At 39.0% G+C, this 72,089-nt stretch overlaps 6 protein-coding genes across 6 annotated transcripts; all 6 read left to right on the top strand.

Moving 5' to 3' along the window:
• Positions 1 to 273: 273 nt before the first annotated feature.
• On the top strand, positions 274 to 1,011 carry LOC126623243 (pathogenesis-related protein 1-like). The gene has a single exon (XM_050292065.1). It carries the CDS (start codon positions 318 to 320, stop codon positions 801 to 803), a length of 486 nt encoding a protein of 161 aa, XP_050148022.1. The 5' UTR covers positions 274 to 317; the 3' UTR covers positions 804 to 1,011.
• An 18,239-nt stretch (positions 1,012 to 19,250) lies between these two features.
• LOC126623246 (pathogenesis-related protein 1-like) lies at positions 19,251 to 19,970 on the top strand. Its single transcript, XM_050292067.1, has one exon. The coding sequence runs from the start codon at positions 19,277 to 19,279 to the stop codon at positions 19,760 to 19,762; it is 486 nt and encodes a 161-aa protein (XP_050148024.1). The 5' UTR covers positions 19,251 to 19,276; the 3' UTR covers positions 19,763 to 19,970.
• An 18,233-nt stretch (positions 19,971 to 38,203) lies between these two features.
• LOC126623244 (pathogenesis-related protein 1-like) lies at positions 38,204 to 38,923 on the top strand. The gene has a single exon (XM_050292066.1). It carries the CDS (start codon positions 38,230 to 38,232, stop codon positions 38,713 to 38,715), a length of 486 nt encoding a protein of 161 aa, XP_050148023.1. The 5' UTR covers positions 38,204 to 38,229; the 3' UTR covers positions 38,716 to 38,923.
• Positions 38,924 to 47,945: 9,022 nt separating this feature from the next.
• LOC126622654 (secreted RxLR effector protein 161-like) lies at positions 47,946 to 53,636 on the top strand. The gene is made up of 5 exons (XM_050291410.1): positions 47,946 to 48,423; positions 51,211 to 51,330; positions 51,413 to 51,465; positions 51,749 to 51,786; positions 53,531 to 53,636. The coding sequence occupies exons 1-5, from the start codon at positions 47,946 to 47,948 to the stop codon at positions 53,634 to 53,636; spliced, it is 795 nt and encodes a 264-aa protein (XP_050147367.1).
• A 3,521-nt stretch (positions 53,637 to 57,157) lies between these two features.
• LOC126623242 (pathogenesis-related protein 1-like) lies at positions 57,158 to 57,895 on the top strand. The gene has a single exon (XM_050292064.1). It carries the CDS (start codon positions 57,202 to 57,204, stop codon positions 57,685 to 57,687), a length of 486 nt encoding a protein of 161 aa, XP_050148021.1. The 5' UTR covers positions 57,158 to 57,201; the 3' UTR covers positions 57,688 to 57,895.
• An 8,977-nt stretch (positions 57,896 to 66,872) lies between these two features.
• On the top strand, positions 66,873 to 70,294 carry LOC126622653 (secreted RxLR effector protein 161-like). Its single transcript, XM_050291409.1, has 3 exons — positions 66,873 to 67,350; positions 69,791 to 69,851; positions 70,270 to 70,294. The coding sequence occupies exons 1-3, from the start codon at positions 66,873 to 66,875 to the stop codon at positions 70,292 to 70,294; spliced, it is 564 nt and encodes a 187-aa protein (XP_050147366.1).
• Positions 70,295 to 72,089: the final 1,795 nt, after the last annotated feature.

The following is a 72,089-nucleotide window of genomic DNA, read 5'->3' as shown; positions in this document are numbered from 1 at the left end:
TCCTTGTCTAGACTATGTAGAATATCGTTTGTAGTACTAGAAAAAGTTAATCCTCTCATAAATTTTACTTGTAAAAGTAAGCCGTTGTAAGTAAAGAAATATAGAAGTAGGGTTTTGTTTTATCAGTTCGGCGACGGTTTGGTTTCTTCAGTTGATAACGCAATGTGAACGTTCAACTTTGATAGTCATGCAAATAAATTTCCACATCCTCAATTTCTCAGAGCTCATAATATCAACATTTACCGTTCCCCGCTATTATAAATATTCCGCACCATAACATCTCATTTGCCCATCCACAAAGAGAACAAACCATTAACATGGGGTTGTGCAATATTTCCCTAGCTCTCCTTTTCATTTTAGGCTCAGCCCTAATACAATCCTCTCATGCCCAAGACACACCCCAAGACTACCTCAATTCCCACAACGCCGCTCGAGCAGCAGTAGGCGTTGGTCCCTTGACGTGGGATGACAATGTAGCAGGCTATGCACAAAACTACGCCAACCAACATGTTGGCGACTGCAATCTCGTGCACTCCGGTGGGCCATACGGTGAAAACCTTGCCATGAGCACTGGTGACATGTCGGGAACAGCGGCTGTGGACCTGTGGGTGGCGGAGAAAGCCGACTACAGTTATGAGTCGAACTCGTGTGCTGCTGGAAAGGTGTGTGGGCATTATACACAGGTGGTTTGGCGTAACTCGGCTCGTGTAGGGTGCGCAAAAGTGAGGTGCAGCAGTGGGGGTACCTTCATTGGATGCAACTATGATCCCCCAGGCAACTATGTTGGGGAGAAGCCTTACTAGCTATGGAAGAACAACAACCACTCTAGCAATTTTTGCTGATGGATATATCTAAGAAGATAAGTAGGTTATTAAGAATAAAGAAAATGAATAAATAAGTGATGATCGATCCTTTGTGTATACCTTCCACTGGCATGGTGGACGGTAAATTTCAATTGATCAAGAATTCACTCTTTTTTATTTAAAATAAATTTTGGTAACTTGCTAGTAAGACATGCATGCTACGATCAAAGTTGCATAATTACTTGCCTAGCTTGAGGTCCTACTATTGCCTCAACCAAGAAAACCCTAATTTACATTATTTGGCTGAAACGATGAATGTTTGTGGTAAACTTCTCTTGGTAATCTACTACACATATTAATTAGAAAGAAATTACTGGCTTGTGACCAAGCAATTATTTCTTGCTCCTTGTCTTTGATAGATATAATGCCGGTTTGTCAAATCTATATATTTAAAGAGTGCATAATGACTTTTAAGTGCTAATAACTATTCCATAAATATAAAGGGAAATTATATGGTGGAAATGTGAGATCATATTTGTGAGATAATTATCAAAATGTTTTCTATTTTTAGTTTTCATTTTTATGTGTTTGAGTTATGGAGAAATTATTTGGAGGAAATATGGGATGAAGAAGAGTGGAGGCGAAAATGAGGGATGAAGAATACTGGTGGAAGGGAATGAAGGAAACAAAGAAAAATGAACAAAAAACAAAATCTTCAAAATAAATACAAGTTAAAAATAGTTTTTAGTTTTTATTTTAGTTCATTTCCTTAATCACACACTTTTCAACATATCTCTCATAATCCTACCATTTAAAAAATTAAGTTCCCTAATGATATTTTTTCAAACAAATGTCCTTAAGTTCATTAAAACCTCCAAATTCTTCCCTTCTCTACTAGATTGTAATCTATTTAGTTTTTTTCAATTTAAATTACGTGACTTGTGTTGGTTTTTAGTATTTGATGTTGTTTTTTTAAGTTATGGATTGGGAAATAAGACTGAAGAAAAACTCAAAGAACGAAGAATGAAAGTTTTGTATATTTCTGTGCAAGGAAAGGTGCAGCTCAATCCATTGCAGAGCACAAATTAGCAAAACATTCTCTTACACCTTTGCGCTAAATCCACAATTTACATTTCAAAAACTTTTATGTGATACACTTTAAAGGTAAATTATCAAATTTTAAATAGATAAGACATTTTTTTTCAGGAAAAAAAAAATGTAGTGTCTTGTTTTTTTGTTTTTTTTTTGGAACAAACGATATTATCTACATTAACGGAGAGAGAGTGGGCTTAGCCTCATAATGGGCTAGCAATAATGTGGTTCAAATTCGTCTTTGATTAAAATCGAACCTAAAACCTCTCACTTACAAGTAAAGAGGAATACCACTAGACCGTTTAATATTTATAACATCGTGAAGTCATCTTATTCAGATTTTTTTTACATTAGACTTTTGTTTATACCATATTTAGGGTCTCGTATTTAGACCTCGTATAAATACTCGGGTCACTTAAATGTAATTATGTGATAAAGGAAGGGTCAAATATGTAATAAGTGAGGAGTCCTTATTCTATAAAAGGACCCCTTACCCTCACAATTAGGAGAGGCCATTTCTGAGGCCAATTCCTAAGGCTCCTCACCCTCTTAACGCTCTCACTCTCAGAGCTCTCTCTCTCTCCCTCACAAATACTCTCAGAGAAATATAATCAGTGTGGACGTAGCCCAAACCTTGGGATGAACCGCGATACATCTTGTGTTATTTACATTTCTTGCAGATTCACGGTCGGATTTACGTTGTTCCAAGACCTCCGGTTTTGTGCATCAACATTTGACGTTGTCTGTGGGAATCGACACAAAAAACTATGTCGGTTATCTTTCATTTTTTCATCAAATCTCACCACTGTGAATCTGCAAAAAACCGAAAGCTTTCACAAAAACCCAACGGTTCATTCTCTCTCTCTCTCTCTCTCTCTCTGTGACTGTCTCTCTCTAAAAAGAGCATCAAGAACCCAGCTTTAATTCTTTACTCACCAAACCTTTCATGTTTCTTACTGTAAATTACAAAACCCATCTGAGCAGTTGCAGAAAAAAGTTAGTAACTGGTGGAGTTTTGTCAACACAAGTAAAAGAAATATGGCGAGAAATCCCCAAGAGGGACTTGGAGATGCATTGGACGGCGAGGAAGAGTGGGATTTGAGTCCAGAGATCCAGAAAGTGACTTAAGGCTCTCCTAACTCGTCAGCCAAGTGGATCTGCTTCCCGATGTCGATGATCAAGCAGATCGAGCACCGCTAGATCAACACAGCGATTCATAGTCGTCGACTTGGATCCCGTTTGCTCGCCTGCCGCACCACCATCAGCCGCTTGCTACCTTGTTCCTCCTCATTCTCCAAGGAATTTGCAGAGACCCATCAAATCAAAACTCACAGATCAATCATATCCTCACATGTCACCTGAAAAATCCTCGAAATTCCTTCACAAACCCAGTTTCTCTCTCCCTTAATGTTTTAATCTTTCGAGCTCATCGACGCCGGCACCCAACTCCTGGCTGCAGTATTCCAAAGATTCAACATTTTTTTTATCAGCAAACCGGAAATGGTGCAGCAAATCTAGAGAACTCGCTCCGTTACCCTCTCGGCGTCATCGCTGTCGCCCTTTTTGCTGTCGCCGATCGACGACTTGACGAGGAAGTTGACCCGGGCGGTTTCCATGGACGATCTCAGAGATTTCTCAGTTGAGTCACCGAGAAGAAAGGCCTTTAGCAACCCGTAAAATGGGTTTGAGGAGATAGGAGATGAGGAAAAGTAAAAGATGGGTTCTTCAGACCTCACATCGCAGTTCAAAAAAAAAAATAAAGAAAAAAAAGATTAGAGAGAGTGTCAGGTCGATACGGTCCGCTTTTGGTCTTCATTTCTGGTTCTTTTTCCTCTGTGTGTTCCCTCGAACCCAAAAGCCAAAACCTCTCTTTTCTGTTCGTGTCAAATCTCAGCCGTCTGATCAAAGGGTACGAGCATCGACCTGGAGCTCCAAACCCTGACTCGGATAAATGGAACTCACCGATTCAGCTGCCGACGAACTTAGAGCAGCGGCAGCCGCGGCTGCCAACGTTGTCGTCCAGCACCTGTTGTGTCTTCTCCAGCTTTTGTCACACGTGTCGTCCAGTGACAACCTCCAGCAGCTCAAGATGTCGTCCAGAAGCTGTGGTCTGGAGCTATGAATACCACCAAGCATATTTGGTCTGGAGTTGTTGCTGCTATGGTTTCAAGGACGTTCATTGCTCATTTTAAGAGGCTAAATCTGGAATATGTAGTTCATGGCGAACAGAAGAACCTTGTTGAACTTATCAGGACGATTGCAACTTCTCAAGGGCTAAAGGGATTTTTGGAAAGGAAAATCCAGGAAGGCCGCCGATGGACCCCAGGCACCTGCACTTATGTTAAAGCAAGGCAGACTTTATGAAAAGAAAAGGAAACAAAAGCAAAAACAGAAAAGGAAAAAGAAAGTAAAAGCAAAGCAAAAGCAAATCTGCTTCTGCTGTTCCACAGGCTTGCAAAGCATCTTGGTTCGGTTTATAGAGAAGTGCAAGGAAAAGGAAAAGAGAAAGCAAAAGAAGAAAGCAAAAGCAAAGCCGAAAACAAAAGCAAAAGCAAAGCACCAACGATTGCTTTATTTATTTTTGAATGATGTAATTTATTTTTCAGATCTTTTGGAAATATCTGTATAAACCCCATCAGAGGGTAATATGTATAAACCCCATCAAAGGGTAATTAAAAAAAAAAAGCCCAAACCAATCAGGTGAACAAAAGTATGCCCAGTACTCTAAATTGTACATGAGCATTACTCATGTCATTTATACATAAACATTCATGAGCATCACTCGTGACAATCATACATAAACATTCATGACCATCATTCGTGTCAACATTCATGAGCATCACTCATGTTAACATTCATGAGCATCACTCATGTTAACATTCATGAGCATCACTCATGTTAACATTCATGAGCATCACTCATGTTAACATTCATGAGTATCACTCATGACAACATCCATGAGCATCACTCATGTCAATCAACATAAACATTCATGAGCATCAGTCATGTCAAACAGCTTCAAAAGCTTCATTTACAGAGTTCTAGCTTCAAAAGCTTCATTTACAGAGCTCTAGCTTCAAAAGTTTCATTTACAAAAGCTCCAACTTCGAAAGCTTCATTTACAGAGCTCTAGCTTCAAAGCTTTACTTGCAAAGCTTCACCCACAAAAGCTTCAGTACAGGGTATACAAATACCGCCTCTGAACAACCGCCACTTCGGCCCATACATGGATTCAATTTGAAGTCTTCAGCCAACAGACTCTATTGACCGAAGACTTGGGGGACTACATTATGTACCATATATTGGGCCCCAATTGGGCCTCATGAAAAATACTTGGGGGACTTAGCCCATTATTTATGTATTAAGGAGCAAGCCCTTATTCTATAAAAGGGACTCCCTTACTTTCATTAGAAAGCACCCATTATTCATGTACTGAAGAGCGAGCTCTTATTCTATAAAATGGACTCCCTCACCATCATTAGAGAGCATCACTCATAACCCATCACTTATGTAGTGAGGAGCGAGCATTTATTTTATAAAAGGGACTCCCTCACCATCATTAGAGAGCATCAACTCTAGCCCATCATTCATGTATTGAGGAGTGAGCCCTTATTCTATAAAAGGGACTCCCTCACCTTCAAACACCGCAAGCCGAGCCAACCAAGGCAACATAAGCCACGAGCCGAGCAGCCTTCCAGCGTGTGCTACTTCTAGTTGAGCGTCATTTCAGATTGAGCACTGCCTCATATCGAGCATCGGTTCAAGACAGCATCTAGTTACTTCGGCCCACACAGGGACTGAATTTCAAGTCTCAAGCCAAAAGACTCTCTTGACTGAAGACTTGGGGGACTACTGTTTATACCATAATTAGGGCCTCGTATTTAGACCTCGTATAAATACTCGGTGGACTTAAATGTAATTATGTGATAAAGGAAGGGGTAAATATGTAATAAGTGAGGAGTCCTTATTCTATAAAAGGACCCCTTACCCTCACAATTAGGAGAGGCCATTTCTGAGGCCAATTCCTAAGGCTCCTCACCCTTGATAGAAGCATATTCATGCGACTTAGTTAGCTTGTTCTTGTGCATTTGTGTTGTTATTTCTTAGTTAATTATGTATTTTAAGCTATTTTCATGTGTTTGTAGGTCATAATAACAAAGTTGGCAAGAAAGTGCATTTTGGAGCATTTTAGAGCATTTTTTTTAGCCAAGATTGGATAGTGCAAGCATGGAGACATGAGGTCTGGAGCTATGAATATCACTCGTGACAATCATACATAAACATTCATGACCATCATTCGTGTCAACATTCATGAGCATCACTCATGTTAACATTCATGAGCATCACTCATGTTAACATTCATGAGTATCACTCATGACAACATCCATGAGCATCACTCATGTCAATCAACATAAACATTCATGAGCATCACTCATGTCAAACAGCTTCAAAAGCTTCATTTACAGAGTTCTAGCTTCAAAAGCTTCATTTACAGAGCTCTAGCTTCAAAAGTTTCATTTACAGAGCTCTAACGGAAAGGAAAATCCGGGAAGGCCGCCGATGGACCCCAGGCACCTGCACTTATGTTAAAGCAAGGCAGACTTTATGAAAAGAAAAGGAAACAAAAGCAAAAACAGAAAAGGAAAAAGAAAGTAAAAGCAAAGCAAAAGCAAATCTGCTTCTGCTGTTCCACAGGCTTGCAAAGCATCCTGGTTTGGTTTATAGAGAAGTACAAGGAAAGGGAAAAGAGAAAGCAAAAGAAGAAAGCAAAAGCAAAGCCGAAAACAAAAGCAAAAGCAACGCACCAACGATTGCTTTATTTATTTTTGAATGATGTAATTTATTTTTCAGATCTTTTGGAAACATCTGTATAAACCCCATCAGAGGGTAATATGTATAAACCCCATCAAAGGGTAATTAAAAAAAAAAGCCCAAACCAATCAGGTGAACAAAAGTATGCCCAGTACTCTAAATTGTACATGAGCATTACTCATGTCATTTATACATAAACATTCATGAGCATCACTTGTGACAATCATACATAAACATTCATGACCATCATTCGTGTCAACATTCATGAGCATCACTCATGTTAACATTCATGAGCATCACTCATGTTAACATTCATGAGTATCACTCATGACAACATCCATGAGCATCACTCATGTCAATCAACATATACATTCATGAGCATCACTCATGTCAAACAGCTTCAAAAGCTTCATTTACAGAGTTCTAGCTTCAAAAGCTTCATTTACAGAGCTCTAGCTTCAAAAGTTTCATTTACAAAAGCTCCAACTTCGAAAGCTTCATTTACAGAGCTCTAGCTTCAAAGCTTTACTTGCAAAGCTTTACCCACAAAAGCTTCAGTGCAGGGTATACAAATACCGCCTCTGAACAACCGCCACTTCGGCCCATACATGGATTCAATTTGAAGTCTTCAGCCAACAGACTCTATTGACCGAAGACTTGGGGGACTACATTATGTACCATATATTGGGCCTCAATTGGGCCTCATGAAAAATACTTGGGGGACTTAGCCCATTATTTATGTATTAAGGAGCAAGCCCTTATTCAAAATGGACAGTGGGAGTGAGAATGCAAACATAAGGAAAAGGTTGCATAAGAAGAAGGCAAAGAAATCCAAAGGAACATGCTTTCATTGTGGAAAGGATGAACGTTGGAAGAAGAAATACAGGATGCGCATTGCGAGCCTTATGACAAGAACTTTTGAAGAGACTATTTCTGTCATAGAGAGTTCTTTTACAGTGAGCTCCAATTCCTGGATATTTGATTCAGGCGCTAGTCAACATATCTGTAATACGATGCAGGGACTAGTGGGGAGCAAGTCACTGAGCAATGGGGAGATGATTGTGCGAGTTGGGAACGGCACTAAAATCTCAGCAAAAGCAATAGGCACCTACATGCTTAACCTACCCTCTGAGGAAGTCCTGGAACTTAAAAATTGTTTATATTTTCCTTCATGTATAAAGAATTTGATTTCCATCTCTAAGCTTTTACGAGATGGGCACTCAATATTGTTTGACAAAATGAGTTGCACTTTATACTTGAACGGTCGTATTATCTCTCATGGTAATATGATAGAGGGACTTTTTCACCTAGAGACGAATAGTGGGTTGCACTGTATTGAAAGCGGGAATACCTCAAAACCCAAAAGGGCTAGAGAAGATGTTAACCAAGAAAAGACGTGGCATCTTAAACTTGGACATGTGAACCTTGATAAGATTCGCAAGATGTCGAAAGACGGATATATCCACCCATTGGGTAATGACCGGATGGGTACTTGTGAATGTTGCTTGAAAGGGAAGATGACCAAATCTCAATTTACTGGAAAAGGAGAGCGTGCCACTGAAATTCTAGGGTTAATCCACACTGACGTATGTGGACCTATGTCTACCACGTCGAAAGGAGGCTTCTTCTACTATATCACATTCACCGACGATCACTCTCGGTTTGGCTATGTGTATCTTATGAAGTACAAGTCAGAATCCTTTGAAAGGTTCAAAGAATTCAAGAATGAAGTTAAGAAGCAAACTGGGAAACAGATAAAGACCCTAAGATCAGATCGAGGGGGTGAATATCTGAGTAATGAGTTCCTAGATTATCTCAAAGAGTGTGGAATAATATCACAGTGGACTCCTCCAGGAACTCCACAACTTAATGGAGTTTCTGAAAGGAGAAATCGAACCTTGATGAACATGGTTCGTTCTATGATGAGTTCCGCTGATCTACCAGTAACATTCTGGGGATACGCTCTATATACAGCAGCTTACTTGCTTAATAGAGTACCTTCCAAGTCAGTTCCACAAACGCCCTATGAGATATGGCATGGAAGAAAGCCAAGTCTTAAACATGTTAAGATTTGGGGTTGTGAAGCATATGTCAAGACGCTTGAAGCTACTAAGCTTGAAGCGAGATCAGTAAGATGTTATTTTGTGGGATATCCTAAAGAAACTATGGGATATGAGTTCTACCATCCTGACGACCAGAAAGTCTTTGTCGCCAGAACTGCTAAGTTTCTAGAGGACGAATTTGTTCTCAAAGGAACTATAAGCAAACAGATGGAAATTAATGAGATTAATAATGAACCACAAACAAGCACTCGACATATTGACAATCCTGTTCCTGAACCCCTAGCTCCACGTAGATCTGAACGGGTTAGTAAGCCACCTAAGAGGTATGGCTTAGACAATGACTTTGATGAATTGTACCTTCTAGGTGACAATGAAACAAAGGAGAACCCTAGAGACTACACTGAAGCAATGTTCGACATTGATTCAAAGAGATGGCAAGAGGCCATGAAATCCGAGATGGATTCCATGTATCAAAATCAGGTCTGGACTCTTGTAGACCCTCCAGAATTATTGTACCTGTTGGAAACAAATGGGTCTTCAAGAGGAAGATAGGCGTTGATGGGAACGTGGAGACTTATAAGGCTAGACTAGTAGCCAAGGGTTACAGGCAAAGAGAAGGGATTGATTATGAAGAAACTTTCTCTCCTGTAGCCATGATTAAGTCCATTCGGATTTTGCTTGCGATAGCTGCATACCATGATTATGAGATATGGCAAATGGACGTGAAGACGGCTTTTCTGAACGGCTACCTAGAGGAAGAGCTCTATATGACTCAACCCGAGGGTTTCGTGTCCAAGTCTGAAAAGACTAAGGTATGCAAGCTTCAAAGGTCCATTTATGGACTTAAGCAAGCCTCCAGGAGCTGGAACATTCGTTTCGACATTGAGATCAAAACGTTTGGTTTTACTCAAAACGAAGACGACAATTGTGTTTATCAAAAGGTCGTTGGGGATGCAGTTGTATTCCTGGTGTTATATGTATATGACATATTACTATTCGGGAATGACACTGCAGTACTTTCTTCTGTAAAAGTGTGGTTGTCCAAAACCTTCCACATGAAAGATTTGGGAGATGCATCTTATGTACTTGGGATAAAGCTCTATCGTGATAGATCCAGAAAATTAATTGGATTATCCCAATCTATGTACATTGATAAGGTGCTAAGTAGGTTCCAGATGGAACAATCTAAGAAAGGTTTTCTTCCTGTTGGACATGGAATTCACCTTTCTAAATCCATGGAACCTAAGACTCCTGAAGAGATACGGCAAATGAGTTGTATTCCTTATGCCTCAGCCATAGGAAGTCTCATGTATGCCATGATATGCACAAGGCCAGATATTGCATATGATTGAGCATTACTAGTCGATATCAATCTAACCCAGGATCAGAACACTGGGGAGCTGTCAAGACGGTCCTTAAGTACTTAAGAAGAACTAAGGACATGTTCCTCGTGTATGGAGGAGCATCAGAGTTGCGAGTGGAAGGCTATACAGACGCAGATTTCCAATCTGACGTCGATGATAGAAGTTCCAACTCCGGATATGTATTCACTCTGAATGGTGGGGCTGTCAGTTGGAAAAGCAAGAAGCAAAGTGTAATTGCTAATTCCACGACAGAGGCTGAATATGTCGCTGCAGCTGAAGCCGGCAAAGAAGCGTTCTGGATGAAGAAGTTCATCACTGAACTTGGGGTGGTTCCAACCATTACATCACCAGTAACTTTGTACTGTGATAATAGTGGGGCGATAGCTCAAGCCAAGGAACCCAGGGCACATCAAAAGAACAAGCATATTGACAGACGCTTTAATATCATTAGAAGATATGTTGCCGAGGGGAAAATCAACATCCTCAAAGTTGCTTCAGTCGATAACGTAGCAGATCCACTGACAAAGCCAATGTCTCAGATCCAGCTTGACCGTCATATGGAAAAGATGGGTATTAGATACATGGGACGATGGCTTTGAGTGCAAGTGGGAGATTGTTGGAAGTATGCCCACAAAGCCACTCATTTGATGTAATAGCTTTTTGGAATACTTATTGTGTTAAACTTTTATATGTTTAATGGAGGGCAAATCTTATTGTTAATCACTATTTATTGTATCATGTGTTTAAGCAATAAGGGAATCCAAGGAATGTATTTGATTAAGAGATAAGTGATCTAATGAGTTAGATTATCGAGACCTTTCTCTTATGTTCATTCCTAAAATGTTCCTAGCCATAGGATTGCTAATTGGGCATTGACAATCCGCTAAGGCTAGTATGTGTTATGTTGACTCAATCGTGAGTATAACTAGTCTCAAGTCATTTGGTGTTGGACACTAAGACAAACACATAGGTGCTCGAAAGAATACTCGAGTACACTGAACTACGATCAAAAGAGAGTTCGAACATACATGTCATGTATGAACTCTAAGGTTGCAATATGCAAAGTAGTCCTTTGACCTGAGGCATCATCGATGTCTAATGGTTAGGTCCTTGATCTTTGATCATGTCAACGGCATTCCTTTGGAGTGTCCACGACATTGTTGGGGTCAAGCTATCTAGTCATGTAGGCATATGAATGTACAACAAGGGATCTCTAACCTTCCATGGTGGAGGGAGAATACTCTAAGATATGATTCTAAAGTCTTTGGCCAAAGCAAATGAATATGACTTAGGAAGTTTGTTCCAAATCATATTCAAGGGAATCATATATGAAAGTATCACATTGGATAGTAGACATGAAACAAACTATCGCTTAAACAATGTGATTAAGAGTATTGTATTAGAGAAGGACCGTATTGCATTGTAGTTGTAACTGGATAGGTTCTCCAACCAATTCTACTTAGCTTGGGTAACCATGACATACTGCTAGGTGTCACTCATGGTTTGTGGAAGCCCAAATGATTAGGTAACACTAATCATTAAAGGGAGAATTGAAATGTGGTTTCAATTCACAATCAATAGTTAAGAGTAACATCGCCCACTGCCTCGCTAATTGGAACCTAATGGATCGTACACCGAGTAAGGATGTATGTGAAGAAATTATATGAAATGGATAAGCAATTAAATGGTTTAATTGAAGAATGGTCAAGATTAATTAATTAGTTAATTAATTTTACGAAAGGTTCGTATTGGGCTTATATGTTGGTTTTGGGTTTCGGGGCCCAAAAGCGTTTTGGTCCAAAAGGCCCATTATGTTTAAGTTGTATGAAAACTAAAACAAAATGGGCAAATTAGCCCAATAACAAAGGATGGCCGGCCATTAGGGTGGATGGGCAAAGTTTGCTTAATTACAAGTTTGCCACTCACCAAAGAAAAGGTTATAAAAGCAACTTTATAGCTATTTTCTCATTGGGGTTTTTCTTGTTGAAATTGGGTGAAACATTTTCTCCATTTTCTTCTAAGGAGGCCGGCCACTAAGGGGAGGGACATCTAGCAATCTCTTCTTCCCTTAGTCATCCATATCATCTTCACAAGATACAACCTTGGTGAAGAGACTTAGAGATATCAAGCTTTTGGTGTTTTGGAGAACAAATCCTTTTTCCTCAAATCATCAAAGGAGCACTAAAGGGAGGAAAACACAAGGAGGATTCAAGGAGCTTGGAGGTGACTTGAAGGCCCTCCACTTGGGTGAATCCCTTGTGTAAACAAGGATGAGCTTCAAGGGTAAAGAAACTCTAAATCTTTACTTCTCTTTAATGTTGTTAAAGAGTTTATTTTGGTTCACCATATACTAGGCTTTGAAAGTCATGGGTTTTATGAATTGTTTTTGGATGCATGCCTACTTTAAAGTGTTAATAGCTTGCATGTGTATTCAAATGTTCATACTTGTTCTTAGCTAGGACAAAAATTTTTCCTTCAGTCATACGGAATAAGCATGGTCAATCTTAGCGAAGTTGACGGACTTCACTCACTGCTTCAAAATAGGTTAATAGTGACAACGTTTCTCCATGATCCATCTATGCAGCTTCGCTGCCGAAGTTGTTGGGTCCATGATCGGACTTCTAAGGTATTAGTATTTCGATCTGCCTTACTCCAGCAATGAAAATTCATGAACCACAATTATGGTATTCCTAAATAGTAGGTTAACTTGTTGAGAAATTGTTTTTTCTAATGAATTCAGTGGGGGACCATGATTTTCCAAGGCCAGAGTGAGTCAAATTTGAATGTTGTTACCTTAAAAGTTCGATCATGGACTCACCAGCTCCAACTCCGGGTGGTGCTATATCAGACGAAACAGGGTGCTGTTGGAAGTATGCCCACAAAGCCACTCATTTGATGTAATAGCTTTTTGGAATACTTATTGTATTAAACTTTTATATGTTTAATGAAGGGCAAAGCTTATTGTTAATCACTATTTATTGTATTATGTGTTTAAGCAATAAGGGAATCCAAGGAATGTATTTGTTCTAAGAGAGAAGTGATCTAATGAGTTAGATTATCGAGACCTCTCTCTTATGTTCATTCCTAAAACGTTCCTAGCCATAGGATTGCCAGTTGGGCATTGACAATCCGCTAAGGTTAGTATGTGTTATGTTGTGATTTTCCAAGGCCAGAGTGAGTCAAATTTGAATGTTGTTACCTTAAAAGTTCGATCATGGACTCACCAGCTCCAACTCCGGGTGGTGCTATATCAGACGAAACAGGGTGCTACCATCACTCTACTCCGGGGTACTAGGTAAAGTCCTAACAACTCCGTTGGATGACCATGCATGTTCCATACGTGATCTGATCTGAATATGAACACAATCAGATCCTATAAGTCTCTTGGAGTCCTTACAATCTAAGGATAGGCCTGTGCTGCAAGTAATCACAACTCCTAAGAGGATGCAATATCTATTTACTAGATATCCTTTAGGATTCTCTCGTCTTAGAACGAGGACTATATCCTAAAAAGGTCTATTTCCTACACTATAAATACACCCACCTAGGGTTCATCCATGGTAACACAATCTATACACTTCAATTCTCTTACTCACTAGAGTCTAAAAATCATTCACTTACTTGACCGTTGGAAAGCTTTTGGCATGAACACCCATCTCCCCCCCTGGGTTTAAGGATTGCTCACAATTGTTTTACTGTTTTGCAGGTTGCTCAAGTTTACTCAGATTTGATTCCAACATTCAGGTATTTGATGTTAGCAAGCATTCCACATTCAAAATACATAATTGGGTCAAATCAAGCATTAAAAAAAGATTTTTTTAATAATTTTCCTTAATTACCTTAAAGGCAAAATTTTTCCTCAAAGATTAAATAATAGTCCAACCCTAAATACATAAATACTCACCAATCTATGTACTCACTTTCTGATTTTGGCCGATTCAAAAAATGTCATATGTTCTTTATTTTTTATTACCCAAGAAAAGTTAGTAACATATGTGCATTATTTTTCAAAACAATAAAACATTTCATAAAATATTATTGGACAAAATCAAAAGGTGAATAATCACAATCAAAATGTGAGTACTCACTAGTGAGTACCCAAGTACAATCCTAAAAAGAAAATATCAACAACATTGGTCGAAGTAGTGTGAAATCCCGTCCTCATATTTCACTATTTAAAATTACGTATTTCGTATTCTTAGTTTCGATGCGTTTATAATTACGGCGTATAGTTTTTTTTCGATAAGTAAAAGGATGAAAAAGACCTTAATGAACTAAACGTACTTTTCGATGATGTATTTAATTCCTATATGTTTTGTCATTCTTATTTACATATTTGGATAGAGCTTGACCTCACGAGTGTGTAAGGGAAAACTGTTCACCAAACGGAGCTATAACGAACGAGATATATACAAGTAAAGACAAGGGCAAAATTATCATTTGACCATTATCTGAAAGGCTTCAGATTTGCTGGAGCATTGATTTGGTGCCATTTATGTGGCTAGGATGGGGAGATAAGGAGAGAGAGGTGGGAGAAACAGGCGAATTAGAAGGAAAATCAAGGAGGGGAAAGGAGGGATGAGAGAATGAGGGAATCAGATCCCTCCCTTTAACTCGAGACCCAATCCGGCGGCACCATGTTTTCTGACGCCTTTTCAGGCATTTTTTTTCTGGTGATTCGTAGCCACCCATCACCTGGAAGCAACTCAGCATTAAGTCATTTTCCATTTCCCCCCAAAACCCGAGTTGATTTGGTGTCTTTCTGTAAGAATCAAAGCCGAGGGCTTCGTGCGTGTAGGCAACAAATCCGCCATTTCTGAAAAAATTTCCATCGACCACCACCACCCTTAGGCATCTCTTGAGTCCAGGAATATAGCCCAAACAAGTTTGCGGGCGGCAGAGCTGCAAATTCAACGAATCGAGGAACACCTATTTCTAGGGTTCTGACGGATCAACGATGTTTTCAGGCGTTTCCTGGACGAATTGGACTTCAGCCTAGGTATGAAATTTGTTCCCCTTGTTGTGCTCTATAATCCTATAAAATTTGGTAATTTTTGGAGTTAGTCGGAAAATTAGGTTTTCGTTTGCTGGAAACCGTCGCATGCAGCGTTTGGCCAGTGGGCCAACTTTAAATTTCTAGGCTAAATTTGATATTCTAATTTCATATTTGACCTCCGTTCGATGAAATTCTGTCGTTTGGACCTAGTTCCATTAGGGTCCACCACTTGACTAATGTAGCAAACGAAGATCCAACCGTTAGATTGTCAATAAATGTTAATATGTTATTAAACGTAATATTTGAGGACCTTAGGAACTTACAGATTGGAAATCCGAGGTACGGATCTTCCCAAATTGAATTTCTAAATTTGTAAAACCAAACATTGACCGCAATTTAATTTTAGTGATTGGCGGAGATCCGACAGTTGGATCGTTCTAAAACTTTAGAATATTGTTCTAGAAGATTAATGAGACTCTTGGGAGGTTACAGATCAGAAATCTGTGGGCGGATGTTCCAGATCGAATTATGTAGGGTTGCGGAACCCACCATTGACAGAGAGTTGACTTTTGGTCAACATGATTCAAATCGTTCTTAAATACTAAAATTAGTACTATTAGAGATTAAGCGAAGTCTAGTGGGCCTACATTGGTTAGTGAGTGACTTTAAGATATGTGATATGGTTATTACCCTGATTTTGTATTTAGTATCCTTTGTGGATATCACTTGATTTTATAAATGTGATTTCTATTGAAATGTGATATTTTTTTTTTATATTTAGCCATTGATCTATGTTTATTAAATGTGATTTGACTTGTGTATTGATGATATTTTTGAAATGTGATTCGAAGTGCTTGTTGAATTGTTTGATGAAATGTGAGGGCTCGTAGTGAACCGTTAACCCATTGTCCTGGGGTTTGTTGCTTCGAAGCTTGTTTCATATCTAGTTTCATTGTTTCATCTCTTATTTTGTTGAGCCATTCTAAATTGAGTAACTTGATTCATGTCTTGTTTCTTCGAGTCGTTGTTATGTTTCCTAGACTTCCACTCAGTTCCGTTGAGTGGTACAGAACCGGGTTCTGCTGGGATTCCATTGAGTGGTCTGATTCCCTGCTCCGTCTAGATTCCGTTGAGTGGTCCGGAATCGTATCCACTTAGATTCCGTTGAGAGGTCCAGAATCCCTTTTACTCCGTGATTCCATTGAGTGGTCAGGAATCGTATCCTGATTTGGATTCCGTTGAGAGGTCCAGAATCTCGTTTGGTACTTTGATTCCGTTAAGTGGTCCGGAACCCAATTTTGTAGGATTTCGTTGAGTGGTCCGAAATCACATCCTTGACTTCGCTGATTCCTTGGATTCGGTCTAAATTGAGAAAGCTTCAGGGATGTAGGCTTCTCCCGAACTGTGTCGCTCTAGCCCTGCATTTTGGTGTATTGTATGTGTTATTGATTGATGTGATTGTTGAATGGTGTTGGAAAGCATATGTGTGTGTGAATGGTAAGATGACAACTCTTGCTTGGCTTATGATTGATGTGTAGTGTGGTACTCTATGTTTTCTGCTAGGAAGTATTTTACGAATAGTTCATAGTTTAACAAATAGTGAACTACGAATGGCTTGATCTCATCGGAGGGTACGAAGGCAATCTAACAAAGAGGTTAGATGCAGCCATAGAGTATACGAAAAATTACTACGCAATTGGATCTTTCTTGTGATTGTCCATATCCTGGAGGCGGGGTATGTTAGATATACGAGTACTAAGTGATGTCACATGTCGATCATGTACGTATGTCAGGATTGGGGCGTGACAATTAGATTTGAACTCAAAGTTAAAATGAGACCTCCCCACTTACAAATGGAGAATATTTTCACTAAACAGTAATACTAATGACAACTAACGATATTACAACTGTAGTCGTACCTAAATCCATTCGGACATTAACAAAGCAAATTCTCTACAATATATCCCAATACATATTGGTATAGTGTCCACATTTTCTTCCGTGACTAACGACTTGATCTAATATAGTTCCAATTTTTTGTAAATTATTATTATTACGGGTAGGATGAATGATTCAAAATTAGTACAATAATTTAAAGGAAAGAGGGGTCTGTGTCCCATATTTTCCACACTTCTGAATATAGACAGGTCGTAGTTTCCAACACTTTCGTCCGGAACCAAAGACATACACATGGTTCCAATTTTTTTTTTTAAATTTAAAAAAAAATTATGTGGACTTCAACAAAGCAAGTTTTTTTTTGGGAAAACGGAAATATCAATAACCGGGCAAATATGTCAAAGAGAAACAAGAAAGCCTACACCGAGGCAAACAACCAAATAAACTACTAGAAAAGAGTAGTGCAAAGGGGGGTCAGAAAAACCACGACGACGCATCTAATGCTAAAGCGTCTCACCTTGCACTACCAGAAAGCAATTAGGAGGAACAAAGAAGGTCATCATTACACAAAACATGAATAAAGGAAGATGGGGACCTATCGACCCAAATTAAATCACATGCTTCCTTACAACGCCGAGACGCCAGACGGTTCGCCGCCAACTTTTCCACACTATATCCCAATACATACAGGCCATCGTGTTCCACATTTTCGTGCGTCTCAATGCTACCAAAGTTGACGTAGGATGCTGACGTAGTAGCCTTTATGTCCAAAAGTATGCTAATGCTAATAATGCCATCACAATTCGGGTAAAAGTCTTGCGTTGAGGACATTCGCGGACAACACTAAACCACGTACAACAGATATCCCTTTTGAACACAATATTAAGGGTAATATGATGTTATTTATTCACATGTTATAATATAATGAGATAAAATAATTTAACAATTTTAAAACTTAAAGTAGTAATTAAACAAATAAATATGTATATTATAAAATATATGAAAGGATTGGTAATGGATTGCATCTTATACAGTCCTTCAAACATTCTCTCTGCAACTACATCTTTCATTCTCAGAAAATGCAGTCCTTTATTCTCTCAATTACTACAGCGAAATTCATATACAAAAATCTTGAACCCTAACAATTGTGTGACTTAACTCAATTATTCTCCTCTATAATGTTAGGGAAAAAAATGAGAGGTTCATAATATTCTATTTTATTTTAATTGAAAGAAGACTCGCACCTCTACTACTACAATATAGTGGTATTTATTTTTTCCTAACTTGTAAGTTGAAAGTCTTAAATTCAGTTTTCCTAAAGAGGAGTTCAAAACCATAAATAATGCCAAATTTATGGTTAGGTGATTGTGTAGTTTAGTTAGACTTCCACATCCAAAATATATTTGTTTCAAGAAAATAAAACTTCGGAGAAGACCCGTATACCACACGTATTGCAACAGTGCATAGAATATGACGGGAAGGCTTAGTAGACCTTTCCTTCAACAGATGAACATATACGTTTCCTACATGCATCGATCATATACTTTTCTAAAAGAAAAGTAAACAGATATGACAAACGTAAATTTCAAACGTAAATTCGAAGAAGCAGATCTGCTTATTTACCAAAGCAATTAGTTCCAATTTGTTCCAATGTTGCATCATCAACATGAATTTCAAAGGTTTCAAGGGATTGTTAATTGTGTTAACAAATATCGGGAAATTAAAGTATTACATAGCAACATAATATCTAGGTCAGTGATCGATATTATTGTTACCCCAGCAGTAGCCACGTTTTTGGTGTTACGATTGCTTATTTTTGTTATACTGACAATTTAATTACCTCGAGAAAGTTTGACTAATCTTCGTACTTCTCATGCAAGTGGTAGATTGTCATAGTAGTTCATATCCTCTTTCCTAGTTCAAACTATCTCCATCCTTGTCTAGACTATGTAGAATATCGTTTGTAGTACTAGAAAAAGTTAATCCTCTCATAAATTTTACTTGTAAAAGTAAGCCGTTGTAAGTAAAGAAATATAGAAGTAGGGTTTTGTTTTATCAGTTCGGCGACGGTTTGGTTTCTTCAGTTGATAACGCAATGTGAACGTTCAACTTTGATAGTCATGCAAATAAATTTCCACATCCTCAATTTCTCAGAGCTCATAATATCAACATTTACCGTTCCCCGCTATTATAAATATTCCGCACCATAACATCTCATTTGCCCATCCACAAAGAGAACAAACCATTAACATGGGGTTGTGCAATATTTCCCTAGCTCTCCTTTTCATTTTAGGCTCAGCCATAATACAATCCTCTCATGCCCAAGACACACCCCAAGACTACCTCAATTCCCACAACGCCGCTCGAGCAGCAGTAGGCGTTGGTCCCTTGACGTGGGATGACAATGTAGCAGGCTATGCACAAAACTACGCCAACCAACATGTTGGCGACTGCAATCTCGTGCACTCCGGTGGGCCATACGGTGAAAACCTTGCCATGAGCACTGGTGACATGTCGGGAACAGCGGCTGTGGACCTGTGGGTGGCGGAGAAAGCCGACTACAGTTATGAGTCGAACTCGTGTGCTGCTGGAAAGGTGTGTGGGCATTATACACAGGTGGTTTGGCGTAACTCGGCTCGTGTAGGGTGCGCAAAAGTGAGGTGCAGCAGTGGGGGTACCTTCATTGGATGCAACTATGATCCCCCAGGCAACTATGTTGGGGAGAAGCCTTACTAGCTATGGAAGAACAACAACCACTCTAGCAATTTTTGCTGATGGATATATCTAAGAAGATAAGTAGGTTATTAAGAATAAAGAAAATGAATAAATAAGTGATGATCGATCCTTTGTGTATACCTTCCACTGGCATGGTGGACGGTAAATTTCAATTGATCAAGAATTCACTCTTTTTTATTTAAAATAAATTTTGGTAACTTGCTAGTAAGACATGCATGCTACGATCAAAGTTGCATAATTACTTGCCTAGCTTGAGGTCCTACTATTGCCTCAACCAAGAAAACCCTAATTTACATTATTTGGCTGAAACGATGAATGTTTGTGGTAAACTTCTCTTGGTAATCTACTACACATATTAATTAGAAAGAAATTACTGGCTTGTGACCAAGCAATTATTTCTTGCTCCTTGTCTTTGATAGATATAATGCCGGTTTGTCAAATCTATATATTTAAAGAGTGCATAATGACTTTTAAGTGCTAATAACTATTCCATAAATATAAAGGGAAATTATATGGTGGAAATGTGAGATCATATTTGTGAGATAATTATCAAAATGTTTTCTATTTTTAGTTTTCATTTTTATGTGTTTGAGTTATGGAGAAATTATTTGGAGGAAATATGGGATGAAGAAGAGTGGAGGCGAAAATGAGGGATGAAGAATACTGGTGGAAGGGAATGAAGGAAACAAAGAAAAATGAACAAAAAACAAAATCTTCAAAATAAATACAAGTTAAAAATAGTTTTTAGTTTTTATTTTAGTTCATTTCCTTAATCACACACTTTTCAACATATCTCTCATAATCCTACCATTTAAAAAATTAAGTTCCCTAATGATATTTTTTCAAACAAATGTCCTTAAGTTCATTAAAACCTCCAAATTCTTCCCTTCTCTACTAGATTGTAATCTATTTAGTTTTTTTCAATTTAAATTACGTGACTTGTGTTGGTTTTTAGTATTTGATGTTGTTTTTTTAAGTTATGGATTGGGAAATAAGACTGAAGAAAAACTCAAAGAACGAAGAATGAAAGTTTTGTATATTTCTGTGCAAGGAAAGGTGCAGCTCAATCCATTGCAGAGCACAAATTAGCAAAACATTCTCTTACACCTTTGCGCTAAATCCACAATTTACATTTCAAAAACTTTTATGTGATACACTTTAAAGGTAAATTATCAAATTTTAAATAGATAAGACATTTTTTTTCAGGAAAAAAAAAATGTAGTGTCTTGTTTTTTTGTTTTTTTTTTGGAACAAACGATATTATCTACATTAACGGAGAGAGAGTGGGCTTAGCCTCATAATGGGCTAGCAATAATGTGGTTCAAATTCGCCTTTGATTAAAATCGAACCTAAAACCTCTCACTTACAAGTAAAGAGGAATACCACTAGACCGTTTAATATTTATAACATCGTGAAGTCATCTTATTCAGATTTTTTTTACATTAGACTTTTGTTTATACCATATTTAGGGTCTCGTATTTAGACCTCGTATAAATACTCGGGTCACTTAAATGTAATTATGTGATAAAGGAAGGGGCAAATATGTAATAAGTGAGGAGTCCTTATTCTATAAAAGGACCCCTTACCCTCACAATTAGGAGAGGCCATTTCTGAGGCCAATTCCTAAGGCTCCTCACCCTCTTAACGCTCTCACTCTCAGAGCTCTCTCTCTCTCCCTCACAAATACTCTCAGAGAAATATAATCAGTGTGGACGTAGCCCAAACCTTGGGATGAACCGCGATACATCTTGTGTTATTTACATTTCTTGCAGATTCACGGTCGGATTTACGTTGTTCCAAGACCTCCGGTTTTGTGCATCAACATTTGACGTTGTCTGTGGGAATCGACACAAAAAACTATGTCGGTTATCTTTCATTTTTTCATCAAATCTCACCACTGTGAATCTGCAAAAAACCGAAAGCTTTCACAAAAACCCAACGGTTCATTCTCTCTCTCTCTCTCTTTGTGACTGTCTCTCTCTAAAAAGAGCATCAAGAACCCAGCTTTAATTCTTTACTCACCAAACCTTTCATGTTTCTTACTGTAAATTACAAAACCCATCTGAGCAGTTGCAGAAAAAAGTTAGTAACTGGTGGAGTTTTGTCAACACAAGTAAAAGAAATATGGCGAGAAATCCCCAAGAGGGACTTGGAGATGCATTGGACGGCGAGGAAGAGTGGGATTTGAGTCCAGAGATCCAGAAAGTGACTTAAGGCTCTCCTAACTCGTCAGCCAAGTGGATCTGCTTCCCGATGTCGATGATCAAGCAGATCGAGCACCGCTAGATCAACACAGCGATTCATAGTCGTCGACTTGGATCCCGTTTGCTCGCCTGCCGCACCACCATCAGCCGCTTACTACCTTGTTCCTCCTCATTCTCCAAGGAATTTGCAGAGACCCATCAAATCAAAACTCACAGATCAATCATATCCTCACATGTCACCTGAAAAATCCTCGAAATTCCTTCACAAACCCAGTTTCTCTCTCCCTTAATGTTTTAATCTTTCGAGCTCATCGACACCGGCACCCAACTCCTGGCTGCAGTATTCCAAAGATTCAACATTTTTTTTATCAGCAAACCGGAAATGGTGCAGCAAATCTAGAGAACTCGCTCCGTTACCCTCTCGGCGTCATCGCTGTCGCCCTGTTTGCTGTCGCCGATCGACGACTTGACGAGGAAGTTGACCCGGGCGGTTTCCATGGACGATCTCAGAGATTTCTCAGTTGAGTCACCGAGAAGAAAGGCCTTTAGCAACCCGTAAAATGGGTTTGAGGAGATAGGAGATAAGGAAAAGTAAAAGATGGGTTCTTCAGACCTCACATCGCAGTTCAAAAAAAAAAATAAAGAAAAAAAAGATTAGAGAGAGTGTCAGGTCGATACGGTCCGCTTTTGGTCTTCATTTCTGGTTCTTTTTCCTCTGTGTGTTCCCTCGAACCCAAAAGCCAAAACCTCTCTTTTCTGTTCGTGTCAAATCTCAGCCGTCTGATCAAAGGGTACGAGCATCGACCTGGAGCTCCAAACCCTGACTCGGATAAATGGAACTCACCGATTCAGCTGCCGACGAACTTAGAGCAGCGGCAGCCGCGGCTGCCAACGTTGTCGTCCAGCACCTGTTGTGTCTTCTCCAGCTTTTGTCACACGTGTCGTCCAGTGACAACCTCCAGCAGCTCAAGATGTCGTCCAGAAGCTGTGGTCTGGAGCTATGAATACCACCAAGCATATTTGGTCTGGAGTTGTTGCTGCTATGGTTTCAAGGACGTTCATTGCTCATTTTAAGAGGCTAAATCTGGAATATGTAGTTCATGGCGAACAGAAGAACCTTGTTGAACTTATCAGGACGATTGCAACTTCTCAAGGGCTAAAGGGATTTTTGGAAAGGAAAATCCAGGAAGGCCGCCGATGGACCCCAGGCACCTGCACTTATGTTAAAGCAAGGCAGACTTTATGAAAAGAAAAGGAAACAAAAGCAAAAACAGAAAAGGAAAAGGAAAGTAAAAGCAAAGCAAAAGCAAATCTGCTTCTGCTGTTCCACAGGCTTGCAAAGCATCTTGGTTCGGTTTATAGAGAAGTGCAAGGAAAAGGAAAAGAGAAAGCAAAAGAAGAAAGCAAAAGCAAAGCCGAAAACAAAAGCAAAAGCAAAGCACCAACGATTGCTTTATTTATTTTTGAATGATGTAATTTATTTTTCAGATCTTTTGGAAATATCTGTATAAACCCCATCAGAGGGTAATATGTATAAACCCCATCAAAGGGTAATTAAAAAAAAAAAGCCCAAACCAATCAGGTGAACAAAAGTATGCCCAGTACTCTAAATTGTACATGAGCATTACTCATGTCATTTATACATAAACATTCATGAGCATCACTCGTGACAATCATACATAAACATTCATGACCATCATTCGTGTCAACATTCATGAGCATCACTCATGTTAACATTCATGAGCATCACTCATGTTAACATTCATGAGCATCACTCATGTTAACATTCATGAGCATCACTCATGTTAACATTCATGAGTATCACTCATGACAACATCCATGAGCATCACTCATGTCAATCAACATAAACATTCATGAGCATCAGTCATGTCAAACAGCTTCAAAAGCTTCATTTACAGAGTTCTAGCTTCAAAAGCTTCATTTACAGAGCTCTAGCTTCAAAAGTTTCATTTACAAAAGCTCCAACTTCGAAAGCTTCATTTACAGAGCTCTAGCTTCAAAGCTTTACTTGCAAAGCTTCACCCACAAAAGCTTCAGTACAGGGTATACAAATACCGCCTCTGAACAACCGCCACTTCGGCCCATACATGGATTCAATTTGAAGTCTTCAGCCAACAGACTCTATTGACCGAAGACTTGGGGGACTACATTATGTACCATATATTGGGCCCCAATTGGGCCTCATGAAAAATACTTGGGGGACTTAGCCCATTATTTATGTATTAAGGAGCAAGCCCTTATTCTATAAAAGGGACTCCCTTACTTTCATTAGAAAGCACCCATTATTCATGTACTGAAGAGCGAGCTCTTATTCTATAAAATGGACTCCCTCACCATCATTAGAGAGCATCACTCATAACCCATCACTTATGTAGTGAGGAGCGAGCATTTATTTTATAAAAGGGACTCCCTCACCATCATTAGAGAGCATCAACTCTAGCCCATCATTCATGTATTGAGGAGTGAGCCCTTATTCTATAAAAGGGACTCCCTCACCTTCAAACACCGCAAGCCGAGCCAACCAAGGCAACATAAGCCACGAGCCGAGCAGCCTTCCAGCGTGTGCTACTTCTAGTTGAGCGTCATTTCAGATTGAGCACTGCCTCATATCGAGCATCGGTTCAAGACAGCATCTAGTTACTTCGGCCCACACAGGGACTGAATTTCAAGTCTCAAGCCAAAAGACTCTCTTGACTGAAGACTTGGGGGACTACTGTTTATACCATAATTAGGGCCTCGTATTTAGACCTCGTATAAATACTCGGTGGACTTAAATGTAATTATGTGATAAAGGAAGGGGTAAATATGTAATAAGTGAGGAGTCCTTATTCTATAAAAGGACCCCTTACCCTCACAATTAGGAGAGGCCATTTCTGAGGCCAATTCCTAAGGCTCCTCACCCTTGATAGAAGCATATTCATGCGACTTAGTTAGCTTGTTCTTGTGCATTTGTGTTGTTATTTCTTAGTTAATTATGTATTTTAAGCTATTTTCATGTGTTTGTAGGTCATAATAACAAAGTTGGCAAGAAAGTGCATTTTGGAGCATTTTAGAGCATTTTTTTTAGCCAAGATTGGATAGTGCAAGCATGGAGACATGAGGTCTGGAGCTATGAATATCACTCGTGACAATCATACATAAACATTCATGACCATCATTCGTGTCAACATTCATGAGCATCACTCATGTTAACATTCATGAGCATCACTCATGTTAACATTCATGAGTATCACTCATGACAACATCCATGAGCATCACTCATGTCAATCAACATAAACATTCATGAGCATCACTCATGTCAAACAGCTTCAAAAGCTTCATTTACAGAGTTCTAGCTTCAAAAGCTTCATTTACAGAGCTCTAGCTTCAAAAGTTTCATTTACAGAGCTCTAACGGAAAGGAAAATCCGGGAAGGCCGCCGATGGACCCCAGGCACCTGCACTTATGTTAAAGCAAGGCAGACTTTATGAAAAGAAAAGGAAACAAAAGCAAAAACAGAAAAGGAAAAAGAAAGTAAAAGCAAAGCAAAAGCAAATCTGCTTCTGCTGTTCCACAGGCTTGCAAAGCATCCTGGTTTGGTTTATAGAGAAGTACAAGGAAAGGGAAAAGAGAAAGCAAAAGAAGAAAGCAAAAGCAAAGCCGAAAACAAAAGCAAAAGCAACGCACCAACGATTGCTTTATTTATTTTTGAATGATGTAATTTATTTTTCAGATCTTTTGGAAACATCTGTATAAACCCCATCAGAGGGTAATATGTATAAACCCCATCAAAGGGTAATTAAAAAAAAAAGCCCAAACCAATCAGGTGAACAAAAGTATGCCCAGTACTCTAAATTGTACATGAGCATTACTCATGTCATTTATACATAAACATTCATGAGCATCACTTGTGACAATCATACATAAACATTCATGACCATCATTCGTGTCAACATTCATGAGCATCACTCATGTTAACATTCATGAGCATCACTCATGTTAACATTCATGAGTATCACTCATGACAACATCCATGAGCATCACTCATGTCAATCAACATATACATTCATGAGCATCACTCATGTCAAACAGCTTCAAAAGCTTCATTTACAGAGTTCTAGCTTCAAAAGCTTCATTTACAGAGCTCTAGCTTCAAAAGTTTCATTTACAAAAGCTCCAACTTCGAAAGCTTCATTTACAGAGCTCTAGCTTCAAAGCTTTACTTGCAAAGCTTTACCCACAAAAGCTTCAGTGCAGGGTATACAAATACCGCCTCTGAACAACCGCCACTTCGGCCCATACATGGATTCAATTTGAAGTCTTCAGCCAACAGACTCTATTGACCGAAGACTTGGGGGACTACATTATGTACCATATATTGGGCCTCAATTGGGCCTCATGAAAAATACTTGGGGGACTTAGCCCATTATTTATGTATTAAGGAGCAAGCCCTTATTCAAAATGGACAGTGGGAGTGAGAATGCAAACATAAGGAAAAGGTTGCATAAGAAGAAGGCAAAGAAATCCAAAGGAACATGCTTTCATTGTGGAAAGGATGAACGTTGGAAGAAGAAATACAGGATGCGCATTGCGAGCCTTATGACAAGAACTTTTGAAGAGACTATTTCTGTCATAGAGAGTTCTTTTACAGTGAGCTCCAATTCCTGGATATTTGATTCAGGCGCTAGTCAACATATCTGTAATACGATGCAGGGACTAGTGGGGAGCAAGTCACTGAGCAATGGGGAGATGATTGTGCGAGTTGGGAACGGCACTAAAATCTCAGCAAAAGCAATAGGCACCTACATGCTTAACCTACCCTCTGAGGAAGTCCTGGAACTTAAAAATTGTTTATATTTTCCTTCATGTATAAAGAATTTGATTTCCATCTCTAAGCTTTTACGAGATGGGCACTCAATATTGTTTGACAAAATGAGTTGCACTTTATACTTGAACGGTCGTATTATCTCTCATGGTAATATGATAGAGGGACTTTTTCACCTAGAGACGAATAGTGGGTTGCACTGTATTGAAAGCGGGAATACCTCAAAACCCAAAAGGGCTAGAGAAGATGTTAACCAAGAAAAGACGTGGCATCTTAAACTTGGACATGTGAACCTTGATAAGATTCGCAAGATGTCGAAAGACGGATATATCCACCCATTGGGTAATGACCGGATGGGTACTTGTGAATGTTGCTTGAAAGGGAAGATGACCAAATCTCAATTTACTGGAAAAGGAGAGCGTGCCACTGAAATTCTAGGGTTAATCCACACTGACGTATGTGGACCTATGTCTACCACGTCGAAAGGAGGCTTCTTCTACTATATCACATTCACCGACGATCACTCTCGGTTTGGCTATGTGTATCTTATGAAGTACAAGTCAGAATCCTTTGAAAGGTTCAAAGAATTCAAGAATGAAGTTAAGAAGCAAACTGGGAAACAGATAAAGACCCTAAGATCAGATCGAGGGGGTGAATATCTGAGTAATGAGTTCCTAGATTATCTCAAAGAGTGTGGAATAATATCACAGTGGACTCCTCCAGGAACTCCACAACTTAATGGAGTTTCTGAAAGGAGAAATCGAACCTTGATGAACATGGTTCGTTCTATGATGAGTTCCGCTGATCTACCAGTAACATTCTGGGGATACGCTCTATATACAGCAGCTTACTTGCTTAATAGAGTACCTTCCAAGTCAGTTCCACAAACGCCCTATGAGATATGGCATGGAAGAAAGCCAAGTCTTAAACATGTTAAGATTTGGGGTTGTGAAGCATATGTCAAGACGCTTGAAGCTACTAAGCTTGAAGCGAGATCAGTAAGATGTTATTTTGTGGGATATCCTAAAGAAACTATGGGATATGAGTTCTACCATCCTGACGACCAGAAAGTCTTTGTCGCCAGAACTGCTAAGTTTCTAGAGGACGAATTTGTTCTCAAAGGAACTATAAGCAAACAGATGGAAATTAATGAGATTAATAATGAACCACAAACAAGCACTCGACATATTGACAATCCTGTTCCTGAACCCCTAGCTCCACGTAGATCTGAACGGGTTAGTAAGCCACCTAAGAGGTATGGCTTAGACAATGACTTTGATGAATTGTACCTTCTAGGTGACAATGAAACAAAGGAGAACCCTAGAGACTACACTGAAGCAATGTTCGACATTGATTCAAAGAGATGGCAAGAGGCCATGAAATCCGAGATGGATTCCATGTATCAAAATCAGGTCTGGACTCTTGTAGACCCTCCAGAATTATTGTACCTGTTGGAAACAAATGGGTCTTCAAGAGGAAGATAGGCGTTGATGGGAACGTGGAGACTTATAAGGCTAGACTAGTAGCCAAGGGTTACAGGCAAAGAGAAGGGATTGATTATGAAGAAACTTTCTCTCCTGTAGCCATGATTAAGTCCATTCGGATTTTGCTTGCGATAGCTGCATACCATGATTATGAGATATGGCAAATGGACGTGAAGACGGCTTTTCTGAACGGCTACCTAGAGGAAGAGCTCTATATGACTCAACCCGAGGGTTTCGTGTCCAAGTCTGAAAAGACTAAGGTATGCAAGCTTCAAAGGTCCATTTATGGACTTAAGCAAGCCTCCAGGAGCTGGAACATTCGTTTCGACATTGAGATCAAAACGTTTGGTTTTACTCAAAACGAAGACGACAATTGTGTTTATCAAAAGGTCGTTGGGGATGCAGTTGTATTCCTGGTGTTATATGTATATGACATATTACTATTCGGGAATGACACTGCAGTACTTTCTTCTGTAAAAGTGTGGTTGTCCAAAACCTTCCACATGAAAGATTTGGGAGATGCATCTTATGTACTTGGGATAAAGCTCTATCGTGATAGATCCAGAAAATTAATTGGATTATCCCAATCTATGTACATTGATAAGGTGCTAAGTAGGTTCCAGATGGAACAATCTAAGAAAGGTTTTCTTCCTGTTGGACATGGAATTCACCTTTCTAAATCCATGGAACCTAAGACTCCTGAAGAGATACGGCAAATGAGTTGTATTCCTTATGCCTCAGCCATAGGAAGTCTCATGTATGCCATGATATGCACAAGGCCAGATATTGCATATGATTGAGCATTACTAGTCGATATCAATCTAACCCAGGATCAGAACACTGGGGAGCTGTCAAGACGGTCCTTAAGTACTTAAGAAGAACTAAGGACATGTTCCTCGTGTATGGAGGAGCATCAGAGTTGCGAGTGGAAGGCTATACAGACGCAGATTTCCAATCTGACGTCGATGATAGAAGTTCCAACTCCGGATATGTATTCACTCTGAATGGTGGGGCTGTCAGTTGGAAAAGCAAGAAGCAAAGTGTAATTGCTAATTCCACGACAGAGGCTGAATATGTCGCTGCAGCTGAAGCCGGCAAAGAAGCGTTCTGGATGAAGAAGTTCATCACTGAACTTGGGGTGGTTCCAACCATTACATCACCAGTAACTTTGTACTGTGATAATAGTGGGGCGATAGCTCAAGCCAAGGAACCCAGGGCACATCAAAAGAACAAGCATATTGACAGACGCTTTAATATCATTAGAAGATATGTTGCCGAGGGGAAAATCAACATCCTCAAAGTTGCTTCAGTCGATAACGTAGCAGATCCACTGACAAAGCCAATGTCTCAGATCCAGCTTGACCGTCATATGGAAAAGATGGGTATTAGATACATGGGACGATGGCTTTGAGTGCAAGTGGGAGATTGTTGGAAGTATGCCCACAAAGCCACTCATTTGATGTAATAGCTTTTTGGAATACTTATTGTGTTAAACTTTTATATGTTTAATGGAGGGCAAATCTTATTGTTAATCACTATTTATTGTATCATGTGTTTAAGCAATAAGGGAATCCAAGGAATGTATTTGATTAAGAGATAAGTGATCTAATGAGTTAGATTATCGAGACCTTTCTCTTATGTTCATTCCTAAAATGTTCCTAGCCATAGGATTGCTAATTGGGCATTGACAATCCGCTAAGGCTAGTATGTGTTATGTTGACTCAATCGTGAGTATAACTAGTCTCAAGTCATTTGGTGTTGGACACTAAGACAAACACATAGGTGCTCGAAAGAATACTCGAGTACACTGAACTACGATCAAAAGAGAGTTCGAACATACATGTCATGTATGAACTCTAAGGTTGCAATATGCAAAGTAGTCCTTTGACCTGAGGCATCATCGATGTCTAATGGTTAGGTCCTTGATCTTTGATCATGTCAACGGCATTCCTTTGGAGTGTCCACGACATTGTTGGGGTCAAGCTATCTAGTCATGTAGGCATATGAATGTACAACAAGGGATCTCTAACCTTCCATGGTGGAGGGAGAATACTCTAAGATATGATTCTAAAGTCTTTGGCCAAAGCAAATGAATATGACTTAGGAAGTTTGTTCCAAATCATATTCAAGGGAATCATATATGAAAGTATCACATTGGATAGTAGACATGAAACAAACTATCGCTTAAACAATGTGATTAAGAGTATTGTATTAGAGAAGGACCGTATTGCATTGTAGTTGTAACTGGATAGGTTCTCCAACCAATTCTACTTAGCTTGGGTAACCATGACATACTGCTAGGTGTCACTCATGGTTTGTGGAAGCCCAAATGATTAGGTAACACTAATCATTAAAGGGAGAATTGAAATGTGGTTTCAATTCACAATCAATAGTTAAGAGTAACATCGCCCACTGCCTCGCTAATTGGAACCTAATGGATCGTACACCGAGTAAGGATGTATGTGAAGAAATTATATGAAATGGATAAGCAATTAAATGGTTTAATTGAAGAATGGTCAAGATTAATTAATTAGTTAATTAATTTTACGAAAGGTTCGTATTGGGCTTATATGTTGGTTTTGGGTTTCGGGGCCCAAAAGCGTTTTGGTCCAAAAGGCCCATTATGTTTAAGTTGTATGAAAACTAAAACAAAATGGGCAAATTAGCCCAATAACAAAGGATGGCCGGCCATTAGGGTGGATGGGCAAAGTTTGCTTAATTACAAGTTTGCCACTCACCAAAGAAAAGGTTATAAAAGCAACTTTATAGCTATTTTCTCATTGGGGTTTTTCTTGTTGAAATTGGGTGAAACATTTTCTCCATTTTCTTCTAAGGAGGCCGGCCACTAAGGGGAGGGACATCTAGCAATCTCTTCTTCCCTTAGTCATCCATATCATCTTCACAAGATACAACCTTGGTGAAGAGACTTAGAGATATCAAGCTTTTGGTGTTTTGGAGAACAAATCCTTTTTCCTCAAATCATCAAAGGAGCACTAAAGGGAGGAAAACACAAGGAGGATTCAAGGAGCTTGGAGGTGACTTGAAGGCCCTCCACTTGGGTGAATCCCTTGTGTAAACAAGGATGAGCTTCAAGGGTAAAGAAACTCTAAATCTTTACTTCTCTTTAATGTTGTTAAAGAGTTTATTTTGGTTCACCATATACTAGGCTTTGAAAGTCATGGGTTTTATGAATTGTTTTTGGATGCATGCCTACTTTAAAGTGTTAATAGCTTGCATGTGTATTCAAATGTTCATACTTGTTCTTAGCTAGGACAAAAATTTTTCCTTCAGTCATACGGAATAAGCATGGTCAATCTTAGCGAAGTTGACGGACTTCACTCACTGCTTCAAAATAGGTTAATAGTGACAACGTTTCTCCATGATCCATCTATGCAGCTTCGCTGCCGAAGTTGTTGGGTCCATGATCGGACTTCTAAGGTATTAGTATTTCGATCTGCCTTACTCCAGCAATGAAAATTCATGAACCACAATTATGGTATTCCTAAATAGTAGGTTAACTTGTTGAGAAATTGTTTTTTCTAATGAATTCAGTGGGGGACCATGATTTTCCAAGGCCAGAGTGAGTCAAATTTGAATGTTGTTACCTTAAAAGTTCGATCATGGACTCACCAGCTCCAACTCCGGGTGGTGCTATATCAGACGAAACAGGGTGCTGTTGGAAGTATGCCCACAAAGCCACTCATTTGATGTAATAGCTTTTTGGAATACTTATTGTATTAAACTTTTATATGTTTAATGAAGGGCAAAGCTTATTGTTAATCACTATTTATTGTATTATGTGTTTAAGCAATAAGGGAATCCAAGGAATGTATTTGTTCTAAGAGAGAAGTGATCTAATGAGTTAGATTATCGAGACCTCTCTCTTATGTTCATTCCTAAAACGTTCCTAGCCATAGGATTGCCAGTTGGGCATTGACAATCCGCTAAGGTTAGTATGTGTTATGTTGTGATTTTCCAAGGCCAGAGTGAGTCAAATTTGAATGTTGTTACCTTAAAAGTTCGATCATGGACTCACCAGCTCCAACTCCGGGTGGTGCTATATCAGACGAAACAGGGTGCTACCATCACTCTACTCCGGGGTACTAGGTAAAGTCCTAACAACTCCGTTGGATGACCATGCATGTTCCATACGTGATCTGATCTGAATATGAACACAATCAGATCCTATAAGTCTCTTGGAGTCCTTACAATCTAAGGATAGGCCTGTGCTGCAAGTAATCACAACTCCTAAGAGGATGCAATATCTATTTACTAGATATCCTTTAGGATTCTCTCGTCTTAGAACGAGGACTATATCCTAAAAAGGTCTATTTCCTACACTATAAATACACCCACCTAGGGTTCATCCATGGTAACACAATCTATACACTTCAATTCTCTTACTCACTAGAGTCTAAAAATCATTCACTTACTTGACCGTTGGAAAGCTTTTGGCATGAACACCCATCTCCCCCCCTGGGTTTAAGGATTGCTCACAATTGTTTTACTGTTTTGCAGGTTGCTCAAGTTTACTCAGATTTGATTCCAACATTCAGGTATTTGATGTTAGCAAGCATTCCACATTCAAAATACATAATTGGGTCAAATCAAGCATTAAAAAAAGATTTTTTTAATAATTTTCCTTAATTACCTTAAAGGCAAAATTTTTCCTCAAAGATTAAATAATAGTCCAACCCTAAATACATAAATACTCACCAATCTATGTACTCACTTTCTGATTTTGGCCGATTCAAAAAATGTCATATGTTCTTTATTTTTTATTACCCAAGAAAAGTTAGTAACATATGTGCATTATTTTTCAAAACAATAAAACATTTCATAAAATATTATTGGACAAAATCAAAAGGTGAATAATCACAATCAAAATGTGAGTACTCACTAGTGAGTACCCAAGTACAATCCTAAAAAGAAAATATCAACAACATTGGTCGAAGTAGTGTGAAATCCCGTCCTCATATTTCACTATTTAAAATTACGTATTTCGTATTCTTAGTTTCGATGCGTTTATAATTACGGCGTATAGTTTTTTTTCGATAAGTAAAAGGATGAAAAAGACCTTAATGAACTAAACGTACTTTTCGATGATGTATTTAATTCCTATATGTTTTGTCATTCTTATTTACATATTTGGATAGAGCTTGACCTCACGAGTGTGTAAGGGAAAACTGTTCACCAAACGGAGCTATAACGAACGAGATATATACAAGTAAAGACAAGGGCAAAATTATCATTTGACCATTATCTGAAAGGCTTCAGATTTGCTGGAGCATTGATTTGGTGCCATTTATGTGGCTAGGATGGGGAGATAAGGAGAGAGAGGTGGGAGAAACAGGCGAATTAGAAGGAAAATCAAGGAGGGGAAAGGAGGGATGAGAGAATGAGGGAATCAGATCCCTCCCTTTAACTCGAGACCCAATCCGGCGGCACCATGTTTTCTGACGCCTTTTCAGGCATTTTTTTTCTGGTGATTCGTAGCCACCCATCACCTGGAAGCAACTCAGCATTAAGTCATTTTCCATTTCCCCCCAAAACCCGAGTTGATTTGGTGTCTTTCTGTAAGAATCAAAGCCGAGGGCTTCGTGCGTGTAGGCAACAAATCCGCCATTTCTGAAAAAATTTCCATCGACCACCACCACCCTTAGGCATCTCTTGAGTCCAGGAATATAGCCCAAACAAGTTTGCGGGCGGCAGAGCTGCAAATTCAACGAATCGAGGAACACCTATTTCTAGGGTTCTGACGGATCAACGATGTTTTCAGGCGTTTCCTGGACGAATTGGACTTCAGCCTAGGTATGAAATTTGTTCCCCTTGTTGTGCTCTATAATCCTATAAAATTTGGTAATTTTTGGAGTTAGTCGGAAAATTAGGTTTTCGTTTGCTGGAAACCGTCGCATGCAGCGTTTGGCCAGTGGGCCAACTTTAAATTTCTAGGCTAAATTTGATATTCTAATTTCATATTTGACCTCCGTTCGATGAAATTCTGTCGTTTGGACCTAGTTCCATTAGGGTCCACCACTTGACTAATGTAGCAAACGAAGATCCAACCGTTAGATTGTCAATAAATGTTAATATGTTATTAAACGTAATATTTGAGGACCTTAGGAACTTACAGATTGGAAATCCGAGGTACGGATCTTCCCAAATTGAATTTCTAAATTTGTAAAACCAAACATTGACCGCAATTTAATTTTAGTGATTGGCGGAGATCCGACAGTTGGATCGTTCTAAAACTTTAGAATATTGTTCTAGAAGATTAATGAGACTCTTGGGAGGTTACAGATCAGAAATCTGTGGGCGGATGTTCCAGATCGAATTATGTAGGGTTGCGGAACCCACCATTGACAGAGAGTTGACTTTTGGTCAACATGATTCAAATCGTTCTTAAATACTAAAATTAGTACTATTAGAGATTAAGCGAAGTCTAGTGGGCCTACATTGGTTAGTGAGTGACTTTAAGATATGTGATATGGTTATTACCCTGATTTTGTATTTAGTATCCTTTGTGGATATCACTTGATTTTATAAATGTGATTTCTATTGAAATGTGATATTTTTTTTTTATATTTAGCCATTGATCTATGTTTATTAAATGTGATTTGACTTGTGTATTGATGATATTTTTGAAATGTGATTCGAAGTGCTTGTTGAATTGTTTGATGAAATGTGAGGGCTCGTAGTGAACCGTTAACCCATTGTCCTGGGGTTTGTTGCTTCGAAGCTTGTTTCATATCTAGTTTCATTGTTTCATCTCTTATTTTGTTGAGCCATTCTAAATTGAGTAACTTGATTCATGTCTTGTTTCTTCGAGTCGTTGTTATGTTTCCTAGACTTCCACTCAGTTCCGTTGAGTGGTACAGAACCGGGTTCTGCTGGGATTCCATTGAGTGGTCTGATTCCCTGCTCCGTCTAGATTCCGTTGAGTGGTCCGGAATCGTATCCACTTAGATTCCGTTGAGAGGTCCAGAATCCCTTTTACTCCGTGATTCCATTGAGTGGTCAGGAATCGTATCCTGATTTGGATTCCGTTGAGAGGTCCAGAATCTCGTTTGGTACTTTGATTCCGTTAAGTGGTCCGGAACCCAATTTTGTAGGATTTCGTTGAGTGGTCCGAAATCACATCCTTGACTTCGCTGATTCCTTGGATTCGGTCTAAATTGAGAAAGCTTCAGGGATGTAGGCTTCTCCCGAACTGTGTCGCTCTAGCCCTGCATTTTGGTGTATTGTATGTGTTATTGATTGATGTGATTGTTGAATGGTGTTGGAAAGCATATGTGTGTGTGAATGGTAAGATGACAACTCTTGCTTGGCTTATGATTGATGTGTAGTGTGGTACTCTATGTTTTCTGCTAGGAAGTATTTTACGAATAGTTCATAGTTTAACAAATAGTGAACTACGAATGGCTTGATCTCATCGGAGGGTACGAAGGCAATCTAACAAAGAGGTTAGATGCAGCCATAGAGTATACGAAAAATTACTACGCAATTGGATCTTTCTTGTGATTGTCCATATCCTGGAGGCGGGGTATGTTAGATATACGAGTACTAAGTGATGTCACATGTCGATCATGTACGTATGTCAGGATTGGGGCGTGACAATTAGATTTGAACTCAAAGTTAAAATGAGACCTCCCCACTTACAAATGGAGAATATTTTCACTAAACAGTAATACTAATGACAACTAACGATATTACAACTGTAGTCGTACCTAAATCCATTCGGACATTAACAAAGCAAATTCTCTACAATATATCCCAATACATATTGGTATAGTGTCCACATTTTCTTCCGTGACTAACGACTTGATCTAATATAGTTCCAATTTTTTGTAAATTATTATTATTACGGGTAGGATGAATGATTCAAAATTAGTACAATAATTTAAAGGAAAGAGGGGTCTGTGTCCCATATTTTCCACACTTCTGAATATAGACAGGTCGTAGTTTCCAACACTTTCGTCCGGAACCAAAGACATACACATGGTTCCAATTTTTTTTTTTAAATTTAAAAAAAAATTATGTGGACTTCAACAAAGCAAGTTTTTTTTTGGGAAAACGGAAATATCAATAACCGGGCAAATATGTCAAAGAGAAACAAGAAAGCCTACACCGAGGCAAACAACCAAATAAACTACTAGAAAAGAGTAGTGCAAAGGGGGGTCAGAAAAACCACGACGACGCATCTAATGCTAAAGCGTCTCACCTTGCACTACCAGAAAGCAATTAGGAGGAACAAAGAAGGTCATCATTACACAAAACATGAATAAAGGAAGATGGGGACCTATCGACCCAAATTAAATCACATGCTTCCTTACAACGCCGAGACGCCAGACGGTTCGCCGCCAACTTTTCCACACTATATCCCAATACATACAGGCCATCGTGTTCCACATTTTCGTGCGTCTCAATGCTACCAAAGTTGACGTAGGATGCTGACGTAGTAGCCTTTATGTCCAAAAGTATGCTAATGCTAATAATGCCATCACAATTCGGGTAAAAGTCTTGCGTTGAGGACATTCGCGGACAACACTAAACCACGTACAACAGATATCCCTTTTGAACACAATATTAAGGGTAATATGATGTTATTTATTCACATGTTATAATATAATGAGATAAAATAATTTAACAATTTTAAAACTTAAAGTAGTAATTAAACAAATAAATATGTATATTATAAAATATATGAAAGGATTGGTAATGGATTGCATCTTATACAGTCCTTCAAACATTCTCTCTGCAACTACATCTTTCATTCTCAGAAAATGCAGTCCTTTATTCTCTCAATTACTACAGCGAAATTCATATACAAAAATCTTGAACCCTAACAATTGTGTGACTTAACTCAATTATTCTCCTCTATAATGTTAGGGAAAAAAATGAGAGGTTCATAATATTCTATTTTATTTTAATTGAAAGAAGACTCGCACCTCTACTACTACAATATAGTGGTATTTATTTTTTCCTAACTTGTAAGTTGAAAGTCTTAAATTCAGTTTTCCTAAAGAGGAGTTCAAAACCATAAATAATGCCAAATTTATGGTTAGGTGATTGTGTAGTTTAGTTAGACTTCCACATCCAAAATATATTTGTTTCAAGAAAATAAAACTTCGGAGAAGACCCGTATACCACACGTATTGCAACAGTGCATAGAATATGACGGGAAGGCTTAGTAGACCTTTCCTTCAACAGATGAACATATACGTTTCCTACATGCATCGATCATATACTTTTCTAAAAGAAAAGTAAACAGATATGACAAACGTAAATTTCAAACGTAAATTCGAAGAAGCAGATCTGCTTATTTACCAAAGCAATTAGTTCCAATTTGTTCCAATGTTGCATCATCAACATGAATTTCAAAGGTTTCAAGGGATTGTTAATTGTGTTAACAAATATCGGGAAATTAAAGTATTACATAGCAACATAATATCTAGGTCAGTGATCGATATTATTGTTACCCCAGCAGTAGCCACGTTTTTGGTGTTACGATTGCTTATTTTTGTTATACTGACAATTTAATTACCTCGAGAAAGTTTGACTAATCTTCGTACTTCTCATGCAAGTGGTAGATTGTCATAGTAGTTCATATCCTCTTTCCTAGTTCAAACTATCTCCATCCTTGTCTAGACTATGTAGAATATCGTTTGTAGTACTAGAAAAAGTTAATCCTCTCATAAATTTTACTTGTAAAAGTAAGCCGTTGTAAGTAAAGAAATATAGAAGTAGGGTTTTGTTTTATCAGTTCGGCGACGGTTTGGTTTCTTCAGTTGATAACGCAATGTGAACGTTCAACTTTGATAGTCATGCAAATAAATTTCCACATCCTCAATTTCTCAGAGCTCATAATATCAACATTTACCGTTCCCCGCTATTATAAATATTCCGCACCATAACATCTCATTTGCCCATCCACAAAGAGAACAAACCATTAACATGGGGTTGTGCAATATTTCCCTAGCTCTCCTTTTCATTTTAGGCTCAGCCATAATACAATCCTCTCATGCCCAAGACACACCCCAAGACTACCTCAATTCCCACAACGCCGCTCGAGCAGCAGTAGGCGTTGGTCCCTTGACGTGGGATGACAATGTAGCAGGCTATGCACAAAACTACGCCAACCAACATGTTGGCGACTGCAATCTCGTGCACTCCGGTGGGCCATACGGTGAAAACCTTGCCATGAGCACTGGTGACATGTCGGGAACAGCGGCTGTGGACCTGTGGGTGGCGGAGAAAGCCGACTACAGTTATGAGTCGAACTCGTGTGCTGCTGGAAAGGTGTGTGGGCATTATACACAGGTGGTTTGGCGTAACTCGGCTCGTGTAGGGTGCGCAAAAGTGAGGTGCAGCAGTGGGGGTACCTTCATTGGATGCAACTATGATCCCCCAGGCAACTATGTTGGGGAGAAGCCTTACTAGCTATGGAAGAACAACAACCACTCTAGCAATTTTTGCTGATGGATATATCTAAGAAGATAAGTAGGTTATTAAGAATAAAGAAAATGAATAAATAAGTGATGATCGATCCTTTGTGTATACCTTCCACTGGCATGGTGGACGGTAAATTTCAATTGATCAAGAATTCACTCTTTTTTATTTAAAATAAATTTTGGTAACTTGCTAGTAAGACATGCATGCTACGATCAAAGTTGCATAATTACTTGCCTAGCTTGAGGTCCTACTATTGCCTCAACCAAGAAAACCCTAATTTACATTATTTGGCTGAAACGATGAATGTTTGTGGTAAACTTCTCTTGGTAATCTACTACACATATTAATTAGAAAGAAATTACTGGCTTGTGACCAAGCAATTATTTCTTGCTCCTTGTCTTTGATAGATATAATGCCGGTTTGTCAAATCTATATATTTAAAGAGTGCATAATGACTTTTAAGTGCTAATAACTATTCCATAAATATAAAGGGAAATTATATGGTGGAAATGTGAGATCATATTTGTGAGATAATTATCAAAATGTTTTCTATTTTTAGTTTTCATTTTTATGTGTTTGAGTTATGGAGAAATTATTTGGAGGAAATATGGGATGAAGAAGAGTGGAGGCGAAAATGAGGGATGAAGAATACTGGTGGAAGGGAATGAAGGAAACAAAGAAAAATGAACAAAAAACAAAATCTTCAAAATAAATACAAGTTAAAAATAGTTTTTAGTTTTTATTTTAGTTCATTTCCTTAATCACACACTTTTCAACATATCTCTCATAATCCTACCATTTAAAAAATTAAGTTCCCTAATGATATTTTTTCAAACAAATGTCCTTAAGTTCATTAAAACCTCCAAATTCTTCCCTTCTCTACTAGATTGTAATCTATTTAGTTTTTTTCAATTTAAATTACGTGACTTGTGTTGGTTTTTAGTATTTGATGTTGTTTTTTTAAGTTATGGATTGGGAAATAAGACTGAAGAAAAACTCAAAGAACGAAGAATGAAAGTTTTGTATATTTCTGTGCAAGGAAAGGTGCAGCTCAATCCATTGCAGAGCACAAATTAGCAAAACATTCTCTTACACCTTTGCGCTAAATCCACAATTTACATTTCAAAAACTTTTATGTGATACACTTTAAAGGTAAATTATCAAATTTTAAATAGATAAGACATTTTTTTTCAGGAAAAAAAAAATGTAGTGTCTTGTTTTTTTGTTTTTTTTTTGGAACAAACGATATTATCTACATTAACGGAGAGAGAGTGGGCTTAGCCTCATAATGGGCTAGCAATAATGTGGTTCAAATTCGCCTTTGATTAAAATCGAACCTAAAACCTCTCACTTACAAGTAAAGAGGAATACCACTAGACCGTTTAATATTTATAACATCGTGAAGTCATCTTATTCAGATTTTTTTTACATTAGACTTTTGTTTATACCATATTTAGGGTCTCGTATTTAGACCTCGTATAAATACTCGGGTCACTTAAATGTAATTATGTGATAAAGGAAGGGGCAAATATGTAATAAGTGAGGAGTCCTTATTCTATAAAAGGACCCCTTACCCTCACAATTAGGAGAGGCCATTTCTGAGGCCAATTCCTAAGGCTCCTCACCCTCTTAACGCTCTCACTCTCAGAGCTCTCTCTCTCTCCCTCACAAATACTCTCAGAGAAATATAATCAGTGTGGACGTAGCCCAAACCTTGGGATGAACCGCGATACATCTTGTGTTATTTACATTTCTTGCAGATTCACGGTCGGATTTACGTTGTTCCAAGACCTCCGGTTTTGTGCATCAACATTTGACGTTGTCTGTGGGAATCGACACAAAAAACTATGTCGGTTATCTTTCATTTTTTCATCAAATCTCACCACTGTGAATCTGCAAAAAACCGAAAGCTTTCACAAAAACCCAACGGTTCATTCTCTCTCTCTCTCTCTTTGTGACTGTCTCTCTCTAAAAAGAGCATCAAGAACCCAGCTTTAATTCTTTACTCACCAAACCTTTCATGTTTCTTACTGTAAATTACAAAACCCATCTGAGCAGTTGCAGAAAAAAGTTAGTAACTGGTGGAGTTTTGTCAACACAAGTAAAAGAAATATGGCGAGAAATCCCCAAGAGGGACTTGGAGATGCATTGGACGGCGAGGAAGAGTGGGATTTGAGTCCAGAGATCCAGAAAGTGACTTAAGGCTCTCCTAACTCGTCAGCCAAGTGGATCTGCTTCCCGATGTCGATGATCAAGCAGATCGAGCACCGCTAGATCAACACAGCGATTCATAGTCGTCGACTTGGATCCCGTTTGCTCGCCTGCCGCACCACCATCAGCCGCTTACTACCTTGTTCCTCCTCATTCTCCAAGGAATTTGCAGAGACCCATCAAATCAAAACTCACAGATCAATCATATCCTCACATGTCACCTGAAAAATCCTCGAAATTCCTTCACAAACCCAGTTTCTCTCTCCCTTAATGTTTTAATCTTTCGAGCTCATCGACACCGGCACCCAACTCCTGGCTGCAGTATTCCAAAGATTCAACATTTTTTTTATCAGCAAACCGGAAATGGTGCAGCAAATCTAGAGAACTCGCTCCGTTACCCTCTCGGCGTCATCGCTGTCGCCCTGTTTGCTGTCGCCGATCGACGACTTGACGAGGAAGTTGACCCGGGCGGTTTCCATGGACGATCTCAGAGATTTCTCAGTTGAGTCACCGAGAAGAAAGGCCTTTAGCAACCCGTAAAATGGGTTTGAGGAGATAGGAGATAAGGAAAAGTAAAAGATGGGTTCTTCAGACCTCACATCGCAGTTCAAAAAAAAAAATAAAGAAAAAAAAGATTAGAGAGAGTGTCAGGTCGATACGGTCCGCTTTTGGTCTTCATTTCTGGTTCTTTTTCCTCTGTGTGTTCCCTCGAACCCAAAAGCCAAAACCTCTCTTTTCTGTTCGTGTCAAATCTCAGCCGTCTGATCAAAGGGTACGAGCATCGACCTGGAGCTCCAAACCCTGACTCGGATAAATGGAACTCACCGATTCAGCTGCCGACGAACTTAGAGCAGCGGCAGCCGCGGCTGCCAACGTTGTCGTCCAGCACCTGTTGTGTCTTCTCCAGCTTTTGTCACACGTGTCGTCCAGTGACAACCTCCAGCAGCTCAAGATGTCGTCCAGAAGCTGTGGTCTGGAGCTATGAATACCACCAAGCATATTTGGTCTGGAGTTGTTGCTGCTATGGTTTCAAGGACGTTCATTGCTCATTTTAAGAGGCTAAATCTGGAATATGTAGTTCATGGCGAACAGAAGAACCTTGTTGAACTTATCAGGACGATTGCAACTTCTCAAGGGCTAAAGGGATTTTTGGAAAGGAAAATCCAGGAAGGCCGCCGATGGACCCCAGGCACCTGCACTTATGTTAAAGCAAGGCAGACTTTATGAAAAGAAAAGGAAACAAAAGCAAAAACAGAAAAGGAAAAGGAAAGTAAAAGCAAAGCAAAAGCAAATCTGCTTCTGCTGTTCCACAGGCTTGCAAAGCATCTTGGTTCGGTTTATAGAGAAGTGCAAGGAAAAGGAAAAGAGAAAGCAAAAGAAGAAAGCAAAAGCAAAGCCGAAAACAAAAGCAAAAGCAAAGCACCAACGATTGCTTTATTTATTTTTGAATGATGTAATTTATTTTTCAGATCTTTTGGAAATATCTGTATAAACCCCATCAGAGGGTAATATGTATAAACCCCATCAAAGGGTAATTAAAAAAAAAAAGCCCAAACCAATCAGGTGAACAAAAGTATGCCCAGTACTCTAAATTGTACATGAGCATTACTCATGTCATTTATACATAAACATTCATGAGCATCACTCGTGACAATCATACATAAACATTCATGACCATCATTCGTGTCAACATTCATGAGCATCACTCATGTTAACATTCATGAGCATCACTCATGTTAACATTCATGAGCATCACTCATGTTAACATTCATGAGCATCACTCATGTTAACATTCATGAGTATCACTCATGACAACATCCATGAGCATCACTCATGTCAATCAACATAAACATTCATGAGCATCAGTCATGTCAAACAGCTTCAAAAGCTTCATTTACAGAGTTCTAGCTTCAAAAGCTTCATTTACAGAGCTCTAGCTTCAAAAGTTTCATTTACAAAAGCTCCAACTTCGAAAGCTTCATTTACAGAGCTCTAGCTTCAAAGCTTTACTTGCAAAGCTTCACCCACAAAAGCTTCAGTACAGGGTATACAAATACCGCCTCTGAACAACCGCCACTTCGGCCCATACATGGATTCAATTTGAAGTCTTCAGCCAACAGACTCTATTGACCGAAGACTTGGGGGACTACATTATGTACCATATATTGGGCCCCAATTGGGCCTCATGAAAAATACTTGGGGGACTTAGCCCATTATTTATGTATTAAGGAGCAAGCCCTTATTCTATAAAAGGGACTCCCTTACTTTCATTAGAAAGCACCCATTATTCATGTACTGAAGAGCGAGCTCTTATTCTATAAAATGGACTCCCTCACCATCATTAGAGAGCATCACTCATAACCCATCACTTATGTAGTGAGGAGCGAGCATTTATTTTATAAAAGGGACTCCCTCACCATCATTAGAGAGCATCAACTCTAGCCCATCATTCATGTATTGAGGAGTGAGCCCTTATTCTATAAAAGGGACTCCCTCACCTTCAAACACCGCAAGCCGAGCCAACCAAGGCAACATAAGCCACGAGCCGAGCAGCCTTCCAGCGTGTGCTACTTCTAGTTGAGCGTCATTTCAGATTGAGCACTGCCTCATATCGAGCATCGGTTCAAGACAGCATCTAGTTACTTCGGCCCACACAGGGACTGAATTTCAAGTCTCAAGCCAAAAGACTCTCTTGACTGAAGACTTGGGGGACTACTGTTTATACCATAATTAGGGCCTCGTATTTAGACCTCGTATAAATACTCGGTGGACTTAAATGTAATTATGTGATAAAGGAAGGGGTAAATATGTAATAAGTGAGGAGTCCTTATTCTATAAAAGGACCCCTTACCCTCACAATTAGGAGAGGCCATTTCTGAGGCCAATTCCTAAGGCTCCTCACCCTTGATAGAAGCATATTCATGCGACTTAGTTAGCTTGTTCTTGTGCATTTGTGTTGTTATTTCTTAGTTAATTATGTATTTTAAGCTATTTTCATGTGTTTGTAGGTCATAATAACAAAGTTGGCAAGAAAGTGCATTTTGGAGCATTTTAGAGCATTTTTTTTAGCCAAGATTGGATAGTGCAAGCATGGAGACATGAGGTCTGGAGCTATGAATATCACTCGTGACAATCATACATAAACATTCATGACCATCATTCGTGTCAACATTCATGAGCATCACTCATGTTAACATTCATGAGCATCACTCATGTTAACATTCATGAGTATCACTCATGACAACATCCATGAGCATCACTCATGTCAATCAACATAAACATTCATGAGCATCACTCATGTCAAACAGCTTCAAAAGCTTCATTTACAGAGTTCTAGCTTCAAAAGCTTCATTTACAGAGCTCTAGCTTCAAAAGTTTCATTTACAGAGCTCTAACGGAAAGGAAAATCCGGGAAGGCCGCCGATGGACCCCAGGCACCTGCACTTATGTTAAAGCAAGGCAGACTTTATGAAAAGAAAAGGAAACAAAAGCAAAAACAGAAAAGGAAAAAGAAAGTAAAAGCAAAGCAAAAGCAAATCTGCTTCTGCTGTTCCACAGGCTTGCAAAGCATCCTGGTTTGGTTTATAGAGAAGTACAAGGAAAGGGAAAAGAGAAAGCAAAAGAAGAAAGCAAAAGCAAAGCCGAAAACAAAAGCAAAAGCAACGCACCAACGATTGCTTTATTTATTTTTGAATGATGTAATTTATTTTTCAGATCTTTTGGAAACATCTGTATAAACCCCATCAGAGGGTAATATGTATAAACCCCATCAAAGGGTAATTAAAAAAAAAAGCCCAAACCAATCAGGTGAACAAAAGTATGCCCAGTACTCTAAATTGTACATGAGCATTACTCATGTCATTTATACATAAACATTCATGAGCATCACTTGTGACAATCATACATAAACATTCATGACCATCATTCGTGTCAACATTCATGAGCATCACTCATGTTAACATTCATGAGCATCACTCATGTTAACATTCATGAGTATCACTCATGACAACATCCATGAGCATCACTCATGTCAATCAACATATACATTCATGAGCATCACTCATGTCAAACAGCTTCAAAAGCTTCATTTACAGAGTTCTAGCTTCAAAAGCTTCATTTACAGAGCTCTAGCTTCAAAAGTTTCATTTACAAAAGCTCCAACTTCGAAAGCTTCATTTACAGAGCTCTAGCTTCAAAGCTTTACTTGCAAAGCTTTACCCACAAAAGCTTCAGTGCAGGGTATACAAATACCGCCTCTGAACAACCGCCACTTCGGCCCATACATGGATTCAATTTGAAGTCTTCAGCCAACAGACTCTATTGACCGAAGACTTGGGGGACTACATTATGTACCATATATTGGGCCTCAATTGGGCCTCATGAAAAATACTTGGGGGACTTAGCCCATTATTTATGTATTAAGGAGCAAGCCCTTATTCAAAATGGACAGTGGGAGTGAGAATGCAAACATAAGGAAAAGGTTGCATAAGAAGAAGGCAAAGAAATCCAAAGGAACATGCTTTCATTGTGGAAAGGATGAACGTTGGAAGAAGAAATACAGGATGCGCATTGCGAGCCTTATGACAAGAACTTTTGAAGAGACTATTTCTGTCATAGAGAGTTCTTTTACAGTGAGCTCCAATTCCTGGATATTTGATTCAGGCGCTAGTCAACATATCTGTAATACGATGCAGGGACTAGTGGGGAGCAAGTCACTGAGCAATGGGGAGATGATTGTGCGAGTTGGGAACGGCACTAAAATCTCAGCAAAAGCAATAGGCACCTACATGCTTAACCTACCCTCTGAGGAAGTCCTGGAACTTAAAAATTGTTTATATTTTCCTTCATGTATAAAGAATTTGATTTCCATCTCTAAGCTTTTACGAGATGGGCACTCAATATTGTTTGACAAAATGAGTTGCACTTTATACTTGAACGGTCGTATTATCTCTCATGGTAATATGATAGAGGGACTTTTTCACCTAGAGACGAATAGTGGGTTGTACTGTATTGAAAGCGGGAATACCTCAAAACCCAAAAGGGCTAGAGAAGATGTTAACCAAGAAAAGACGTGGCATCTTAAACTTGGACATGTGAACCTTGATAAGATTCGCAAGATGTCGAAAGACGGATATATCCACCCATTGGGTAATGACCGGATGGGTACTTGTGAATGTTGCTTGAAAGGGAAGATGACCAAATCTCAATTTACTGGAAAAGGAGAGCGTGCCACTGAAATTCTAGGGTTAATCCACACTGACGTATGTGGACCTATGTCTACCACGTCGAAAGGAGGCTTCTCCTACTATATCACATTCACCGACGATCACTCTCGGTTTGGCTATGTGTATCTTATGAAGTACAAGTCAGAATCCTTTGAAAGGTTCAAAGAATTCAAGAATGAAGTTGAGAAGCAAACTGGGAAACAGATAAAGACCCTAAGATCAGATCGAGGGGGTGAATATCTGAGTAATGAGTTCCTAGATTATCTCAAAGAGTGTGGAATAATATCACAGTGGACTCCTCCAGGAACTCCACAACTTAATGGAGTTTCTGAAAGGAGAAATCGAACCTTGATGAACATGGTTCGTTCTATGATGAGTTCCGCTGATCTACCAGTAACATTCTGGGGATACGCTCTATATACAGCAGCTTACTTGCTTAATAGAGTACCTTCCAAGTCAGTTCCACAAACGCCCTATGAGATATGGCATGGAAGAAAGCCAAGTCTTAAACATGTTAAGATTTGGGGTTGTGAAGCATATGTCAAGACGCTTGAAGCTACTAAGCTTGAAGCGAGATCAGTAAGATGTTATTTTGTGGGATATCCTAAAGAAACTATGGGATATGAGTTCTACCATCCTGACGACCAGAAAGTCTTTGTCGCCAGAACTGCTAAGTTTCTAGAGGACGAATTTGTTCTCAAAGGAACTATAAGCAAACAGATGGAAATTAATGAGATTAATAATGAACCACAAACGAGCACTCGACATATTGACAATCCTGTTCCTGAACCCCTAGCTCCACGTAGATCTGAACGGGTTAGTAAGCCACCTAAGAGGTATGGCTTAGACAATGACTTTGATGAATTGTACCTTCTAGGTGACAATGAAACAAAGGAGAACCCTAGAGACTACACTGAAGCAATGTTCGACATTGATTCAAAGAGATGGCAAGAGGCCATGAAATCCGAGATGGATTCCATGTATCAAAATCAGGTCTGGACTCTTGTAGACCCTCCAGAAGGTATTGTACCTGTTGGAAACAAATGGGTCTTCAAGAGGAAGATAGGCGTTGATGGGAACGTGGAGACTTATAAGGCTAGACTAGTAGCCAAGGGTTACAGGCAAAGAGAAGGGATTGATTATGAAGAAACTTTCTCTCCTGTAGCCATGATTAAGTCCATTCGGATTTTGCTTGCGATAGCTGCATACCATGATTATGAGATATGGCAAATGGACGTGAAGACGGCTTTTCTGAACGGCTACCTAGAGGAAGAGCTCTATATGACTCAACCCGAGGGTTTCGTGTCCAAGTCTGAAAAGACTAAGGTATGCAAGCTTCAAAGGTCCATTTATGGACTTAAGCAAGCCTCCAGGAGCTGGAACATTCGTTTCGACATTGAGATCAAAACGTTTGGTTTTACTCAAAACGAAGACGACAATTGTGTTTATCAAAAGGTCGTTGGGGATGCAGTTGTATTCCTGGTGTTATATGTATATGACATATTACTATTCGGGAATGACACTGCAGTACTTTCTTCTGTAAAAGTGTGGTTGTCCAAAACCTTCCACATGAAAGATTTGGGAGATGCATCTTATGTACTTGGGATAAAGCTCTATCGTGATAGATCCAGAAAATTAATTGGATTATCCCAATCTATGTACATTGATAAGGTGCTAAGTAGGTTCCAGATGGAACAATCTAAGAAAGGATTTCTTCCTGTTGGACATGGAATTCACCTTTCTAAATCCATGGAACCTAAGACTCCTGAAGAGATACGGCAAATGAGTTGTATTCCTTATGCCTCAGCCATAGGAAGTCTCATGTATGCCATGATATGCACAAGGCCAGATATTGCATATGATGTGAGCATTACTAGTCGATATCAATCTAACCCAGGATCAGAACACTGGGGAGCTGTCAAGACGGTCCTTAAGTACTTAAGAAGAACTAAGGACATGTTCCTCGTGTATGGAGGAGCATCAGAGTTGCGAGTGGAAGGCTATACAGACGCAGATTTCCAATCTGACGTCGATGATAGAAGTTCCAACTCCGGATATGTATTCACTCTGAATGGTGGGGCTGTCAGTTGGAAAAGCAAGAAGCAAAGTGTAATTGCTGATTCCACGACAGAGGCTGAATATGTCGCTGCAGCTGAAGCCGGCAAAGAAGCGTTCTGGATGAAGAAGTTCATCACTGAACTTGGGGTGGTTCCAACCATTACATCACCAGTAACTTTGTACTGTGATAATAGTGGGGCGATAGCTCAAGCCAAGGAACCCAGGGCACATCAAAAGAACAAGCATATTGACAGACGCTTTAATATCATTAGAAGATATGTTGCCGAGGGGAAAATCAACATCCTCAAAGTTGCTTCAGTCGATAACGTAGCAGATCCACTGACAAAGCCAATGTCTCAGATCCAGCTTGACCGTCATATGGAAAAGATGGGTATTAGATACATGGGACGATGGCTTTGAGTGCAAGTAGGAGATTGTTGGAAGTATGCCCACAAAGCCACTCATTTGATGTAATAGCTTTTTGGAATACTTATTGTGTTAAACTTTTATATGTTTAATGGAGGGCAAATCTTATTGTTAATCACTATTTATTGTATCATGTGTTTAAGCAATAAGGGAATCCAAGGAATGTATTTGATTAAGAGATAAGTGATCTAATGAGTTAGATTATCGAGACCTTTCTCTTATGTTCATTCCTAAAATGTTCCTAGCCATAGGATTGCTAATTGGGCATTGACAATCCGCTAAGGCTAGTATGTGTTATGTTGACTCAATCGTGAGTATAACTAGTCTCAAGTCATTTGGTGTTGGACACTAAGACAAACACATAGGTGCTCGAAAGAGTACTCGAGTACACTGAACTACGATCAAAAGAGAGTTCGAACATACATGTCATGTATGAACTCTAAGGTTGCAATATGCAAAGTAGTCCTTTGACCTGAGGCATCATCGATGTCTAATGGTTAGGTCCTTGATCTTTGATCATGTCAACGGCATTCCTTTGGAGTGTCCACGACATTGTTGGGGTCAAGCTATCTAGTCATGTAGGCATATGAATGTACAACAAGGGATCTCTAACCTTCCATGGTGGAGGGAGAATACTCTAAGATATGATTCTAAAGTCTTTGGCCAAAGCAAATGAATATGACTTAGGAAGTTTGTTCCAAATCATATTCAAGGGAATCATATATGAAAGTATCACATTGGATAGTAGACATGAAACAAACTATCGCTTAAACAATGTGATTAAGAGTATTGTATTAGAGAAGGACCGTATTGCATTGTAGTTGTAACTGGATAGGTTCTCCAACCAATTCTACTTAGCTTGGGTAACCATGACATACTGCTAGGTGTCACTCATGGTTTGTGGAAGCCCAAATGATTAGGTAACACTAATCATTAAAGGGAGAATTGAAATGTGGTTTCAATTCACAATCAATAGTTAAGAGTAACATCGCCCACTGCCTCGCTAATTGGAACCTAATGGATCGTACACCGAGTAAGGATGTATGTGAAGAAATTATATGAAATGGATAAGCAATTAAATGGTTTAATTGAAGAATGGTCAAGATTAATTAATTAGTTAATTAATTTTACGAAAGGTTCGTATTGGGCTTATATGTTGGTTTTGGGTTTCGGGGCCCAAAAGCGTTTTGGTCCAAAAGGCCCATTATGTTTAAGTTGTATGAAAACTAAAACAAAATGGGCAAATTAGCCCAATAACAAAGGATGGCCGGCCATTAGGGTGGATGGGCAAAGTTTGCTTAATTACAAGTTTGCCACTCACCAAAGAAAAGGTTATAAAAGCAACTTTATAGCTATTTTCTCATTGGGGTTTTTCTTGTTGAAATTGGGTGAAACATTTTCTCCATTTTCTTCTAAGGAGGCCGGCCACTAAGGGGAGGGACATCTAGCAATCTCTTCTTCCCTTAGTCATCCATATCATCTTCACAAGATACAACCTTGGTGAAGAGACTTAGAGATATCAAGCTTTTGGTGTTTTGGAGAACAAATCCTTTTTCCTCAAATCATCAAAGGAGCACTAAAGGGAGGAAAACACAAGGAGGATTCAAGGAGCTTGGAGGTGACTTGAAGGCCCTCCACTTGGGTGAATCCCTTGTGTAAACAAGGATGAGCTTCAAGGGTAAAGAAACTCTAAATCTTTACTTCTCTTTAATGTTGTTAAAGAGTTTATTTTGGTTCACCATATACTAGGCTTTGAAAGTCATGGGTTTTATGAATTGTTTTTGGATGCATGCCTACTTTAAAGTGTTAATAGCTTGCATGTGTATTCAAATGTTCATACTTGTTCTTAGCTAGGACAAAAAATTTTCCTTCAGTCATACGGAATAAGCATGGTCAATCTTAGCGAAGTTGACGGACTTCACTCACTGCTTCAAAATAGGTTAATAGTGACAACGTTTCTCCATGATCCATCTATGCAGCTTCGCTGCCGAAGTTGTTGGGTCCATGATCGGACTTCTAAGGTATTAGTATTTCGATCTGCCTTACTCCAGCAATGAAAATTCATGAACCACAATTATGGTATTCCTAAATAGTAGGTTAACTTGTTGAGAAATTGTTTTTTCTAATGAATTCAGTGGGGGACCATGATTTTCCAAGGCCAGAGTGAGTCAAATTTGAATGTTGTTACCTTAAAAGTTCGATCATGGACTCACCAGCTCCAACTCCGGGTGGTGCTATATCAGACGAAACAGGGTGCTGTTGGAAGTATGCCCACAAAGCCACTCATTTGATGTAATAGCTTTTTGGAATACTTATTGTATTAAACTTTTATATGTTTAATGAAGGGCAAAGCTTATTGTTAATCACTATTTATTGTATTATGTGTTTAAGCAATAAGGGAATCCAAGGAATGTATTTGTTCTAAGAGAGAAGTGATCTAATGAGTTAGATTATCGAGACCTCTCTCTTATGTTCATTGCTAAAACGTTCCTAGCCATAGGATTGCCAGTTGGGCATTGACAATCCGCTAAGGTTAGTATGTGTTATGTTGTGATTTTCCAAGGCCAGAGTGAGTCAAATTTGAATGTTGTTACCTTAAAAGTTCGATCATGGACTCACCAGCTCCAACTCCGGGTGGTGCTATATCAGACGAAACAGGGTGCTACCATCACTCTACTCCGGGGTACTAGGTAAAGTCCTAACAACTCCGTTGGATGACCATGCATGTTCCATACGTGATCTGATCTGAATATGAACACAATCAGATCCTATAAGTCTCTTGGAGTCCTTACAATATAAGGATAGGCCTGTGCTGCAAGTAATCACAACTCCTAAGAGGATGCAATATCTATTTACTAGATATCCTTTAGGATTCTCTCGTCTTAGAACGAGGACTATATCCTAAAAAGGTCTATTTCCTACACTATAAATACACCCACCTAGGGTTCATCCATGGTAACACAATCTATACACTTCAATTCTCTTACTCACTAGAGTCTAAAAATCATTCACTTACTTGACCGTTGGAAAGCTTTTGGCATGAACACCCATCTCCCCCCCTGGGTTTAAGGATTGCTCACAATTGTTTTACTGTTTTGCAGGTTGCTCAAGTTTACTCAGATTTGATTCCAACATTCAGGTATTTGATGTTAGCAAGCATTCCACATTCAAAATACATAATTGGGTCAAATCAAGCATTAAAAAAAGATTTTTTTAATAATTTTCCTTAATTACCTTAAAGGCAAAATTTTTCCTCAAAGATTAAATAATAGTCCAACCCTAAATACATAAATACTCACCAATCTATGTACTCACTTTCTGATTTTGGCCGATTCAAAAAATGTCATATGTTCTTTATTTTTTATTACCCAAGAAAAGTTAGTAACATATGTGCATTATTTTTCAAAACAATAAAACATTTCATAAAATATTATTGGACAAAATCAAAAGGTGAATAATCACAATCAAAATGTGAGTACTCACTAGTGAGTACCCAAGTACAATCCTAAAAAGAAAATATCAACAACATTGGTCGAAGTAGTGTGAAATCCCGTCCTCATATTTCACTATTTAAAATTACGTATTTCGTATTCTTAGTTTCGATGCGTTTATAATTACGGCGTATAGTTTTTTTTCGATAAGTAAAAGGATGAAAAAGACCTTAATGAACTAAACGTACTTTTCGATGATGTATTTAATTCCTATATGTTTTGTCATTCTTATTTACATATTTGGATAGAGCTTGACCTCACGAGTGTGTAAGGGAAAACTGTTCACCAAACGGAGCTATAACGAACGAGATATATACAAGTAAAGACAAGGGCAAAATTATCATTTGACCATTATCTGAAAGGCTTCAGATTTGCTGGAGCATTGATTTGGTGCCATTTATGTGGCTAGGATGGGGAGATAAGGAGAGAGAGGTGGGAGAAACAGGCGAATTAGAAGGAAAATCAAGGAGGGGAAAGGAGGGATGAGAGAATGAGGGAATCAGATCCCTCCCTTTAACTCGAGACCCAATCCGGCGGCACCATGTTTTCTGACGCCTTTTCAGGCATTTTTTTTCTGGTGATTCGTAGCCACCCATCACCTGGAAGCAACTCAGCATTAAGTCATTTTCCATTTCCCCCTAAAACCCGAGTTGATTTGGTGTCTTTCTGTAAGAATCAAAGCCGAGGGCTTCGTGCGTGTAGGCAACAAATCCGCCATTTCTGAAAAAATTTCCATCGACCACCACCACCCTTAGGCATCTCTTGAGTCCAGGAATATAGCCCAAACAAGTTTGCGGGCGGCAGAGCTGCAAATTCAACGAATCGAGGAACACCCATTTCTAGGGTTCTGACGGATCAACGATGTTTTCAGGCGTTTCCTGGACGAATTGGACTTCAGCCTAGGTATGAAATTTGTTCCCCTTGTTGTGCTCTATAATCCTATAAAATTTGGTAATTTTTGGAGTTAGTCGGAAAATTAGGTTTTCGTTTGCTGGAAACCGTCGCATGCAGCGTTTGGCCAGTGGGCCAACTTTAAATTTCTAGGCTAAATTTGATATTCTAATTTCATATTTGACCTCCGTTCGATGAAATTCTGTCGTTTGGACCTAGTTCCATTAGGGTCCACCACTTGAGTAATGTAGCAAACGAAGATCCAACCGTTAGATTGTCAATAAATGTTAATATGTTATTAAACGTAATATTTGAGGACCTTAGGAACTTACAGATTGGAAATCCGAGGTACGGATCTTCCCAAATTGAATTTCTAAATTTGTAAAACCAAACATTGACCGCAATTTAATTTTAGTGATTGGCGGAGATCCGACAGTTGGATCGTTCTAAAACTTTAGAATATTGTTCTAGAAGATTAATGAGACTCTTGGGAGGTTACAGATCAGAAATCTGTGGGCGGATGTTCCAGATCGAATTATGTAGGGTTGCGGAACCCACCATTGACAGAGAGTTGACTTTTGGTCAACATGATTCAAATCGTTCTTAAATACTAAAATTAGTACTATTAGAGATTAAGCGAAGTCTAGTGGGCCTACATTGGTTAGTGAGTGACTTTAAGATATGTGATATGGTTATTACCCTGATTTTGTATTTAGTATCCTTTGTGGATATCACTTGATTTTATAAATGTGATTTCTATTGAAATGTGATATTTTTTTTTTTTTATATTTAGCCATTGATCTATGTTTATTAAATGTGATTTGACTTGTGTATTGATGATATTTTTGAAATGTGATTCGAAGTGCTTGTTGAATTGTTTGATGAAATGTGAGGGCTCGTAGTGAACCGTTAACCCATTGTCCTGGGGTTTGTTGCTTCGAAGCTTGTTTCATATCTAGTTTCATTGTTTCATCTCTTATTTTGTTGAGCCATTCTAAATTGAGTAACTTGATTCATGTCTTGTTTCTTCGAGTCGTTGTTATGTTTCCTAGACTTCCACTCAGTTCCGTTGAGTGGTACAGAACCGGGTTCTGCTGGGATTCCATTGAGTGGTCTGATTCCCTGCTCCGTCTAGATTCCGTTGAGTGGTCCGGAATCGTATCCACTTAGATTCCGTTGAGAGGTCCAGAATCCCTTTTACTCCGTGATTCCATTGAGTGGTCAGGAATCGTATCCTGATTTGGATTCCGTTGAGAGGTCCAGAATCTCGTTTGGTACTTTGATTCCGTTAAGTGGTCCGGAACCCAATTTTGTAGGATTTCGTTGAGTGGTCCGAAATCACATCCTTGACTTCGCTGATTCCTTGGATTCGGTCTAAATTGAGAAAGCTTCAGGGATGTAGGCTTCTCCCGAACTGTGTCGCTCTAGCCCTGCATTTTGGTGTATTGTATGTGTTATTGATTGATGTGATTGTTGAATGGTGTTGGAAAGCATATGTGTGTGTGAATGGTAAGATGACAACTCTTGCTTGGCTTATGATTGATGTGTAGTGTGGTACTCTATGTTTTCTGCTAGGAAGTATTTTACGAATAGTTCATAGTTTAACAAATAGTGAACTACGAATGGCTTGATCTCATCGGAGGGTACGAAGGCAATCTAACAAAGAGGTTAGATGCAGCCATAGAGTATACGAAAAATTACTACGCAATTGGATCTTTCTTGTGATTGTCCATATCCTGGAGGCGGGGTATGTTAGATATACGAGTACTAAGTGATGTCACATGTCGATCATGTACGTATGTCAGGATTGGGGCGTGACAATTAGATTTGAACTCAAAGTTAAAATGAGACCTCCCCACTTACAAATGGAGAATATTTTCACTAAACAGTAATACTAATGACAACTAACGATATTACAACTGTAGTCGTACCTAAATCCATTCGGACATTAACAAAGCAAATTCTCTACAATATATCCCAATACATATTGGTATAGTGTCCACATTTTCTTCCGTGACTAACGACTTGATCTAATATAGTTCCAATTTTTTGTAAATTATTATTATTACGGGTAGGATGAATGATTCAAAATTAGTACAATAATTTAAAGGAAAGAGGGGTCTGTGTCCCATATTTTCCACACTTCTGAATATAGACAGGTCGTAGTTTCCAACACTTTCGTCCGGAACCAAAGACATACACATGGTTCCAATTTTTTTTTTTAAATTTAAAAAAAAATTATGTGGACTTCAACAAAGCAAGTTTTTTTTTGGGAAAACGGAAATATCAATAACCGGGCAAATATGTCAAAGAGAAACAAGAAAGCCTACACCGAGGCAAACAACCAAATAAACTACTAGAAAAGAGTAGTGCAAAGGGGGGTCAGAAAAACCACGACGACGCATCTAATGCTAAAGCGTCTCACCTTGCACTACCAGAAAGCAATTAGGAGGAACAAAGAAGGTCATCATTACACAAAACATGAATAAAGGAAGATGGGGACCTATCGACCCAAATTAAATCACATGCTTCCTTACAACGCCGAGACGCCAGACGGTTCGCCGCCAACTTTTCCACACTATATCCCAATACATACAGGCCATCGTGTTCCACATTTTCGTGCGTCTCAATGCTACCAAAGTTGACGTAGGATGCTGACGTAGGATGCTGACGTAGTAGCCTTTATGTCCAAAAGTATGCTAATGCTAATAATGCCATCACAATTCGGGTAAAAGTCTTGCGTTGAGGACATTCGCGGACAACACTAAACCACGTACAACAGATATCCCTTTTGAACACAATATTAAGGGTAATATGATGTTATTTATTCACATGTTATAATATAATGAGATAAAATAATTTAACAATTTTAAAACTTAAAGTAGTAATTAAACAAATAAATATGTATATTATAAAATATATGAAAGGATTGGTAATGGATTGCATCTTATACAGTCCTTCAAACATTCTCTCTGCAACTACATCTTTCATTCTCAGAAAATGCAGTCCTTTATTCTCTCAATTACTACAACGAAATTCATATACAAAAATCTTGAACCCTAACAATTGTGTGACTTAACTCAATTATTCTCCTCTATAATGTTAGGGAAAAAAAATGAGAGGTTCATAATATTCTATTTTATTTTAATTGAAAGAAGACTCGCACCTCTACTACTACAATATAGTGGTATTTATTTTTTCCTAACTTGTAAGTTGAAAGTCTTAAATTCAGTTTTCCTAAAGAGGAGTTCAAAACCATAAATAATGCCAAATTTATGGTTAGGTGATTGTGTAGTTTAGTGAGACTTCCACATCCAAAATATATTTGTTTCAAGAAAATAAAACTTCGGAGAAGACCCGTATACCACACGTATTGCAACAGTGCATAGAATATGACGGGAAGGCTTAGTAGACCTTTCCTTCAACAGATGAACATATACGTTTCCTACATGCATCGATCATATACTTTTCTAAAAGAAAAGTAAACAGATATGACAAACGTAAATTTCAAACGTAAATTCGAAGAAGCAGATCTGCTTATTTACCAAAGCAATTAGTTCCAATTTGTTCCAATGTTGCATCATCAACATGAATTTCAAAGGTTTCAAGGGATTGTTAATTGTGTTAACAAATATCGGGAAATTAAAGTATTACATAGCAACATAATATCTAGGTCAGTGATCGATATTATTGTTACCCCAGCAGTAGCCACGTTTTTGGTGTTACGATTGCTTATTTTTGTTATACTGACAATTTAATTACCTCGAGAAAGTTTGACTAATCTTCGTACTTCTCATGCAAGTGGTAGATTGTCATAGTAGTTCATATCCTCTTTCCTAGTTCAAACTATCTCCATCCTTGTCTAGACTATGTAGAATATCGTTTGTAGTACTAGAAAAAGTTAATCCTCTCATAAATTTTACTTGTAAAAGTAAGCCGTTGTAAGTAAAGAAATATAGAAGTAGGGTTTTGTTTTATCAGTTCGGCGACGGTTTGGTTTCTTCAGTTGATAACGCAATGTGAACGTTCAACTTTGATAGTCATGCAAATAAATTTCCACATCCTCAATTTCTCAGAGCTCATAATATCAACATTTACCGTTCCCCGCTATTATAAATATTCCGCACCATAACATCTCATTTGCCCATCCACAAAGAGAACAAACCATTAACATGGGGTTGTGCAATATTTCCCTAGCTCTCCTTTTCATTTTAGGCTCAGCCCTAATACAATCCTCTCATGCCCAAGACACACCCCAAGACTACCTCAATTCCCACAACGCCGCTCGAGCAGCAGTAGGCGTTGGTCCCTTGACGTGGGATGACAATGTAGCAGGCTATGCACAAAACTACGCCAACCAACATGTTGGCGACTGCAATCTCGTGCACTCCGGTGGGCCATACGGTGAAAACCTTGCCATGAGCACTGGTGACATGTCGGGAACAGCGGCTGTGGACCTGTGGGTGGCGGAGAAAGCCGACTACAGTTATGAGTCGAACTCGTGTGCTGCTGGAAAGGTGTGTGGGCATTATACACAGGTGGTTTGGCGTAACTCGGCTCGTGTAGGGTGCGCAAAAGTGAGGTGCAGCAGTGGGGGTACCTTCATTGGATGCAACTATGATCCCCCAGGCAACTATGTTGGGGAGAAGCCTTACTAGCTATGGAAGAACAACAACCACTCTAGCAATTTTTGCTGATGGATATATCTAAGAAGATAAGTAGGTTATTAAGAATAAAGAAAATGAATAAATAAGTGATGATCGATCCTTTGTGTATACCTTCCACTGGCATGGTGGACGGTAAATTTCAATTGATCAAGAATTCACTCTTTTTTATTTAAAATAAATTTTGGTAACTTGCTAGTAAGACATGCATGCTACGATCAAAGTTGCATAATTACTTGCCTAGCTTGAGGTCCTACTATTGCCTCAACCAAGAAAACCCTAATTTACATTATTTGGCTGAAACGATGAATGTTTGTGGTAAACTTCTCTTGGTAATCTACTACACATATTAATTAGAAAGAAATTACTGGCTTGTGACCAAGCAATTATTTCTTGCTCCTTGTCTTTGATAGATATAATGCCGGTTTGTCAAATCTATATATTTAAAGAGTGCATAATGACTTTTAAGTGCTAATAACTATTCCATAAATATAAAGGGAAATTATATGGTGGAAATGTGAGATCATATTTGTGAGATAATTATCAAAATGTTTTCTATTTTTAGTTTTCATTTTTATGTGTTTGAGTTATGGAGAAATTATTTGGAGGAAATATGGGATGAAGAAGAGTGGAGGCGAAAATGAGGGATGAAGAATACTGGTGGAAGGGAATGAAGGAAACAAAGAAAAATGAACAAAAAACAAAATCTTCAAAATAAATACAAGTTAAAAATAGTTTTTAGTTTTTATTTTAGTTCATTTCCTTAATCACACACTTTTCAACATATCTCTCATAATCCTACCATTTAAAAAATTAAGTTCCCTAATGATATTTTTTCAAACAAATGTCCTTAAGTTCATTAAAACCTCCAAATTCTTCCCTTCTCTACTAGATTGTAATCTATTTAGTTTTTTTCAATTTAAATTACGTGACTTGTGTTGGTTTTTAGTATTTGATGTTGTTTTTTTAAGTTATGGATTGGGAAATAAGACTGAAGAAAAACTCAAAGAACGAAGAATGAAAGTTTTGTATATTTCTGTGCAAGGAAAGGTGCAGCTCAATCCATTGCAGAGCACAAATTAGCAAAACATTCTCTTACACCTTTGCGCTAAATCCACAATTTACATTTCAAAAACTTTTATGTGATACACTTTAAAGGTAAATTATCAAATTTTAAATAGATAAGACATTTTTTTTCAGGAAAAAAAAAATGTAGTGTCTTGTTTTTTTGTTTTTTTTTTGGAACAAACGATATTATCTACATTAACGGAGAGAGAGTGGGCTTAGCCTCATAATGGGCTAGCAATAATGTGGTTCAAATTCGTCTTTGATTAAAATCGAACCTAAAACCTCTCACTTACAAGTAAAGAGGAATACCACTAGACCGTTTAATATTTATAACATCGTGAAGTCATCTTATTCAGATTTTTTTTACATTAGACTTTTGTTTATACCATATTTAGGGTCTCGTATTTAGACCTCGTATAAATACTCGGGTCACTTAAATGTAATTATGTGATAAAGGAAGGGTCAAATATGTAATAAGTGAGGAGTCCTTATTCTATAAAAGGACCCCTTACCCTCACAATTAGGAGAGGCCATTTCTGAGGCCAATTCCTAAGGCTCCTCACCCTCTTAACGCTCTCACTCTCAGAGCTCTCTCTCTCTCCCTCACAAATACTCTCAGAGAAATATAATCAGTGTGGACGTAGCCCAAACCTTGGGATGAACCGCGATACATCTTGTGTTATTTACATTTCTTGCAGATTCACGGTCGGATTTACGTTGTTCCAAGACCTCCGGTTTTGTGCATCAACATTTGACGTTGTCTGTGGGAATCGACACAAAAAACTATGTCGGTTATCTTTCATTTTTTCATCAAATCTCACCACTGTGAATCTGCAAAAAACCGAAAGCTTTCACAAAAACCCAACGGTTCATTCTCTCTCTCTCTCTCTCTCTCTCTGTGACTGTCTCTCTCTAAAAAGAGCATCAAGAACCCAGCTTTAATTCTTTACTCACCAAACCTTTCATGTTTCTTACTGTAAATTACAAAACCCATCTGAGCAGTTGCAGAAAAAAGTTAGTAACTGGTGGAGTTTTGTCAACACAAGTAAAAGAAATATGGCGAGAAATCCCCAAGAGGGACTTGGAGATGCATTGGACGGCGAGGAAGAGTGGGATTTGAGTCCAGAGATCCAGAAAGTGACTTAAGGCTCTCCTAACTCGTCAGCCAAGTGGATCTGCTTCCCGATGTCGATGATCAAGCAGATCGAGCACCGCTAGATCAACACAGCGATTCATAGTCGTCGACTTGGATCCCGTTTGCTCGCCTGCCGCACCACCATCAGCCGCTTGCTACCTTGTTCCTCCTCATTCTCCAAGGAATTTGCAGAGACCCATCAAATCAAAACTCACAGATCAATCATATCCTCACATGTCACCTGAAAAATCCTCGAAATTCCTTCACAAACCCAGTTTCTCTCTCCCTTAATGTTTTAATCTTTCGAGCTCATCGACGCCGGCACCCAACTCCTGGCTGCAGTATTCCAAAGATTCAATATTTTTTTTATCAGCAAACCGGAAATGGTGCAGCAAATCTAGAGAACTCGCTCCGTTACCCTCTCGGCGTCATCGCTGTCGCCCTTTTTGCTGTCGCCGATCGACGACTTGACGAGGAAGTTGACCCGGGCGGTTTCCATGGACGATCTCAGAGATTTCTCAATTGAGTCACCGAGAAGAAAGGCCTTTAGCAACCCGTAAAATGGGTTTGAGGAGATAGGAGATGAGGAAAAGTAAAAGATGGGTTCTTCAGACCTCACATCGCAGTTCAAAAAAAAAAATAAAGAAAAAAAAGATTAGAGAGAGTGTCAGGTCGATACGGTCCGCTTTTGGTCTTCATTTCTGGTTCTTTTTCCTCTGTGTGTTCCCTCGAACCCAAAAGCCAAAACCTCTCTTTTCTGTTCGTGTCAAATCTCAGCCGTCTGATCAAAGGGTACGAGCATCGACCTGGAGCTCCAAACCCTGACTCGGATAAATGGAACTCACCGATTCAGCTGCCGACGAACTTAGAGCAGCGGCAGCCGCGGCTGCCAACGTTGTCGTCCAGCACCTGTTGTGTCTTCTCCAGCTTTTGTCACACGTGTCGTCCAGTGACAACCTCCAGCAGCTCAAGATGTCGTCCAGAAGCTGTGGTCTGGAGCTATGAATACCACCAAGCATCTTTGGTCTGGAGTTGTTGCTGCTATGGTTTCAAGGACGTTCATTGCTCATTTTAAGAGGCTAAATCTGGAATATGTAGTTCATGGCGAACAGAAGAACCTTGTTGAACTTATCAGGACGATTGCAGCTTCTCAAGGGCTAAAGGGATTTTTGGAAAGGAAAATCCAGGAAGGCCGCCGATGGACCCCAGGCACCTGCACTTATGTTAAAGCAAGGCAGACTTTATGAAAAGAAAAGGAAACAAAAGCAAAAACAGAAAAGGAAAAAGAAAGTAAAAGCAAAGCAAAAGCAAATCTGCTTCTGCTGTTCCACAGGCTTGCAAAGCATCTTGGTTCGGTTTATAGAGAAGTGCAAGGAAAGGGAAAAGAGAAAGCAAAAGAAGAAAGCAAAAGCAAAGCCGAAAACAAAAGCAAAAGCAAAGCACCAACGATTGCTTTATTTATTTTTGAATGATGTAATTTATTTTTCAGATCTTTTGGAAATATCTGTATAAACCCCATCAGAGGGTAATATGTATAAACCCCATCAAAGGGTAATTAAAAAAAAAAGCCCAAACCAATCAGGTGAACAAAAGTATGCCCAGTACTCTAAATTGTACATGAGCATTACTCATGTCATTTATACATAAACATTCATGAGCATCACTCGTGACAATCATACATAAACATTCATGACCATCATTCGTGTCAACATTCATGAGCATCACTCATGTTAACATTCATGAGCATCACTCATGTTAACATTCATGAGTATCACTCATGACAACATCCATGAGCATCACTCATGTCAATCAACATAAACATTCATGAGCATCACTCATGTCAAACAGCTTCAAAAGCTTCATTTACAGAGTTCTAGCTTCAAAAGCTTCATTTACAGAGCTCTAGCTTCAAAAGTTTCATTTACAAAAGCTCCAACTTCGAAAGCTTCATTTACAGAGCTCTAGCTTCAAAGCTTTACTTGCAAAGCTTCACCCACAAAAGCTTCAGTGCAGGGTATACAAATACCGCCTCTGAACAACCGCCACTTCGGCTCATACATGGATTCAATTTGAAGTCTTCAGCCAACAGACTCTATTGACCGAAGACTTGGGGGACTACATTATGTACCATATATTGGGCCTCAATTGGGCCTCATGAAAAATACTTGGGGGACTTAGCCCATTATTTATGTATTAAGGAGCAAGCCCTTATTCTATAAAAGGGACTCCCTTACTTTCATTAGAAAGCACCCATTATTCATGTACTGAAGAGCGAGCTCTTATTCTATAAAATGGACTCCCTCACCATCATTAGAGAGCATCACTCATAACCCATCACTTATGTAGTGAGGAGCGAGCACTTATTTTATAAAAGGGACTCCCTCACCATCATTAGAGAGCATCAACTCTAGCCCATCATTCATGTATTGAGGAGTAAGCCCTTATTCTATAAAAGGGACTCCCTCACCTTCAAACACCGCAAGCCGAGCCAACCAAGGCAACATAAGCCACGAGCCGAGCAGCCTCCCAGCGTGTGCTACTTCTAGTTGAGCGTCATTTCAGATTGAGCACTGCCTCATATCGAGCATCGGTTCAAGACAGCATCTAGTTACTTCGGCCCACACAGGGACTGAATTTCAAGTCTCAAGCCAAAAGACTCTCTTGACTGAAGACTTGGGGGACTACTGTTTATACCATAATTAGGGCCTCGTATTTAGACCTCGTATAAATACTCGGTGGACTTAAATGTAATTATGTGATAAAGGAAGGGGTAAATATGTAATAAGTGAGGAGTCCTTATTCTATAAAAGGACCCCTTACCCTCACAATTAGGAGAGGCCATTTCTGAGGCCAATTCCTAAGGCTCCTCACCCTTGATAGAAGCATATTCATGCGACTTAGTTAGCTTGTTCTTGTGCATTTGTGTTGTTATTTCTTAGTTAATTATGTATTTTAAGCTATTTTCATGTGTTTGTAGGTCATAATAACAAAGTTGGCAAGAAAGTGCATTTTGGAGCATTTTAGAGCATTTTTTTTAGCCAAGATTGGATAGTGCAAGCATGGAGACATGAGGTCTGGAGCTATGAATATCACTCGTGACAATCATACATAAACATTCATGACCATCATTCGTGTCAACATTCATGAGCATCACTCATGTTAACATTCATGAGCATCACTCATGTTAACATTCATGAGTATCACTCATGACAACATCCATGAGCATCACTCATGTCAATCAACATAAACATTCATGAGCATCACTCATGTCAAACAGCTTCAAAAGCTTCATTTACAGAGTTCTAGCTTCAAAAGCTTCATTTACAGAGCTCTAGCTTCAAAAGTTTCATTTACAGAGCTCTAACGGAAAGGAAAATCCGGGAAGGCCGCCGATGGACCCCAGGCACCTGCACTTATGTTAAAGCAAGGCAGACTTTATGAAAAGAAAAGGAAACAAAAGCAAAAACAGAAAAGGAAAAAGAAAGTAAAAGCAAAGCAAAAGCAAATCTGCTTCTGCTGTTCCACAGGCTTGCAAAGCATCCTGGTTTGGTTTATAGAGAAGTACAAGGAAAGGGAAAAGAGAAAGCAAAAGAAGAAAGCAAAAGCAAAGCCGAAAACAAAAGCAAAAGCAACGCACCAACGATTGCTTTATTTATTTTTGAATGATGTAATTTATTTTTCAGATCTTTTGGAAACATCTGTATAAACCCCATCAGAGGGTAATATGTATAAACCCCATCAAAGGGTAATTAAAAAAAAAAGCCCAAACCAATCAGGTGAACAAAAGTATGCCCAGTACTCTAAATTGTACATGAGCATTACTCATGTCATTTATACATAAACATTCATGAGCATCACTCGTGACAATCATACATAAACATTCATGACCATCATTCGTGTCAACATTCATGAGCATCACTCATGTTAACATTCATGAGCATCACTCATGTTAACATTCATGAGTATCACTCATGACAACATCCATGAGCATCACTCATGTCAATCAACATAAACATTCATGAGCATCACTCATGTCAAACAGCTTCAAAAGCTTCATTTACAGAGTTCTAGCTTCAAAAGCTTCATTTACAGAGCTCTAGCTTCAAAAGTTTCACTTACAAAAGCTCCAACTTCGAAAGCTTCATTTACAGAGCTCTAGCTTCAAAGCTTTACTTGCAAAGCTTCACCCACAAAAGCTTCAGTGCAGGGTATACAAATACCGCCTCTGAACAACCGCCACTTCGGCCCATACATGGATTCAATTTGAAGTCTTCAGCCAACAGACTCTATTGACCGAAGACTTGGGGGACTACATTATGTACCATATATTGGGCCTCAATTGGGCCTCATGAAAAATACTTGGGGGACTTAGCCCATTATTTATGTATTAAGGAGCAAGCCCTTATTCAAAATGGACAGTGGGAGTGAGAATGCAAACATAAGGAAAAGGTTGCATAAGAAGAAGGCAAAGAAATCCAAAGGAACATGCTTTCATTGTGGAAAGGATGAACGTTGGAAGAAGAAATACAGGATGCGCATTGCGAGCCTTATGACAAGAACTTTTGAAGAGACTATTTCTGTCATAGAGAGTTCTTTTACAGTGAGCTCCAATTCCTGGATATTTGATTCAGGCGCTAGTCAACATATCTGTAATACGATGCAGGGACTAGTGGGGAGCAAGTCACTGAGCAATGGGGAGATGATTGTGCGAGTTGGGAACGGCACTAAAATCTCAGCAAAAGCAATAGGCACCTACATGCTTAACCTACCCTCTGAGGAAGTCCTGGAACTTAAAAATTGTTTATATTTTCCTTCATGTATAAAGAATTTGATTTCCATCTCTAAGCTTTTACGAGATGGGCACTCAATATTGTTTGACAAAATGAGTTGCACTTTATACTTGAACGGTCGTATTATCTCTCATGGTAATATGATAGAGGGACTTTTTCACCTAGAGACGAATAGTGGGTTGCACTGTATTGAAAGCGGGAATACCTCAAAACCCAAAAGGGCTAGAGAAGATGTTAACCAAGAAAAGACGTGGCATCTTAAACTTGGACATGTGAACCTTGATAAGATTCGCAAGATGTCGAAAGACGGATATATCCACCCATTGGGTAATGACCGGATGGGTACTTGTGAATGTTGCTTGAAAGGGAAGATGACCAAATCTCAATTTACTGGAAAAGGAGAGCGTGCCACTGAAATTCTAGGGTTAATCCACACTGACGTATGTGGACCTATGTCTACCACGTCGAAAGGAGGCTTCTCCTACTATATCACATTCACCGACGATCACTCTCGGTTTGGCTATGTGTATCTTATGAAGTACAAGTCAGAATCCTTTGAAAGGTTCAAAGAATTCAAGAATGAAGTTGAGAAGCAAACTGGGAAACAGATAAAGACCCTAAGATCAGATCGAGGGGGTGAATATCTGAGTAATGAGTTCCTAGATTATCTCAAAGAGTGTGGAATAATATCACAGTGGACTCCTCCAGGAACTCCACAACTTAATGGAGTTTCTGAAAGGAGAAATCGAACCTTGATGAACATGGTTCGTTCTATGATGAGTTCCGCTGATCTACCAGTAACATTCTGGGGATACGCTCTATATACAGCAGCTTACTTGCTTAATAGAGTACCTTCCAAGTCAGTTCCACAAACGCCCTATGAGATATGGCATGGAAGAAAGCCAAGTCTTAAACATGTTAAGATTTGGGGTTGTGAAGCATATGTCAAGACGCTTGAAGCTACTAAGCTTGAAGCGAGATCAGTAAGATGTTATTTTGTGGGATATCCTAAAGAAACTATGGGATATGAGTTCTACCATCCTGACGACCAGAAAGTCTTTGTCGCCAGAACTGCTAAGTTTCTAGAGGACGAATTTGTTCTCAAAGGAACTATAAGCAAACAGATGGAAATTAATGAGATTAATAATGAACCACAAACAAGCACTCGACATATTGACAATCCTGTTCCTGAACCCCTAGCTCCACGTAGATCTGAACGGGTTAGTAAGCCACCTAAGAGGTATGGCTTAGACAATGACTTTGATGAATTGTACCTTCTAGGTGACAATGAAACAAAGGAGAACCCTAGAGACTACACTGAAGCAATGTTCGACATTGATTCAAAGAGATGGCAAGAGGCCATGAAATCCGAGATGGATTCCATGTATCAAAATCAGGTCTGGACTCTTGTAGACCCTCCAGAAGGTATTGTACCTGTTGGAAACAAATGGGTCTTCAAGAGGAAGATAGGCGTTGATGGGAACGTGGAGACTTATAAGGCTAGACTAGTAGCCAAGGGTTACAGGCAAAGAGAAGGGATTGATTATGAAGAAACTTTCTCTCCTGTAGCCATGATTAAGTCCATTCGGATTTTGCTTGCGATAGCTGCATACCATGATTATGAGATATGGCAAATGGACGTGAAGACGGCTTTTCTGAACGGCTACCTAGAGGAAGAGCTCTATATGACTCAACCCGAGGGTTTCGTGTCCAAGTCTGAAAAGACTAAGGTATGCAAGCTTCAAAGGTCCATTTATGGACTTAAGCAAGCCTCCAGGAGCTGGAACATTCGCTTCGACATTGAGATCAAAACGTTTGGTTTTACTCAAAACGAAGACGACAATTGTGTTTATCAAAAGGTCGTTGGGGATGCAGTTGTATTCCTGGTGTTATATGTATATGACATATTACTATTCGGGAATGACACTGCAGTACTTTCTTCTGTAAAAGTGTGGTTGTCCAAAACCTTCCACATGAAAGATTTGGGAGATGCATCTTATGTACTTGGGATAAAGCTCTATCGTGATAGATCCAGAAAATTAATTGGATTATCCCAATCTATGTACATTGATAAGGTGCTAAGTAGGTTCCAGATGGAACAATCTAAGAAAGGTTTTCTTCCTGTTGGACATGGAATTCACCTTTCTAAATCCATGGAACCTAAGACTCCTGAAGAGATACGGCAAATGAGTTGTATTCCTTATGCCTCAGCCATAGGAAGTCTCATGTATGCCATGATATGCACAAGGCCAGATATTGCATATGATGTGAGCATTACTAGTCGATATCAATCTAACCCAGGATCAGAACACTGGGGAGCTGTCAAGACGGTCCTTAAGTACTTAAGAAGAACTAAGGACATGTTCCTCGTGTATGGAGGAGCATCAGAGTTGCGAGTGGAAGGCTATACAGACGCAGATTTCCAATCTGACGTCGATGATAGAAGTTCCAACTCCGGATATGTATTCACTCTGAATGGTGGGGCTGTCAGTTGGAAAAGCAAGAAGCAAAGTGTAATTGCTGATTCCACGACAGAGGCTGAATATGTCGCTGCAGCTGAAGCCGGCAAAGAAGCGTTCTGGATGAAGAAGTTCATCACTGAACTTGGGGTGGTTCCAACCATTACATCACCAGTAACTTTGTACTGTGATAATAGTGGGGCGATAGCTCAAGCCAAGGAACCCAGGGCACATCAAAAGAACAAGCATATTGACAGACGCTTTAATATCATTAGAAGATATGTTGCCGAGGGGAAAATCAACATCCTCAAAGTTGCTTCAGTCGATAACGTAGCAGATCCACTGACAAAGCCAATGTCTCAGATCCAGCTTGACCGTCATATGGAAAAGATGGGTATTAGATACATGGGACGATGGCTTTGAGTGCAAGTAGGAGATTGTTGGAAGTATGCCCACAAAGCCACTCATTTGATGTAATAGCTTTTTGGAATACTTATTGTGTTAAACTTTTATATGTTTAATGGAGGGCAAATCTTATTGTTAATCACTATTTATTGTATCATGTGTTTAAGCAATAAGGGAATCCAAGGAATGTATTTGATTAAGAGATAAGTGATCTAATGAGTTAGATTATCGAGACCTTTCTCTTATGTTCATTCCTAAAATGTTCCTAGCCATAGGATTGCTAATTGGGCATTGACAATCCGCTAAGGCTAGTATGTGTTATGTTGACTCAATCGTGAGTATAACTAGTCTCAAGTCATTTGGTGTTGGACACTAAGACAAACACATAGGTGCTCGAAAGAGTACTCGAGTACACTGAACTACGATCAAAAGAGAGTTCGAACATACATGTCATGTATGAACTCTAAGGTTGCAATATGCAAAGTAGTCCTTTGACCTGAGGCATCATCGATGTCTAATGGTTAGGTCCTTGATCTTTGATCATGTCAACGGCATTCCTTTGGAGTGTCCACGACATTGTTGGGGTCAAGCTATCTAGTCATGTAGGCATATGAATGTACAACAAGGGATCTCTAACCTTCCATGGTGGAGGGAGAATACTCTAAGATATGATTCTAAAGTCTTTGGCCAAAGCAAATGAATATGACTTAGGAAGTTTGTTCCAAATCATATTCAAGGGAATCATATATGAAAGTATCACATTGGATAGTAGACATGAAACAAACTATCGCTTAAACAATGTGATTAAGAGTATTGTATTAGAGAAGGACCGTATTGCATTGTAGTTGTAACTGGATAGGTTCTCCAACCAATTCTACTTAGCTTGGGTAACCATGACATACTGCTAGGTGTCACTCATGGTTTGTGGAAGCCCAAATGATTAGGTAACACTAATCATTAAAGGGAGAATTGAAATGTGGTTTCAATTCACAATCAATAGTTAAGAGTAACATCGCCCACTGCCTCGCTAATTGGAACCTAATGGATCGTACACCGAGTAAGGATGTATGTGAAGAAATTATATGAAATGGATAAGCAATTAAATGGTTTAATTGAAGAATGGTCAAGATTAATTAATTAGTTAATTAATTTTACGAAAGGTTCGTATTGGGCTTATATGTTGGTTTTGGGTTTCGGGGCCCAAAAGCGTTTTGGTCCAAAAGGCCCATTATGTTTAAGTTGTATGAAAACTAAAACAAAATGGGCAAATTAGCCCAATAACAAAGGATGGCCGGCCATTAGGGTGGATGGGCAAAGTTTGCTTAATTACAAGTTTGCCACTCACCAAAGAAAAGGTTATAAAAGCAACTTTATAGCTATTTTCTCATTGGGGTTTTTCTTGTTGAAATTGGGTGAAACATTTTCTCCATTTTCTTCTAAGGAGGCCGGCCACTAAGGGGAGGGACATCTAGCAATCTCTTCTTCCCTTAGTCATCCATATCATCTTCACAAGATACAACCTTGGTGAAGAGACTTAGAGATATCAAGCTTTTGGTGTTTTGGAGAACAAATCCTTTTTCCTCAAATCATCAAAGGAGCACTAAAGGGAGGAAAACACAAGGAGGATTCAAGGAGCTTGGAGGTGACTTGAAGGCCCTCCACTTGGGTGAATCCCTTGTGTAAACAAGGATGAGCTTCAAGGGTAAAGAAACTCTAAATCTTTACTTCTCTTTAATGTTGTTAAAGAGTTTATTTTGGTTCACCATATACTAGGCTTTGAAAGTCATGGGTTTTATGAATTGTTTTTGGATGCATGCCTACTTTAAAGTGTTAATAGCTTGCATGTGTATTCAAATGTTCATACTTGTTCTTAGCTAGGACAAAAATTTTTCCTTCAGTCATACGGAATAAGCATGGTCAATCTTAGCGAAGTTGACGGACTTCACTCACTGCTTCAAAATAGGTTAATAGTGACAACGTTTCTCCATGATCCATCTATGCAGCTTCGCTGCCGAAGTTGTTGGGTCCATGATCGGACTTCTAAGGTATTAGTATTTCGATCTGCCTTACTCCAGCAATGAAAATTCATGAACCACAATTATGGTATTCCTAAATAGTAGGTTAACTTGTTGAGAAATTGTTTTTTCTAATGAATTCAGTGGGGGACCATGATTTTCCAAGGCCAGAGTGAGTCAAATTTGAATGTTGTTACCTTAAAAGTTCGATCATGGACTCACCAGCTCCAACTCCGGGTGGTGCTATATCAGACGAAACAGGGTGCTACCATCACTCTACTCCGGGGTACTAGGTAAAGTCCTAACAACTCCGTTGGATGACCATGCATGTTCCATACGTGATCTGATCTGAATATGAACACAATCAGATCCTATAAGTCTCTTGGAGTCCCTACAATCTAAGGATAGGCCTGTGCTGCAAGTAATCACAACTCCTAAGAGGATGCAATATCTATTTACTAGATATCCTTTAGGATTCTCTCGTCTTAGAACGAGGACTATATCCTAAAAAGGTCTCTTTCCTACACTATAAATACACCCACCTAGGGTTCATCCATGGTAACACAATCTATACACTTCAATTCTCTTACTCACTAGAGTCTAAAAATCATTCACTTACTTGACCGTTGGAAAGCTTTTGGCATGAACACCCATCTCCCCCCCTGGGTTTAAGGATTGCTCACAATTGTTTTACTGTTTTGCAGGTTGCTCAAGTTTACTCAGATTTGATTCCAACATTCAGGTATTTGATGTTAGCAAGCATTCCACATTCAAAATACATAATTGGGTCAAATCAAGCATTAAAAAAAGATTTTTTTAATAATTTTCCTTAATTACCTTAAAGGCAAAATTTTTCCTCAAAGATTAAATAATAGTCCAACCCTAAATACATAAATACTCACCAATCTATGTACTCACTTTCTGATTTTGGCCGATTCAAAAAATGTCATATGTTCTTTATTTTTTATTACCCAAGAAAAGTTAGTAACATATGTGCATTATTTTTCAAAACAATAAAACATTTCATAAAATATTATTGGACAAAATCAAAAGGTGAATAATCACAATCAAAATGTGAGTACTCACTAGTGAGTACCCAAGTACAATCCTAAAAAGAAAATATCAACAACATTGGTCGAAGTAGTGTGAAATCCCGTCCTCATATTTCACTATTTAAAATTACGTATTTCGTATTCTTAGTTTCGATGCGTTTATAATTACGGCGTATAGTTTTTTTTCGATAAGTAAAAGGATGAAAAAGACCTTAATGAACTAAACGTACTTTTCAATGATGTATTTAATTCCTATATGTTTTGTCATTCTTATTTACATATTTGGATAGAGCTTGACCTCACGAGTGTGTAAGGGAAAACTGTTCACCAAACGGAGCTATAACGAACGAGATATATACAAGTAAAGACAAGGGCAAAATTATCATTTGACCATTATCTGAAAGGCTTCAGATTTGCTGGAGCATTGATTTGGTGCCATTTATGTGGCTAGGATGGGGAGATAAGGAGAGAGAGGTGGGAGAAACAGGCGAATTAGAAGGAAAATCAAGGAGGGGAAAGGAGGGATGAGAGAATGAGGGAATCAGATCCCTCCCTTTAACTCGAGACCCAATCCGGCGGCACCATGTTTTCTGACGCCTTTTCAGGCATTTTTTTTCTGGTGATTCGTAGCCACCCATCACCTGGAAGCAACTCAGCATTAAGTCATTTTCCATTTCCCCCCAAAACCCGAGTTGATTTGGTGTCTTTCTGTAAGAATCAAAGCCGAGGGCTTCGTGCGTGTAGGCAACAAATCCGCCATTTCTGAAAAAATTTCCATCGACCACCACCACCCTTAGGCATCTCTTGAGTCCAGGAATATAGCCCAAACAAGTTTGCGGGCGGCAGAGCTGCAAATTCAACGAATCGAGGAACACCCATTTCTAGGGTTCTGACGGATCAACGATGTTTTCAGGCGTTTCCTGGACGAATTGGATTTCAGCCTAGGTATGAAATTTGTTCCCCTTGTTGTGCTCTATAATCCTATAAAATTTGGTAATTTTTGGAGTTAGTCGGAAAATTAGGTTTTCATTTGCTGGAAACCGTCGCATGCAGCGTTTGGCCAGTGGGCCAACTTTAAATTTCTAGGCTAAATTTGATATTCTAATTTCATATTTGACCTCCGTTCGATGAAATTCTGTCGTTTGGACCTAGTTCCATTAGGGTCCACCACTTGACTAATGTAGCAAACGAAGGTCCAACCGTTAGATTGTCAATAAATGTTAATATGTTATTAAACGTAATATTTGAGGACCTTAGGAACTTACAGATTGGAAATCCGAGGTACGGATCTTCCCAAATTGAATTTCTAAATTTGTAAAACCAAACATTGACCGCAATTTAATTTTAGTGATTGGCGGAGATCCGACAGTTGGATCGTTCTAAAACTTTAGAATATTGTTCTAGAAGATTAATGAGACTCTTGGGAGGTTACAGATCAGAAATCTGTGGGCGGATGTTCCAGATCGAATTAT

This window comes from Malus sylvestris, chromosome 5 (assembly GCF_916048215.2).
Source record: "Malus sylvestris chromosome 5, drMalSylv7.2, whole genome shotgun sequence".
Lineage (NCBI taxonomy): Eukaryota > Viridiplantae > Streptophyta > Magnoliopsida > Rosales > Rosaceae > Malus > Malus sylvestris.
The sequence above is the reverse complement of the archived record's forward strand: the minus strand, read 5'-3'. Positions and strand labels throughout refer to the sequence as shown.

What these genes read in the sequence shown, in the direction of transcription:
- LOC126623243 (XM_050292065.1), top strand. Translation starts at nt 318, where the DNA reads ATGGGGTTGTGCAATATTTCCCTAGCTCTCCTTTTCATTTTAGGCTCA.
- LOC126623246 (XM_050292067.1), top strand. Translation starts at nt 19,277, where the DNA reads ATGGGGTTGTGCAATATTTCCCTAGCTCTCCTTTTCATTTTAGGCTCA.
- LOC126623244 (XM_050292066.1), top strand. Translation starts at nt 38,230, where the DNA reads ATGGGGTTGTGCAATATTTCCCTAGCTCTCCTTTTCATTTTAGGCTCA.
- LOC126622654 (XM_050291410.1), top strand. Translation starts at nt 47,946, where the DNA reads ATGAGTTGTATTCCTTATGCCTCAGCCATAGGAAGTCTCATGTATGCC. An exon ending in CTGTGATAATAGTGGGGCGA is followed by an intron (nt 48,424 to 51,210) that starts TAGCTCAAGCCA and finishes TGATTTTCCAAG; the next exon opens with GCCAGAGTGAGTCAAATTTG. An exon ending in GATTTGATTCCAACATTCAG is followed by an intron (nt 51,787 to 53,530) that starts GTATTTGATGTT and finishes GGGAGGTTACAG; the next exon opens with ATCAGAAATCTGTGGGCGGA.
- LOC126623242 (XM_050292064.1), top strand. Translation starts at nt 57,202, where the DNA reads ATGGGGTTGTGCAATATTTCCCTAGCTCTCCTTTTCATTTTAGGCTCA.
- LOC126622653 (XM_050291409.1), top strand. Translation starts at nt 66,873, where the DNA reads ATGAGTTGTATTCCTTATGCCTCAGCCATAGGAAGTCTCATGTATGCC. An exon ending in CTGTGATAATAGTGGGGCGA is followed by an intron (nt 67,351 to 69,790) that starts TAGCTCAAGCCA and finishes TGGACTCACCAG; the next exon opens with CTCCAACTCCGGGTGGTGCT. An exon ending in TACCATCACTCTACTCCGGG is followed by an intron (nt 69,852 to 70,269) that starts GTACTAGGTAAA and finishes ACTGTTTTGCAG; the next exon opens with GTTGCTCAAGTTTACTCAGA.